This window comes from Phoenix dactylifera, chromosome 17 (assembly GCF_009389715.1).
Source record: "Phoenix dactylifera cultivar Barhee BC4 chromosome 17, palm_55x_up_171113_PBpolish2nd_filt_p, whole genome shotgun sequence".
Taxonomy (NCBI): Eukaryota; Viridiplantae; Streptophyta; class Magnoliopsida; order Arecales; family Arecaceae; genus Phoenix; species Phoenix dactylifera.
This window is the reverse complement of record NC_052408.1, coordinates 8284028-8356116: the sequence shown is the minus strand read 5'-3', so window position 1 is coordinate 8356116 and position 72089 is coordinate 8284028. Positions and strand designations below refer to the sequence as shown.

The 72089-nt window shown below is 39.9% G+C and overlaps 4 protein-coding genes across 6 annotated transcripts; 2 read left to right on the top strand and 2 right to left on the bottom strand.

Moving 5' to 3' along the window:
* Nucleotides 1–4771: 4771 nt before the first annotated feature.
* LOC120104202 (internal alternative NAD(P)H-ubiquinone oxidoreductase A1, mitochondrial-like) lies at nt 4772–6914 on the bottom strand. Its single transcript, XM_039114874.1, has 6 exons — nt 6584–6914; nt 6182–6342; nt 5908–5973; nt 5497–5552; nt 5170–5269; nt 4772–4992 (listed from the first exon to the last, which is right to left on the bottom strand). Exons 1-6 carry the CDS (start codon nt 6600–6602, stop codon nt 4933–4935), a joined length of 462 nt encoding a protein of 153 aa, XP_038970802.1. The 5' UTR covers nt 6603–6914; the 3' UTR covers nt 4772–4932.
* Nucleotides 6915–28316: 21402 nt separating this feature from the next.
* Nucleotides 28317–33135, top strand: LOC103712213 (homeobox protein BEL1 homolog). The gene is made up of 4 exons (XM_008798678.4): nt 28317–29835; nt 30603–30985; nt 31944–32004; nt 32288–33135. The coding sequence occupies exons 1-4, from the start codon at nt 29146–29148 to the stop codon at nt 32867–32869; spliced, it is 1716 nt and encodes a 571-aa protein (XP_008796900.2). The 5' UTR covers nt 28317–29145; the 3' UTR covers nt 32870–33135.
* A 6278-nt stretch (nt 33136–39413) lies between these two features.
* On the bottom strand, nt 39414–48033 carry LOC103712214 (phosphoglycerate mutase-like protein AT74H). 3 transcript variants are annotated; one of them, XM_026806621.2, is made up of 5 exons: nt 47524–48033; nt 43089–43208; nt 42751–42994; nt 39856–39946; nt 39414–39750 (listed from the first exon to the last, which is right to left on the bottom strand). In XM_026806621.2, the coding sequence occupies exons 1-5, from the start codon at nt 47966–47968 to the stop codon at nt 39727–39729; spliced, it is 924 nt and encodes a 307-aa protein (XP_026662422.2). In that variant the 5' UTR covers nt 47969–48033; the 3' UTR covers nt 39414–39726. The 3 variants fall into 3 exon arrangements, with proteins under 3 accessions (XP_026662422.2, XP_026662421.2, XP_008796901.2); XM_026806620.2 differs by having other exon boundaries at nt 39866–39946; XM_008798679.4 differs by having other exon boundaries at nt 39866–39946; nt 42751–42964.
* A 6246-nt stretch (nt 48034–54279) lies between these two features.
* On the top strand, nt 54280–56299 carry LOC103712215 (probable E3 ubiquitin-protein ligase RHA1A). Its single transcript, XM_008798681.4, has one exon. The coding sequence runs from the start codon at nt 55086–55088 to the stop codon at nt 55650–55652; it is 567 nt and encodes a 188-aa protein (XP_008796903.2). The 5' UTR covers nt 54280–55085; the 3' UTR covers nt 55653–56299.
* Nucleotides 56300–72089: the final 15790 nt, after the last annotated feature.

Genomic DNA, 72089 nt, shown 5'->3' with positions numbered 1-72089 from the left:
TTCCAGACACCAAATGGACGGCAATGTACGTAAGTCTTTCTCTATAGTTTTTGTTATTTTGAGAACAATATCAGAATATGTAAATTAATTAAATTAATATTTTTTAGATTTTATTAGTGTGAACTAGATTTATTACCTAATTTTTGTATAAATACATCCATGACAAACAAAGTGCAAAATATTCAAAAACCAAGAGGGAATCATAGAAAAAGAGGTCCGCAAGGTAGTTCTTGGATAATTGGCTATATAAACAACAACCCAATCGGCGATACTATTTGCTTATTTATAAACATGCACCGCCTAAAAAAAAAAGAAAGATAGCAATCATTTGCCAACAATCTTATACCAGCATATGCTAACAAGCCTTAAAAAGTGATGCAAACATTAGTCATCCAACGATTATCAAATAATTTCACTTCCAAAATATTACACAAGGCATTTAAAATTTTTATAGTACATATCAAACCATCCCATATTGTTCTCAACTTCATCTGCAGCAATAAATAAACCTATGAAGCTTTGAATAACAAAGCCCAAACTACCATAAGTATATTTATTCCGAACACTGCCATCCAAATTAATGTTGAGAAAACAAGAAAGCTATGAATCCAGGAGAGCGTCAAACCTGAGAAAGAAGAGCTATAGAATATTTTCTAGATTTTGGCTATCAATCCATGCCTATCCATTTTCAAACTCTAATTGCTTATGATCCAAGGTGTGATAAATGTGCCTAAAATATGTCAATTCAAACCAACATGATACTCACAGAAGCACTTATGTGGACAGCTAGCTTTTGCTTCCTGGTTCGTACTTTTTGATCAGGTTTGTCTATCACCCTATGATTACTTTCGTTCTAGTGCGAAGAGTACTTTACCCCAATAGCCTTTTGCTCCAAACGGTAGTAGTTTACCTTTGCCCCGGGAAGAATTTATGGACCACCTAATACGGTTGCAAGTTTTAATGAACTGTTCGCAAAACATGGAGCAGTGAGCGATTGGAGATGGTGTTCTATCCAATCAGACACTGTTTAGCGTTACAACAATGAGGAGCAATTAGTTTGCACTAGACTTATTATATTCAAATATGAGTTGGAAAGAATCTGAATCATAACCAAAACAAATTTATATCTCAGATCCATCAAGCAACTTAAAAACAATTTGCTCAAGTATCCAACTAATTAAGAACTATTATACCGCTTGGCTTCCTTCTACTAGTCAACTTTCTTTCTCCAATTTTTAAGAAATTTTTCAGAAACTTAATTTCATAAAAGTTAGGAATTCTACAAAAAAAAAATTTGGACTCGTTTGTCCTGTGGAAAAGTTTTTTCTCATTGGAATATTTTTTCTAAGAATGTGATGCCTGAAAAAATGATTTTGGCATATTTGGTTGATTACGAGAAAGTGACATCCGAGTATGGCTTATGTTTGGTTGAATATCTACTTTCTTGAGAAATTGTATGAAATACCTATTATACCCTTAATAAAGGAAAATATCTTGTCCATAGATTTTGATGGCTTAAAAATATTTTTGGAAAAAAGAGAGGACCTAATTCATAATCGGTGGAAAAGAAGCTTTACTATGTCCTCCATGAATTTTTCTTTTTTATGAAATATGAGAATCGTATTTCTATAGAAATGCTATTTTTTTAAGATAAATTTTTTTGTTTTTTCGTTGAGTTTTTTCTTTCGCGGATCAAATGAGCAACAATGTTTTTGGAGAGGCTAGCTTGTTGTAACATCATAGTTAAAAGTACAAAAAAAAATTATTTATACTAAAAGTACATAAAAGTTCACTGGGAATGTAAATTCTAACATCATGAAAATCTTCTACAAGAAAACTCAAAATCCAATTCATGATGTAAAGCTATTAAGTTGATGCATGGTTTGCTTCCGTTAGTCTTTTTTTTCTCTCTCTTATCATGAAAGATAAGATTTGTACAATTCTATGCAAAATATTCTATATGACTATATTCAAGGAAGAGCTGCTCAGTCTAACATCATAATAGTCTATAAAATGCTATCTATATAAAAAAATACATAAAAGGTGATGGAGAATGTAAAATGGATGAGTGTAGACACCAAAGCAAGTACTTCAAAAGGAATCGAGATCCAAGCGAGAGAGAGTGAGAGAGAGAGAGATCTTTTCAAGTCACAAGTAGGATACATGGGTGCCGCATGAGAACAAAGTGATGAACGACAAGAAAGCTTTGTGCCATTCCTCTCATCCTTCAACGTGGGAAGATCCACATCTCCAATATATTCTTCCAGTTCCTACAACGTGCGATGACTCTACGATGGCCTTGAGATCTTTATGCAACGAAAGGAACTCCAAGGTGGCTCTTTTGTCACCTACTGAGGACTTTTTGTGGGCAGAAAGCATCTTCGATCGATCTTCTTCTGATATTAGAGTATGAGAATAAATAATTAGATAGAGCTGCTTCATAAAGCTATGGCAGAACCTTAATGTAATGGGGGGATTGCCGGATTCGCTAAGGTTCATGCGAGTGACCTCTGCCAAGTCCCCAATGAGTTACTGATTTTGAGACAACGGCAAATCAATAATTATGCAAGCTAATAAACCTTCCTAGCAAAATTAATGGTGCAGGAAGTTCAAAATTAACTCTTCTCATGTCAAAAATAAAGCACCAAACATGATGTAAATCATGTAGTTTGGTGATAAGAGTGGTAGTTAAAAAGAAACTAATACATATTGTAAATTTACTCCTCTATCAGATACCTAACCCAACCTAACCGTAATGGAACGGGTTTTACCCAACCTATTCAAAGTCTGCGGTGGGGATGGGTATTCGTTCTAAAACCCTAGTGGATCTGGGGTGAGTGGATAATAGCAATGCTTGCCCTAAACTCAACCCGATCAATTATGACGATTACGATGATAATATAAAAGAAAGTATTGTAATCGATTATGAGAAAGATTAATCATATGAAATGCTACAAGATACGTGCTTAGTTGTTCACTTTATTAGTTGATTGCTTTTCTTAATTTAAGGAATATTTGACTTTTTAAGAAACAATATTTCTATTTGGTACTTCTATCATTATTGAAATTTTGATTTGTTATATTCTATAAATTTAACTCTTATTTTGTGTAATATTATGTGAAGTACTGAGACTTATTTTTATTTATTTTTCTAATTTGTTTGATTTGTATGCAAAAAAAAAAAAATTTATAGCTTTACCTACCCTAGCCCATTCCAACCCATCCCATCTAACTCTACCCGCCCCGAGTCATGTATAGGATGGGTATGGGTAGGTGAATCCTAATTGCAAGGTGGATATGGATAATGGTCTACTTGACCCATACCTACCCTGTTGCTATTTCTAACAGCATTCACTCTTAAGCCTAAAATCAACAAAGATAATGCTCTTAAATCAAAAGCTCATTGGTTTTAGTGGATCTTCATCTCATTAACTCCCAATTCTTTGCTATAATTAGCTAGGGGTGGCAATTAGGTCGGATCAGATCATGTACAGGTCAGGTCAAATGGAGGTTGGATTAGAAAATTCCAAACCTGAACTTGATATGTTTATTAAAGATGTCAGGATTTGAAAACTAGACCTATCACATTTAATAAACAGTAATCTGATTTGACCCGCTTAACGTATTTAATAAGTAACCTGCTTAACATATTAACCAGTTAATTTGTATAACCTGTTAAGCTACATAACCTATATAACCTATTAACCTGTTAATCTATTCAAAAAACAAGTAGCCTGCTTATCCTACTTAACTTGAATCTGACCTGATTATCAAATAATTTAAACGGGTCGATCTTTTTACGCCCGAACCTGTTAAGCCCAAATCCAAACCTATTTATTGCAGATCGAACCTGGATTGAGTTGACGAGTCAGGTAACACTACCAGAAAACACGCGTATAGTGACGGAAATTTCCGTCACTATACCATGTTTCCGGTCACTAATACGGAATTTGTGACCGGAGCTCCCGTCACTGAATTGGTTACAAAAACACGCGTCGCTAAATTCTCAGTGACGGCGGCGATTCCCGTCACTAAACTCCGTGACAGAATCACCGTCACTAAACCATTACAAATCCAAAAATTAAATATTTAAGAAATTATGTATTTCCCGTCACTAACCAGTCATTGAGTTAGTGACGAAGGTAACTTGGTCACTGATTTTGTCACAGAATTCGGTCACAAATTTGGTCACTGATCTGTCACAACCTTCAGTGACAAATTTAGTCGTCACAGACATGGTCACAAATTTTGTCACTAAATTTGTTATTAATTCCGTCACTGATCTAGTAACAAGATTACCGTCACTAATTTGTCACAACTCACTGAGCATAATCAATTTTTAGTAACCAAAACTCTGTCACTAAATTTATGGCTGCTCGTCACAATACTTGGTAAACAATTCACTAACCAAATTTAGTCACTGATCACATTCCAATAACCTGGTACATTTGGTACATTGATTGGCTCATAATAATAATAACAATATCATTAATAGCAAAGGCATTCAACATTACGCAAAAGTTTTTTAACATGTCATTCAAAATAGGCATCAACATGTCCTAAATCTATCAAAATCAAAGTACAAAAAGTATGTCATAACAGAGATTTCATTCCTCCTAGAAATGCAAAGACCTATCATCTAAGGCAAAAGCAATTATAATGAAGCATGATCAGCAGAACCAGAATCACCATTACCCCCCGTTCTGCATGCCATGGTCCAAAGCCAATCTCTTCTCTCATCTTTTGAAGAGCCTCCTCTTGCCATTGTTTCTTTTAGTGCTCAAAAATACCTAGAAGGTCTTCACGCGAGTACAGCTCTGGAGCTTGACTTGTAGAGGTAGAAGAGGATGATGATTGCCCAATAATTCCAGTGAGATCCTCCAGGGGACTAAAGCCATAGCTGAGGCGCCGGACATAAAATGGTGCCGTTCGTCAAAGGACCTGGCTCTCTTGAGGGCATCCTTGCTCAGGACAAAACCCTTGGCCAGCATGCTGCTCAGAAAAAGGAAGGAGCTTAAGATGCTCTTCAAGTGAAAACTATAAGATGCTTTTCAAGTGAACACTATAAGATGCTTCAAGTGATAACCAAAATTCGGAATGAAGATGTCATGCATAAAACTTAAGAGGCATAAATAGAAGCATTTAGTTGGTTAAAATGAGTATGTTTACCTTTGCTTGCTGTTCTTCAGGAGACAAGGCTTTCTCAATAGCACTCGATCTTGATTTTCTCAAAGGCATTGTTATATAATTTAGCAAACTTCTGGAAGATCTAAAAATTAAATTAAAATGAGTACATCTGTATACCAGTAAGAAGATCAATAACAAAGATTGAATGTGCCTGTGAGGGAAATTTATAGCTAAATGAATCATAAGAAAAACACGAAAATTATACAGCCATCAATTCTTACACAGATACCGTAAATTGACTAAAGAGAAGCATATTCAAATGACATGTTAGACAAATTAAGAAAAACACGAAAATTCAATTAGACTTACATCTTGTAAGGATCGGCACCAGTGAAACCAGTAGGTTTTGGTATCGGAATCAACACCTGTGCACAAAATCAAAAGAAAAACAAACAAATAAAGAACAAATCATGAGGGCGGAAAACCCTAGAAGTATGAACTGATTCTTCCATGGGAGCCGTTGAGGTTGAACTGAATTCTCAAGGAGAAAGAATCGAATAGCAATTTAACAAGGGATAGTACAAGGTCAATACAAAAGCAATGAACATTGAAAACAATATCAGCATAAAAGAAAATGATGCTCTTCATATAAAAAGTTTCTGAAGTAAATTCAGGACTAAGGGAAATGGAAATGCAGAGAGCAATCAAGCAATTTAACAAACAGCAATTGAAAATCAACAAAAGAAGAGATTGCACAATCCCTTGCTTAGAATCACTAACCTTAGTGAGTTGTTTTGTAGCATATGTTCTGAGTCGAACATCGAAAGATGATAAAATTTCATTTGCCTAACACAAAAAAGAAAGAGTTCAGATGATTTTTATCCACATATGTTCTTGACAAGATTGACTAGAAATAAATTTCTCAAGTAACTAAATTACGCGATGTTTTATGAGCTATAGCATCAAACACTCCATTAGAGGAATAAAAAAGAGATATAGAGGAAAAAATAATTCAAGTTCATAAAATCATGCTGGAGAGGTATGACAGGAAAACCTCAATTAGGGTCACACAGATATAGTCTTTAACATGGGAGTAACGTTGATGAACATCTCCAATGATGAAATCACTAATTTCACCACTGAACTCAACACCGGTTGGACCACCTCCAATAACAACACAGTGCAACAGTCTCCTCTTTTCTTCTTCTGATATGCCTATATTTGCCAAAAAAAAAATCAAGTATTAAATGCATTACACCAAATCACTGTATACTCTAATATTTGCTGTTCAAAGAATGCACAAATGCAGGATTTGGCAGTGCTTGAACTACATAACATTATTTGCAAAAAACAAATATCATAGCAGGCTGAAATCATTATAAGAAAACAAATTTACACAAGGTACTAATTAATGCAATAACATCCATGATGTTTCCTATCTTCTGAAATGGCATACCGGGCACATCAGACAGCATCAGATTGAGAAGGAGCTTCCTCCGAATCTCTTGAGCATGGTGAACCTCACGGAGAAAGACCGCATGCTCTCTTACACCAAGTATACCAAAGGTCGAGGCCTCTGCTCCGGATGCAATGACCAACTTGTCATATGAAACTTTAAATTTCCATGGCTCCAGAGTGTCACTGGCACTCCCATCAGTAACGGTCTCACAATGCACCTTTCAAAGCAAAACAAAAAAACTTAACTTTATAGACAAAAAATACTTAATAAATTACCAAATTAAAATTTCTACATCAAATGGTATAAGGAACAAGTCCACTGATTCTAAGCAGGGGCGGCCCAATGCATTTGGGGGCCTAAGGCAAACTCACTAAGGAGGGGCCTTTTTTTTTTTTTTTTGAAATGATGAAAGAATTTTTACCTTTCATGATCGAACTGCAACCACACATTTTTGTATTCCATTTTCCACCATTCTCCTCCTTATCCTCTCTGCTTCTTCCCATTTTTCTGAAGCAGCATAAATATTCGATAGCACTACATATTGTGCATCATTAGTGGATCCAGCACTAGAATTCATGGTTCCAATCTCATTCCTCTCAAGCATTTCATCGAATAACTTACGAGCAACAGCGGGCTGATGACATTTACAGTACACAGAGACAAATGTGGTAGTCATTGTGTTGATACCAATGAGCATAGACAGGCAAATCAAAAAATATATTGTTGTATGCAGTTACAAGATTCATAATCATATGTTGTTACAAGACATACACAACCTAAAGACATATAGTTGCATATAGTGGGTGAATAGGTGTCAGATCAAATTTGTTGGAGTTGTGACAGGGGACTACCAAATGGGAAAGACTCAAACATCATAGAATGAGGTCATCTGACAATCAAAGAAGTAAAAACAGTGCCATCTCGCCGATGCTCAAAATCCATTTGGAATCTAGAAAATGTCTGATTTTTGCAATTGGTTAAACAAAAGATTGAAAAACCCCAAATGTATGACCAGCCTTTAGAATGCTCGCATCGAGAGCAACCGGAAAGAACCATCGGAATCTAAACTGGGGCTCCAGAACGAAATCCCGCGATTGGCCTCGGACGTGAGCTCTCGAAGCGAGAATCCGTATTCGAGGAGACTCGAAGAAGATCAGGTAGCTCTCGTCGGCGTAGGGAGGAGGAGAAGGGGTTAGGAAATCCGGACGGTCATCCCTGCCGTGGACAGCCTTCCGGTTAGGGATTTGTTGGATTTGGGTTGGGGGGGAGGAGGAGGGGTTAGGGATCGCCCGGGGGGGGGGGGGGGGGGGTGTGGTGTGGGGGGGTTGAGGGGCGGCTGCAGGGGCTAGGGTTAGGGGGATTAGAATTTTGGTGTTGGCGCTGGGCGGGCGGGCGGGCGGGCGGGGGGGGGGGGGTGTAGGTGTGGTGTGGGGGGGTTGAGGGGCGGCTGCAGGGGCTAGGGTTAGGGGGATTAGAATTTTGGTGTTGGCGCTGGGCGGGGGGGAATTAGAAATTAAGCGCGGCACTCTTAGTTCATTTTAGATTTCCTCCTTTTATCTTTTTTTTCTTTTTTTATTTATAATTACTCAAAAATATTATTTTTAATATTTTTAGAATTAGAAATTAAATTTGGTGACGAAAATTTCTGTCAATAATCCGTCACTATCAAAAATACTTTTTTAAAAATTTATAAACATTTGGGTTACGATTTTTGTGACGGATGAATTTGTCACTGTCTCGTTGCAATTTCAGTTACCAGTTTTGTGACAGATATCCCGTCACTACGGTGGTCACTAAGTTTTGGCGCCCACCCTACCCGCGTATTTTGTGACCGGTCGGTCACTAATCTGTCACTAAGTTCACGCCACGGTGACCAAATTTCTGTCTGTCACTAATCCGTCACAAATAGTGACTGATAATGGGCCGTCACTAATTTCCCGTCACTATACGCGTGTTTTCTGGTAGTGTAACATTTTGCTAGCCCTACAATTAGCCAAAGATTAGTCAATCACACCTCTAATTAATCAATTATGCTCTCAATTAGACTCAATCATATTTAAATAAAGCCTAATCCCCTCATTTGAACCTATTCTACCTACTATGACTTATTTAAAACCCAATTCACTCAATTATTGATCTAACTTCATCATCAATTGATCAATTATAGTCTTAGTTGAATGAGATTCCGTCTAATTTCATCAATTGATCTAAATAAGCCAACTCAAGTTCGTCGAACTAACTTGATTCAATAATATGATCCAATTCTCTCCAAATTACCCATCAATTCCATCTCTCCTCCATCCAAACTAAAGATTTTAGGATCTAATTAGGATTTCCAATTTGGTCAATTTCTATATGTGAGTTGATTGTATCCAACTTTGTTAACTTTTAAGCCTAAATTTGACATTTTAGAAACTAAATGAAATGAGCTCGGATTAAGCTCAAATTTAAACAGACCCTCCCCCTATAGTGTAAGTATATCTATTAAAATTTCACATTTTCAACATCTCTACCCCACCAACAAAAATTATCCAAAAAATCTAAAAACCATCAAAAAGCTAAAAAAATAAATTAAAAAAATGTAAGGATATTAAATAGATATGATACTTTTTAGCTCTAATTAACTTTCTTAAAATTAAAAGGAGGGAAGCACTCTTAACTATTATATCTAGGAGACAATATCATATTCCTTGAACTAAAATCTTGATCCATGGCTCTCTCTCCTAAAGTCAATCCTTGGATGTTACTTGGTATCATCTCAGCCCTTCTTCTCCAATTCAAAAACAAAAGGAGGAAGTAAGTTGGATTATGCCGATCAATCATTGGAGAAGCTTATTTCCCTTTTTCATTATGTCTTCTTTATTTTGATATTGTAATCTCCATAAATAGTATGTAATCGACTTGCTATGAATAAATTTTTTTTCTCCTTAATGACGAAATTATTTGTATCTCTCTTTTCTTGTTAACTCTTGGATCTTAATTGAGTAGTTTATAGAATTTTACTTACTTTTTGATTTTTAGGATACCTAAGTTAATTAGTGTATAAGATCCAAGACCCTTGATCTTCTTCTTCTTCTTCTTGAGGAAAAAAATGAGGGAAGGAGACCTTCTCCGGTTGCTACTCTATTGCTAATAAACTTAGGTACAATGAACGAGCTCTCAGCTCATTACTGGTGAAAGGAGGGATTGGGAAAGAGTGGGTCTAGACAAGAGGAAAGAACAGGAGTGTGCAACTGCAAGGAGAATTACAGGGGTCACTTCTGACAGTGACTATCAAGACCTTTTGATATTGCCATTTAGAAAGCGTTTATGCCATCTAAATCCTACTTTTATCATTCAAGGATATTTCTGAAGGCTCATGGCGTGCATTCCCTAAGACCTTCCTTATAAGAAAGTATGAGCCTAGAATCTCATGCCCAGAACTATAGGAGATATGTCACTTTGAGCCTTTTAGATAGCACTCTCATGCCTTAACTCTGGGCTCGAGTTTTGTTGTCTATCCTTATCTATCCTTTTCTTTTAATTTTTAAAAAATTTCTTGCTTTAAAGAGCTGATGATGACCCCAAACCTATCCCTAATGTGGTCGTGGCCGTCTCCAAAAAAGTTGGCACATATAACTACAAATATGACCTGGACTGCGAAACAAAATCCGACAATTCTCATAAATCACGGTATCTTGCTTATCATGTACATGATAAAATGTCATTATCCATCGGATGGATGAATCCAGGTTGATATCACAAATAGCAAACATGTTTGAATCCTTGGTGCGAAATCCAGTGCAAGCCTAGCTGTATAGAAATTGACTCAAGAGTTCTTATGATTTCCAATGATCAGGACAAATTATCAATTATATATGAGCCTACTAAAATTAGCTATTTGCCCTGATGAAGTTTTTGGGGGTTCTAGCTCCAATATGTTATCATTAATTTGCACTTGCAATGTATGTTATCATCTGATGAACTCGACTTAAAACAATTTTTTTACGGAAGTGATGATTTTGCAAGTAAATTTATGCATTTATATTTTATCTGATAAATTGTTTTGTGACACATGCAATGCAAGCTAGCGAAACATCACGAGCATAACATATACATAAATCATGACCTAATCAAAACAGGGTTATGAATATTGCAAAAAGTTAAAAATCAACCCTTCTCACGTCAAACATAAGACTATACACTACAGGATCACATGAAGAACGATCAAAGAATTCAGGCAATTAATGATGTAATTTGGTATAGAGGAGTAGTAGTTAAGAAGAGACTAATAACTATAATAGATGGTCGTACCACATGGATTTTGAAGTGGAATCCAAAAACCATAAATCATGAAGTCTCGCTTATTGCATCACGATCCATAGAATGGATGAATCCTATTTGATATCTCAAATGGCATGTAAGCTTGGATTCTCCACAAGCATAGATGTAAGAAATTTTTGAAGGACTTGACATGAGTTTCTAATTCCAAGGCAATGATAAATCAAGAATTATGTATATAAACCTACTAATAATAGTTGTGTCTTAAAGAAATTTTCTGCAGTCCCAACTCTCGTAGATTATCAGCTGCTGTTAAGTTCTACATGCCATAGTAGCATTGCCCTTAAGATTGTACTCTACGTACTTTTCCTGACTAATACTAATATTATGACTGTGAGACAGAATCTAATTATCCTCATAAATCATGATGTCTTGCTTACTGCAATAGATGATAAGATGTCGCAGTCCATAAGATCGATGAATCCTACTTAATACTTCAAATGGGATCTAAGTTTGAATTCTCTGCAAGCCTTACTATGAAAAATTCTTATAGCAAGCAACATAAGTTTTTTGATCGCAAGACTAGGACAAATCAAGAATTATGGATGAACATACTAAACTTAGCTTATAAGCATTGTCGGAGGCCTATACCTAAGACGACGCTTATAAGCATCGTCGGAGGCCAACTCCCCCATCACCAAAACCCAAGTGCCCGACCCACACCAGCCCTCATTTTCCACCAGCCCTAGCCCCCTTTTCCTCATCTCCAGTGCCCCCCAACCGACCCCAACCCCGGATCGAGCTCCGCCTCCGCCCGAGTTATATTGCTCCTCCTCCCTCCTCTCCGGCGCTGACCGACCAACCCTAACCTCTGATCGAGCTCCGCCTCCGCCCAAGGTTTCTTTCTCCTCCTCCCTCCTCTTCGGCGCCTCTTCTCCTTAATCATTTGTATGCTTTAGATTCAATTTACAAATGTTTTTTTTTAGGGTTGTTGGATTCCTATTGGTTAGATCTTCCAAATGTTTTTTACCTTTTCCTTCCATTTCGACGTATTGATTTGTGTCGAATTACCACAAAAGTTGTTGCATTCCCTGTTTCACTCTATACAGTTCTCTTCACTAGCCAAATGATGCACATTACTCTTTGTTAGGCTGCGGAGGATGCAAACCAATTTATTCTCTCGCATATCTGTATGATTTTGGTATATGATACAAAATAAATTTTGATAGCGTAAATTAATTTTGCACTTCATAGCTGAGGCTTATGTTATAAAGTGCAGGTAGTCTAGCTATAACTAGCATGATTGTTGTTTGGCATGTGGTGATTTGATCCATCTGTCATGGATGCTGTGAATTTTTATGGATTTTTTTTCGTGCCATTTTGATAAAAAATCTCATGATATTATTGAGTAGAGAATAATTAAAGTATTTGTAGAGGGTTATTATCTACTATAAATAAGAAAATTAGTATATCAATAAATTTTCTCTAAGTATGGATTCTCTCTATACAAACGCCGCACTATGGAATGCTCTTTAACCGTCGACGGCCGTCATTTGAAGATGGATGGTCATCAAACAACATGTTATAGCATGTGTATTATGTGAATCCAAGTAGTGTAATCAAAAGAAAATAATTAATTTTTTGAGACACTTTTAATATGCAAAGTAGTTTTTATCTTGGTGATTAGAGAATCATCATAGCGATCAGTCAAACTATATAAATGATAGAGACATGTCATGATTATCCAAATAGTTAAAAGGCTAAGCTAAACAAGCACCAAGGAAAAATAAAAAAACCTATGCATCACTTAGCATCAACTAATTTTGCAGTTTAGCAAGCAAAGGCTCCAACACCTATAAGCGTCGACCAATGCCAAAGATAGGCCGATGCTTTTTAAAAGCATTGACAAATAAATTTTCCACTCTAACATTAGCGGCACTTTTGCGATGCTTTAAAAAGTGTCGGCAATCAAAATACCAGCGCTTATAGGCGTCATTAGATTCATTGGAAAGCGTCGGAAGTAGTTTTTTTTCCCCGTAATGTGTCGATAGTGCAAAAGATTAAAAATTGACTCTTGCCATCAAATATAGTACCAAATATTACAGGATCACATGAACAACAAGATAAGAAACGATGCCTTGTAGTTTCATACATAATAGTGGTAGTTGATAAGAGACCAATACGCATATCACATGGACTATGAAGAAAAATTCAATAATTCTCATAAAACATAATGTCTTGCTTATTACATGTACGAGATGGATGGATCCTGTTATTTCAAACGACACATATTTACTGCTTAGAAAAAAATAAATTACAAAATTCATATTGAGATTAAAGATAAATTACGCTTAAGTTTAAAAAATCTATGCTTTTTTTAAAAAAATTATTTTTATCCAATATTTTATTCTATAATTTTAAAAAAATATTAATTAAATTGTTAATCTGAAACCAAATCGAAATAATATATATAAAAAAGTAATAATGACTGAAATAATTTTAAGCGACATAGCAGCTATCAAGGGTATTATCGGCAGTCTCTGTAAACACAAAAGCCGGATTCAATGCGTAGGGAGGACAAGGGGAAGCGGCCCGGGAATAATGGCGTCACGTCCTCTCACCAATCATAGAGCTCAGAGGGCCCCACCTTCTCCCGTCCACTGTTCGTCGTCCAGCTGCCATCGAGGTGGTTGGGACCATCGTGGAAACGGGGTTGTGGTGGAGAGGCTAATGAAACGGTACGACCGGGATATCGACTCTTCTGTGGGACCCAAAAAAGGGACCCACGTACTAAATAATTCTCCTCCAGCATCTACTCCGGGCCCCACCAACCTGTTATGACGCCACTACGGTGGAAGGTGGGCTCCACGTTCTAGGTCGCCTTGTTGGTTAAATGACGAGATATAAGAATTAGAATAGATCCCTTGTTCTGATTTTGGTAAGAAATGAAAGTCCTTGTTTTTTTTTGGGGGAAAAAAAGGGGGGGGGGGGGAGGGGGGCGAGATGAAAGTCTCTGATTGCTATTTTTGTTATCCAAATCAATATATTGAAAAATAATTGCCATTATTTAACAATTTTCTTGTTGAATTAGATCATTCTTCTTTCAATTCCAATTTCTACAGAAGTTAATAATTTTTTTTTTTAATATCAAACATACAATGCCACAAATTTTCAACTACTTTATGTTATCAAATAAATAGCTATTATAATAATGATAATCACTATTACTAGATTTTAAATATTTATAATTCAGATATTGATAATTAATATTTTATTATAATCTCTTATCTATATATTATAATATAAAAATTTTAAGTTACGTCACATCAATGTCTAACTCATAAAGAAGAAAGTTTCGAAGGTGTTTGCTCACTAAGCTGATAAAGTTCTTGGTGGTTGGATCAGATGATCCATAATCGAATCTTGCTTTCACTAGGATTGGAGGGATTGGAGATATTTTTTCAGTGAAAGAGCTACCCCTATTGTATGGCTTATTATTTATAGACTCTTCTATGAAAAAAATTAAGAAAAAGAAGAAACCAACTTGCATTCTATTATGTTGCCCCTTTTTTTTATGAGTCTCAATTTTCCTTCCATTTCAAATATCTTTTTATAATATCAAATTGATGCAAGCTTTATCTTTTAATAACACTTAAAATAAAAAGTTTTAAATTTTCAAAAATGATCAATAAATTGCAACCACCAACCATCTATATTCTCAATATATCTGCTCGGACAGGTAATAACAAGTATTATATATAAGGAAATTTTCCTTGTGAATGTTGGTTCTAGAAATTCAACTCACATGTCATTATATTAAAAAAAATTGCTTGACTCTTAGTAAACCAAACAAAATGTACAGAAAAAGAACATTAATCCTAAACATTCAGCTCTATCGTATCTCTTAAAAAGAAAATTGTTCGACTCACCAAAAATCAAATAAATCATATGGAAAAATTTTGTCTTTAAAACTTAAATCCATCTTTTTGCTTCTAGTCACACTAAAAGGTCACGATTATCCATATATTCTATTCTTGAGAGAAAAGGGTAGATATTCCCTCATATTATAATTATCTAATTTCAAATTTTTATATATGCACCATGTGTCAAATTTAGAATCGTTGATTGCTGAGCAGAGGGTTATCTTTTTTTTTAAAAAATTCACATGCGAGCCATGTTAACACTTCACACTTGCATCATCGGGATAGGAATAAAAAAAAGAGTCAATCTGGTTTCGTGTAACCTTTCTCTAGCTTTCGGATTAGAGCTGGAGCTAACGAATTGCAGTTTGCTTCTCCTCCCTATCTCCATTCTGATTGATTCGCTTCTTCCTTCGCGCAAGCGCTTGGTACGCCTCTATCTCTTATTCAATGAATGGATGTAACGACTTAACAAAATCTAGAGAAACATTTGTCCTTTATTCAAACTGAAAGAAGAAAAATCGTTTGATATCAGAATCTAATAAATAATAATAAATAAAAATATATCACAAAAGAGATTTAGTGTTAGAGAATACAAGTTGCTAAAACCTTGACTTGAACCACTTCGAATAGACTCAGAGATTATGTGGTGGCTGTCGATTTACTGGTCTCCAAATGACCCGGTTGGGCTAGCTTTGTGTCATCTCCAACAAAGCGGGGTCCAATGCTAACGTGTGGGAGCAGCAAACGCGACGTCCATCCAACTGATAACCCCGTCCCAACGCTCACATGCAGAGACTACTGTTCCTCGTGATTCAGATGGGGGCATGGGAGGGGGCCTCACAAGCTAAAGCACAGATCATGAAGGAGAAGTGCAACCTACTGCTGCTGCTACTCTTCTCATCTCTCTCTTATTTCTTGGATTTTGACAGGATGATGTCCCCCATAAAAGTCTGGTGCACCTTATACTCCCATACGTCGCAAATTTTTTGCCCACCTGGGAAGTACATGCAAGATCAAACTGGGTGCTGATGCTAGAAGCCTACAGCTTGGCAATCTCTAGTAGACTTTGCAGTACAATTTTAGTGGCACCATTAGGATTGGATATCATTTGTGGGCCAGTTTCTTTTTGATTGAAAATAAGATGGTTATTGCAACCACGAAGGTGCTGAGTTATTTGCGTCGAACAGTTAAAATGCATGTATATACCGTATAAATATCGAAAGGGAAAGAAGATGTCCAATTTATATTTGTAACATTCTCCCTTTTGTGGCCCCAATTTGTTCTAGATATTAATTTTTTGTCACTAATTGTTATTAGGCTAATGACGATTGCTAAATAAATTTTAAAAACTAATGTCAGTTGTTTTCATATTAAATAATGCTAGCAACCAGGTATCCAAGATGCAGTCGAATCTGAGTTAGTAATATAGTCTGATTTATTTAGTAGTTGGATATGAGTCTTCAATGTGTTTTGATGTCGAAGTGGAGGAAGAGATGAAGTCCAATTCATCTAGAAGTTTTATGAGAGAAGCCAGATTTATTATGAAAGAAAGGAAGAGTGTTAATTTGAGAAAGTCAGTAGGGTAAGTAATATATTTTTAAGATAAAATAGTAGGGTATTTTTGGTATAAAAATTTACAGATGGAATGAGGAGAGAAAATTCTCTGATTTTGAAACTTCCATTTTTATACATATATAGTATACATGATTTAGATTTTTGAGAAATTTTGATTTTGAGAGGTCTGTTACTGATTTTAACTAGGATGCATTTGAGACCAAAAGCTCTGAAAAGTATTATAACCTAACTCTCTCTCTCTCTCCCTCTCTCTCTCTCCCTCTCTCTCTCTCTCTCTCTCCATATATATATATATATATATATATATATATATATATATATATATATATATATATATATATATATATATATATATATATATATATATATATATATATATATATATATATATATATATATATATATATATATATATATGTATGTATATATGTATGTATGTATGTATGTATGTATGTATGTATGTATGTATGTACGTATGCATGAATATATGTATATATTTATATATATGTATCTATGTATCTAGGTTTGCATATATGTACATATGTATGTGTGCATATAGCATGTCGAGATGCATTGAATTTGTTCTAGTAGCCATTACAAACATGAAAAAATGGCTATTGTTTTTCTTTCCTGAAAAAGGTAAAATGATTATTATTTATGAACATGTATTTTCATTATGTGTGGCAGATAATAATTTCCTTTTGTTAGAGATAATGCCAAAGTTGAGAAAAGTCCTGAATTCAAGTCTATATAAGTTCCAGCTTTTGGGTTGTATCTTAGTTTAATTGAGATGGCAAGGAGTCCTCAATTCAAATTTATATTATTAATTTAATTTTCTCAAAGTACTTTCAAATAATTTTCACCAAATAACTTTCAAAAAGTATTTATATATGTATGTTTGTATATGTGCTTGTACTTATATATTTAAAAAGCTAGTTTAATACTGACCACAACCTACCTCTATTAATTCTTGCATGTTTCATAATGTGCTGCCTTGAGAGAAATTAAAAAGGAAAAAAGATGGAGTTGAATTGATTAATTTACATTGGTGGATTGCTTAAAAAATTATTTATTTATATAATATAAAATTGAAAAAAAAAAACTAATTTCTCCTACTTCTTTGGCCAATTAGACTTCTTTTGTATATATGTATATGTACATTATGTATATGTTCATAAAAAGATATATGGATACATATATGTATAGTTGGACTGCATAATAAATGTTAAAGTTCTACCAATCTAATATTTCAAAAGTAAGACTTGAACAATTGAACATGACTTTTACCATAAAAAAATGCCTAGAGATATTAAGCATTAACTAGGTGCATAAATTAAAAGGTATAATACCATGATACTAGGTTTTGCTATGATCTAGTTATCAAGATGTTACGGGGGAACTAAGCCGCCATGCCCCACGTGACCGGCACGCGCGCCCCGGAAGACTACGGCTGCCCTTTGATCCAGCGCTCCGACCCCGAGTCGGACATCCTCGGCTCCGCAGCCCGACCCCGAGTCGGCTGCCCTTTGATCCAGCGCTCCGACCCCGAGTCGGACGTCCTCGGCTCCGCAGCCCGACCCCGAGTCGGCTGCCCTTTGATCCAGCGCTCCGACCCCGAGTCGGATGTCCTCGGCTCCGCAGCCCGACCCCGAGTCGGCTGCCCTTTGATCCAGCAATCCGACCCCGAGTCGGATATCCTCGGCTCCGCAGCCCGACCCCGAGTCGGCTGCCCCTTGATCCAGCGCTCCGACCCCGAGTCGGAGATCTCTTGATAACGACAGGCTATTCCCCAGAGGCACGCCGCGGCCTCCTGCTCCACTACTCCCTGCAACGGCTGTATCCGATGCTGCTCCACGATCTCCTGCATCAGCCGTACAAAGCGGAGCCCCACTATGCCCTGACGTGGCCGTACCCGGTGCTGCTCCACGACGCCCTGTAACGGCCATGTCAGTGGCCACACCATCGTGCCCCACGATAACGAACCCCCCTGAGAGACCCCCCAGCCAGGTATATATGCGGCTGGGGGGAGAAAGGGGGGGGTGAGCAATATCTCCCAGAGCACTCTCTTACTTGCGATTATTACCTCTCCTCCTCCTCCAATCTCCTCTGACTTGACCGTCGGAGGGCCATCACCACCCTGGTGGTGGTGCAAGGCTTGTTTGCAGATTTCTTGGCGGAAGGTGGAGCGCAACCAACACCAACCAAGACAACTCAGACGGAACCCCGTTCACACCGCAGTGCCAATCGTTCTCGGTTTGGACCACCAGCAACAGTTGGCGCTAGAGGAAGGGCCCGAATCTTAGAACGATCGTAATGGCACGGCGAGGTGGTCGTGGAGCTTCCAATGCTTCCGGTCGCGGAGCCTCTCGCGCCTCCGGCCGGGAGGCTGCTGCGTCCCCAACGCACTCTCAGCAGCACTCCACCGCCCCTTCTCCCATTCAGACGGTCGAAGCTGCTCAGTTCGACCAGCTAGCCCAGCAGGTTCGCACCCTCGCGGAGGCAGTGCAGAATCTGCAGGGTGTGATCTCTCGGGTGCCGCAACGGGCTCAGGAGCCGCTGCCCCCCGAGCACTCGCCTCTTCCTCACAACCCGCGCTCCTTCCTCTCCCATGGAGAGGAGCGCCGGCGCGAGGAGGATTCTCGAGTGCGGTCCATTCTGCCAGGACCTTCTCATCGGAGCTGTGCGGGGTACGAGAGGCGGACCCGGGCGCGTTCTCAGACACCCCAGTCCTCGAGGGGCCCGCACTCCAGTCGGTCCCCCTCGCGCCGCTCCTTGTCCCCCACCCACCGGTCGCGCTCCCTGGACCGGCGGGTGGACGATCTCCACAGACAGCTCCAGGTCCTGAAGGGCCACTCCAAAGATCCCTTCGCTGACTTGGAGATCTCCTCCCAGCCGGCGCTTGCCTCGAGGATCCTGCGGACCCCGAACCCGCCGGGGTTCAAAATGCCGGCGATCGAACCCTACGACGGGGCGGCGGACCCGCGGGACCACGTGAAGAGTTTCAGGACTCTTATGCTCCTCCATGGAGCATCGGATCCGCTCCTCTGCAAGGCCTTCCCGGCGACCCTCCGTGGCCCGGCAAGGGCATGGTTCGCCGGCCTGGAGGCTAACTCCATCCAGTCCTTCGACCAGTTCACCCGCTTCTTCATCAGCCATTTCGCCGTCAGTAGCAGGCGGCGACTGGTCTCCGACTCCCTCTTTGATGTCCGGCAAAACGAGGGAGAAAGCCTGCGGGATTATCTCACCCGCTTCAACAAGGCTACACTGGAGGTCCGGAACCTGAGCCAGGAAGTGGCACTCTCAGCCCTGAAGCGTGGCTTCCGGAAGGGCAGACTCACCTTCTCCCTGGACAAACGCCTGCCGCGGAGCTTCCCGGAGCTATTATCTCGGGCAAACCAGTATGCAGACGCCGAGGAGGCAGCCTCCCACCGGAACAAGGAGGCCGCCGAGGCCCCTCTAAAGCCCGGGAAGAAAAGGCGAAAAGAGGCACCCCAGAGGAGGAGCCCGACGCCTCAACGCCGGCGCAGAAGCCCGTCACCAGCAAGGAACCACGGCGCCACACGACCTCGTTCACCGCCCCCCTCTTAAGGTGCCTCCGCCCTTCGGAAGCGGCTTACGCCCTCAGCGAAGTCCACGAAGGCATCTGCGGATCGCACCTGGGGGCTAGGTCCCTGGCACATAAGATCATGAGGCAAGGCTACTATTGGCCGACCTTATTGGAAGACTCAAAGGATCACGTACGGAAATGCGACGCCTGCCAGCGCCACGCCAACATCCAGAGAGTCCCCTCTGTTCCCTTGGCGCCAATCACCGCCCCCTGGCCCTTTGCACAGTGGGGAATGGATATCCTCGGACCATTCCCCATCGCTTCGGCCCAGCGGAAATTTTTGATTGTCGCCATCGACTACTTCACCAAGTGGGTGGAGGCAGAGCCACTGGCCACCATCACGGAGGCGCAAGTCCGGAAGTTCGTAAAGAAGAACATCATTGTCCGATTTGGGGTACCTCGGGTCCTCATCTCGGATAACGGTCGACAGTTTGATAACAAGCATTTTCGAGACTTCTGCGAGGAGTTTGGGATCGAACATCGGTTCACGTCCGTGTCGCATCCCCAAACCAACGGCGAGGCCGAGGTCACAAATCGGACAATCCGGGTGTCATGTACCCCTAGGTCCACATATTTCCGCTCGCGCCCAGGCCGTATCCTCCTCGAAGAACCCGCGTATCGCGGCCGCTCAACTAACACTCCTCGCAAGCAGCAGCTGGCGATCCGATTTCCCAGGTAACGCATTAATTAGCGTTTAATGCCCTTCTCGTGTTCCCCCAGGCAACGCTTAGAGAAAAGGAGAAACATGATCGCGGCTGGCCACGGAGAAACCCCGTCGGGCAGCGAGCGACAAGCGCACGACCAGCGAGCGGAATTTCCCGAGGCTCGGCCCTCGGATGCCTGGCTAGCCCGATGATCATCCCGGGAGCAGACTAGCCGGAAGCCCCGACCGGTCGCCTCGGCTTGCGCCAGCCTTGGCCGACCAACGAGTGGAATGTCCCGAGGCTCGGCCCTCGGATGCCAGGCTAACCCGATGATCATCCCGGGAGCAGACTAGCCTGAAGCCCCGACCGGTCGCCTCGGCTTGCGCCAGCCTTGGCCGACCAACGAGTGGAAGGTCCCGAGGCTCGGCCCTCGGATGCCAGGCTAACCCGATGATCATCCCGGGAGCAGACTAGCCTGAAGCCCCGACCGGTCGCCTCGGCTTGCGCCAGCCTTGGCCGACCAACGAGCGGAATGTCCCGAGGCTCGGCCCTCGGATGCCAGGCTAACCCGATAATCATCCCGGGAGCAAACTAGCCTGAAGCCCCGACCGGTCGCCTCGACTTGCGCCAGCCTTGGCCGACCAACGAGCGGAATTTTCTGAGGCTTGACGGCCCTCGGATGCCTGGCTAGCCCGATGATCATCTCGGGAGCAGACTAGCCGGAAGCCCCGACCGGTCGCCTCGGCTCGCGCCAGCCTTGGCCGACCAACGAGTGGAATTTCCTGAGGCTTGACAACCCTCGGATGCCAGGCTAACCCGACGATCATCCCGGGAGCAGACTAGCCTGAAGCCCCGACCGGTCGCCTCGGCTTGCGCCAGCCTTGGCCGACCAACGAGCGGAATTTCCTGAGGCTCGACGGCCCTCGGATGCCTAGCTAGCCCGATGATCATCCCGGGAGCAGACTAGCCGGAAGCCCCGACCGGTCGCCTCGGCTTGCGCCAGCCTTGGCCGACCAACGAGTGGAAGGTCCCGAGGCTCGGCCCTCGGATGCCAGGCTAACCCGATGACCATCCCGGGAGCAGACTAGCCTGAAGCCCCGACCGGTCGCCTCGGCTTGCGCCAGCCTTGGCCGACCAACGAGCGGAATGTCTCGAGGCTCGGCCCTCGGATGCCAGGCTAACCCGATGATCATCCCGGGAGCAAACTAGCCTGAAGCCCCGACCGGTCGCCTCGGCTTGCGCCAGCCTTGGCCGACCAACGAGCGGAATTTCCTGAGGCTTGACGGCCCTCGGATGCCTGGCTAGCCCGATGATCATCCCGGGAGCAGACTAGCCGGAAGCCCCGACCGGTCGCCTCGGCTCGCGCCAGCCTTGGCCGACCAACGAGTGGAATTTCCTGAGGCTTGACAACCCTCGGATGCCAGGCTAACCCGACGATCATCCCGGGAGCAGACTAGCCTGAAGCCCCGACCGGTCGCCTCGGCTTGCGCCAGCCTTGGCCGACCAACGAGCGGAATTTCCTGAGGCTTGACGGCCCTCGGATGCCTGGCTAGCCCGATGATCATCCCGGGAGCAGACTAGCCGGAAGCCCCGACCAGTCGCCTCGGCTTGCGCCAGCCTTGGCCGACCAACGAGTGGAAGGTCCCGAGGCTCGGCCCTCGGATGCCAGGCTAACCCGATGATCATCCCGGGAGCAGACTAGCCTGAAGCCCCGACCGGTCGCCTCGGCTTGCGCCAGCCTTGGCCGACCAACGAGCGAAATTTCCTGAGGCTTGACGGCCCTCGGATGCCTGGCTAGCCCGATGATCATCCCGGGAGCAGACTAGCCTGAAGCCCCGACGGTCGCCTCGGCTTGCGCCAGCCTTGGCCGACCAACGAGCGGAATTTCCTGAGGCTTGACGGCCCTCGGATGCCTGGCTAGCCCGATGATCATCCCGGGAGCAGACTAGCCGGAAGCCCCGACCGGTCGCCTCGGCTTGCGCCAGCCTTGGCCGACCAACGAGTGGAAGGTCCCGAGGCTCGGCCCTCGGATGCCAGGCTAACCCGATGACCATCCCGGGAGCAGACTAGCCTGAAGCCCCGACCAGTTGCCTCGGCATGCGCCAGCCTTGGTTGACCAACGAGTGGAATTTCCTGGGGCCTAACCCTCGGATGCCTGGCTTAGCGCCGGAAGAGTTTCCTGGGGCCTAACCCTCGGATGCCTGGCTTAGCGCCGGAAGAATTTCCTGAGGCCTAACCCTCGGATGCCTGGCTTAGCGCCGGAAGAATTTCCTGAGGCCTAACCCTCGGATGCCTGGCTTAGCGCCGGAAGAGTTTCCTGAGGCCTAACCCTCGGATGCCTGGCTTAGCGCAGGAAGAGTTTCCTGAGGCCTAACCCTCGGATGCCTGGCTTAGCGCCGGAAGAATTTCCTGAGGCCTAACCCTCGGATGCCTGGCTTAGCGCCGGAAGAATTTCCTGAGGCCTAACCCTCGGATGCCTGGCTTAGCGCCGGAAGAATTTCCTGAGGCCTAACCCTCGGATGCCTGGCTTAGCGCCGGAAGAATTTCCTGGGGCTCGGATGCCTGGCTTAGCGCCGGAAGAATTTCCTGGGGCCTAACCCTCGGATGCCTGGCTTAGCGCCGGAAGAATTTCCTGGAGCCTAACCCTCGGATGCCTGGCTTAGCGCCGGAAGAATTTCCTGGGGAACGGCGGAAGAATTTCCCCGAAGTTGACCTGCTCGAAGCGCGCGCGCCTCTCCGAGGAACGGCGGCAATCCCGAAACATCACTCCCTTCACCTGTTCCCCTTCTGGTTCCAGGCTCGGAAGTGGGGGGCTACTGTTACGGGGGAACTAAGCCGCCATGCCCCACGTGACCGGCACGCGCGCCCAGGAAGACTACGGCTGCCCTTTGATCCAGCGCTCCGACCCCGAGTCGGACATCCTCGGCTCCGCAGCCCGACCCCGAGTCGGCTGCCCTTTGATCCAGCGCTCCGACCCCGAGTCGGACGTCCTCGGCTCCGCAGCCCGACCCCGAGTCGGCTGCCCTTTGATCCAGCGCTCCGACCCCGAGTCGGACGTCCTCGGCTCCGCAGCCCGACCCCGAGTCGGCTGCCCTTTGATCCAGCAATCCGACCCCGAGTCGGATGTCCTCGGCTCCGCAGCCCGACCCCGAGTCGGCTGCCCTTTGATCCAGCAATCCGACCCCGAGTCGGATATCCTCGGCTCCGCAGCCCGACCCCGAGTCGGCTGCCCCTTGATCCAGCGCTCCGACCCCGAGTCGGAGATCTCTTGATAACGACAGGCTATTCCCCAGAGGCACGCCGCGGCCTCCTGCTCCACTACTCCCTGCAACGGCTGTATCCGATGCTGCTCCACGATCTCCTGCATCAGCCGTACAAAGCGGAGCCCCACTATGCCCTGACGTGGCCGTACCCGGTGCTGCTCCACGACGCCCTGTAACGGCCATGTCAGTGGCCACACCATCGTGCCCCACGATAACGAACCCCCCTGAGAGACCCCCCAGCCAGGTATATATGCGGCTGGGGGGAGAAAGGGGGGGTGAGCAATATCTCCCAGAGCACTCTCTTACTTGCGATTATTACCTCTCCTCCTCCTCCAATCTCCTCTGACTTGACCGTCGGAGGGCCATCACCACCCTGGTGGTGGTGCAAGGCTTGTTTGCAGGTTTCTTGGCGGAAGGTGGAGCGCAACCAACACCAACCAAGACAACTCAGACGGAACTCCGTTCACACCGCAGTGCCAATCGTTCTCGGTTTGGACCACCAGCAACACAAGACATTTTAGATTTGAACCTACGGATATTTTAAGCTACATAGATCATGAATGATAAAATGGATTTCCAATTTATGTGTTCTTTATATATTTTGTCATATAACTGCAACTAACACCATTCATTGCGGTAGCTTTGAACAAAGTTAGCAACTATCATGAAGCCTTATTACAAATAAAAGTATAAATGAAACTAGAAATGACTGAAATGTACATCCATAAAAAATGTTAATATATTTAAATAGAGAACAACAACAAGGAAAAAAATATGTTATGAGTATTTTTATGGTTTATTTAAGCGAAAAATGTCTCATGAATTATTGGACAACCACCTAAGTTTTTTTTTTTTTGACTCAATCATATATACAAATCAAGGATCAAAAATTAGGGAATATGTAACTCTGATTGACATGTTCGTCGACGTATACAACACAAGGAGAATTGATCTTATTTTTTGGTAAAACAGATGAATTAAAATATTCGAGTATAGGTTCATCCATGGAAGTTAGAAAATAAAATATTTAACAATTAAATAGAAAGATTTCTCGAAAAATTCAATAATGTAGATCCACTCGACTGCACTATTAGCTTTTCTATAGATATATAATACCTCAATAAGGAGCAATATGCGTATCATTCGTCAGCAATTCTATAAAAAAAAGGATAGATTCTTGTATCAGCAGAAGGTAGTTGAGCTGAGAAAACCATATCTGATAACTATCATAGAGTCCCCTTCTAAATACATGTGAGAAGCCTTCAATTCTAAATAGCATGGTCAATCCCTCAGAATTAATATTATTCAACACACCATGCTTTGTCATTGCCGCCTCTCATAACGAAGAATGTGCCTTATGTTCTCTCCATTGTGAAAACTTCGTTAATTTTTCACCTTGGGTCTGCTTGCCATATATGGTGGGTTTTGAGATACAAGAGTAGCTCCCATGCACATTTCTTGGTGCATCACTTAATGGGTGATGGCAAACAAAGATCTCAAAATCAATGGTGTGCGGCAGGGGACTTGACCCACATCCTATAACGGAGCAAGTCAACATTTGGTGAAGAACTAGTCCAACCAAGGTCCATGCATGAGATAGAGGAGAGCATTTAAATACTCAATATCTCCTATCTAGTTTCTAGTACCCATCCCTTTCCATGTAGAAAGTAGTGAATATCTTGGTAGGAAGGCTACATAAAAGGCTGTAACCTAATCTAAAGTACCATTCCGAGCTTGGCTTTCATAAGTATAATACCAACTTTATTTCAGGACCAACTCACATTTATCAATTGATCCACGTGATATGATTACTGGATTTCACGACAGAATTAATTCATCCCAGTAGCATTATCTCATTGTCAATTCCCATACGTCTTGATTAATATTTTCTTCCGTCCATAGTCCACATTTTGCACAATCATCTAATTCAGCAAGTGATGGCCTCAAAACTATGATCATCAGTTTTTTTTAAATTAATCAGCGGCGATCTTTAGAAATCTAGTGATTAGATGGAGTGAACCATGGGGAAATGTTGGAGTGCAAGTGGAATATGTTCATGTAATAATATGTCGGATTTTATTCAAAGAGTGAAATTAGTCAAGCACTATATATGGAGACAAAGAATGTTGGCATGGAACTGGTCATACAAATTAGAAAATTCTCCTCCATTCTTTTTAAACTTCCATTAGATGGGCATTTTATGTAAAAGCATTAGGTATTGAGAACAGGCTTTTACATGAATCAAATGTATTAGTCAAGAAAAGCTGGCGGTTTCAACTCTTAGTCTCCCATACAATAGAAATTAATACAGCTAACGGTTTCAACTCTTGATAGGCCATCTAATATATTAGTTGGTGGTTGGCTACATACTGGGATTTGTGAAGTGTACAATTATTTGATGTCCGTCCCCATAACATCATGTGAAGTGCATGCACATAATCGAATACCCCAAGCATCTAAAATAGCTAGAACTAAACCTGACTATTATATCCTCATATAGTACATGATGGACGTGACTACGTGCTCATTTTCATGTAGTATTACAACATAGTCTTTTTATATATCGTAAATCATAAAACTTTGACGCTATGAAATATATGGGGGTCAACCATGCAAGAAAAAGAGTCATAAGTTGTACACTATAATGACTGAGGATCTTATCCAAAAAAACTAGTTAGAAAATATTATTTGGCTTCCTTTACCCTCAAATACTCCTCTAGTTCAAGTCATGGCATCCTTTCCATGCTAAAGATTCAAATCCAATCAAATCCAATTACAAACATCAAGATTGGCCAGCGATCAGTCCCAAAAATTCCTATTCTATGGTATCCCCTAGTTATACATGAGTCATGAGCAAGTCCGTTCTGACACTATTTGTAACAATTTCGGATCTCAGCTAAATAATAATCTCTGGCTAGTCCTTTTGAATTAGATTCTAGATTGTTGCATATATGATATACATGGAGTGTATTACACCACAAATATCCATCAACCATGAGTTAACATACACCAAAAAAGGACATGACCTCTGTTAACATATTTTTCAAACAATTACACTTGCACCAATTAATGATGGCTGGATCGGGGGTGCATCTTTCGTGCTAAAGAAGGATTCACCTTCCTTCGCATGAATCCACAATTGGATCATCCATTGGTCACTTTGAGATCTGTGTAGGCGTATGAATGACAGAGTTTGGAGCACTTAGAGATCTTTGTGGTAAGTGATCAAGGGGGATTTGTGCAGAGAAAAGTGAATCATTCTTTCTGGAAAGAAACAAACCCAATCCATCATAGTTTTTTTTTTAGCTATATAGTTACTTTTTTAAGGACAAAGATTAACAGCTAACATGAGAAAAGAGAAGGATGCAATACTGATATTAATTATAGTAAATATAAAAAATTAATGTATGCATGCATGAGACGGTATGAGGTCGTGATGTAGCAACAATGAAGAATTTAAAACATAAAAAAAATTGAGATAAACAAGTAATAAATGATGGCTAGAATGGGAGCATGGGTGCATGATGGCAAATATTTCTTTCATATTAATATTTTAATACATATAAAAGTTATACAAAATAGCTACAAAAATACGAAGGATAAACATGATAAATGGGGTTATCCTATGCCGAGCAGCCCATAAGACCATGGTCTAACTTTATTCGGAGGAGACCGCTTGTGCAGATAGTTCTATTCCGCCAAAGTGGCGGAATAGAATTATTCTACGGAATATAAGAAACTTATCCTTTCTAATTATAATTTTGCACCTATCCACTCTTCAAATACATCAAAAAAAATGAGAGGGCAATTTTATACTTATACGATTTATCCTTGCAACCAACCACCAAAACATAACATAATTCAAGAGATAAACTATCCCATGTATAGTAGATCGGGGATAGGTTACTATTCCCTCTACCTAACACGTCCTTCAAGTATCTGCTTGGTAAACAAGATTGTCCAATGTGTGAACAATACCATGCTTTCAGGACTTTCATACTTAAATCAAACATGGGCCATGCTAGAAAAGTGTAAGATGTGGCTCACACAACACCCGTAGGTGGTCTTTGTCTTTAAGCATGCGTTCATAGTAGATAGACCTCAAATAGTCAAAGTAAGAGAGATTTTGTTGTATCCATATTACAAATACTGCATTATATTTTCAGGAGATATTAACATACCAATCATAAATTGATGATGAACATGATATAATCATAAATTTATACTATATGACACTATTGGATTATTCATCAGCTATCTTCACTGACCTCTTATTTATTTATTTATTTCTGCTGAAATAACTTATTTATACATTTCTTATAATATGTTTTCAAATACAATAATAATAAAAAAAAGATGATGAAAATCTATCTCGCACTGCAAAAGAAAAAGGCATGCATGTAAGGACCGGTTGGTAGTAGATGAGGAAGATGGCAAATAAAATCGCATCTAGAGAGTAAAATAATTCTCATAAGGTAGAAGAAGATAATTGTTTTAAGTGGGGGAGACTGCGGTCCCATGCGGCCAAGTCTCCTTTAATACCCGTTTTAATGGGGATTAGTTGGAAACACAGGACCACTCTTTCCCCAACCTCGGTCGTCGGCGCCAGCCCCCTGTATTCAGAATATTTTCTCCCCCCCCTCTCCTCTTTCTCTCTAGTAGCACTAAGAGTACTACTTGTAGCAGAGGAGTAGCGGTGATACAAATCTCCGAAGGTCCAATTCATCTCGGTGCTCTGGTGAAAGAAAGCAGAGGGGCCGACAGAAGCCCATCTGAGAAAAGTTTTTTTTAAGTGTGGAAGAGAGGAGAGACAGAGAAAGCAGAGAGAGAGAGAGGGAGGGAGGGAGGGAGGAAAAAAAGAAAAAATAAATTTTCACTTTTGAGGAGTTGGGATTCGAGCCAATCCGAGTTTACCACCTTTTCCACCGAGGAGAAGGGAAGAGAACAATTTATGGAAGTCCTGCCGTAATAAGTGTAGAAGAGAGGAGAGGGTGGTAGGCTCTCCAAATTAAAGTACCAGGATCTCTTTCCTTGCTTTTTTTGGTTTCCTTTGGCTCTCCTTAGACTTGCGAGCACTTGACTTGCTCAAGCGGAAGCATAGCTCGTCCTATGGTCTTCCGTTAAGACTTTTCTAGAGAGAAAAACCACTATTTATAATGGTTCGCTTTATGGCTGTTCTCTCCCTCACTCTTTCTCTCTCTCCCCCTCCCCATGCCGACCTCCTGTGAATCCATCGAAGGGAGACCTCCTTTACCTTTCAGGCCGTGATCAATCCTAGAGCTTTCGTATGATGGCCCATGAATCCCACTACGCTGAATTCTCCTCTGCAGGCCACCAGGCGATGCAAAGCTTCGAGCCCAACCAGGAGCTCTATGGTCTCCAAGGTGGGATGGAGATGTTGGGGGCACCCTCCAAGCATCAAAGCTCCAACCTCTGGAGAGGCTTCGTCCCCCGAGACTTCCCCGAGGCATCGAGCAAGAACTTTATGGTCACGACCGAGACGGTGGCACCGGCAAGCCCGTGGCAGGTGGACGACTCCTCGCTGAGATCTCTCTTTCCCTGTGAAGAGACCGGGCAGCCCAACAGGGGCCTGTCGCTGTCCCTCTTCAACCCGAAGCCCTCCGACGCCATCGGAGTGCCTCCATCCTGCTATCAGAGTGATTCCAGGGATGGGTTGCTCTCGAGAGCAGCCAGTTCTCATCAACAGCAGATATTCATGCAGGAAGGGAGGGGTTTTGATTCGCATCAGCCCTTTCAGTTGAAGAATTCCAAGTATTTGGGCCCAGCTAAGGAGCTTCTGACTGAGTTCTGCAACCTAGGAGGAGAGATCAGCTCGAGTAAGAGGTCCCAAAAGGCAAGCCAATGGGAAGAAGGTGGTCCTTCTTCCTCTTCTTCTTCATGGCATCAACCCCTAAACTCCATGGACCCCTTGGAGCTCCAAAGGAGGAGAACTAAGCTGCTTTCCATGCTAGAAGAGGTCAGTATACTTCCTTCTCATTTTTCTTCTTCTTCTTCTTGATTCTTTCCCCTTCTCATCTTACTGGTTGAACAACAATTAAAGAAAAAAATAGATTTCTTTTTCTTTTTTTAATCTTATCAGTGGGGATCCCAGTTGATTGGTTTAGAAGCTTGAATCTGGAGGGTTCAATTATGTGGGACTGCAGAACTACCACAGGTGTGGTTCTGAGCCAGGGGTAGGGACAGATTGACAGTTTTGGGGTTCTCTATTTACTTCAGGAAACCTCGATTCCCTTTCTTTTTCGTAGCTATCTAGCCCTACCATTCTTCCATCCCCTTTATTTAATGGAACCCACCATCTTTTCCCCTCCTTTTCCGTTATTATCATAACAATTATTAATGTAACTATTGTAATCACTGTTGTTATTTATCCTTCTATTGTTGTCATCATTTATTTACCACTAGTGTGCAAAACCTGGCACATGCTAGGTCATTTTATGCAAAAGGCTATGGCTACCATTCAAAGTTGAAAAGGAGAAAAACCCCATGAATAATTCCATCCCCTCATGAGAGCACATGCATGGTCTCTAGCAATATGCTGATTTCAAGAGAAGATTTCTACGTACTCTCATATCCTTTGTTCTTTATTACTATTGGAAGCATGCAGTAGCTAAGGAACATAACATGATATGCATCTGTACAATTATATAGGAGCAGTGGTTGCAAAATTTGTCCTTTTTTTTATTACTATTGTCTTTTTTTATTTGTTTTTTTTAATTCACTCAGGTGGATAGGAGATACAGAAAATACTGCGAGCAGATGAGAGCGGTGGTGTCGTCGTTTGAGGCTGTGGCCGGGAAAGGAGCAGCCACATTCTATTCGACGCTGGCATCCAAGGCCATGTCGAGGCACTTTCGGTGCCTGAGGGATGGGATTGTTGGTCAGATACGAGCCGCAGAAAAGGCGATCGGAGAGAAGGATGCAGTTGCACCAGGGACGACGAAAGGTGAGACACCACGGCTCAAGCTGCTTGACCAGTGCCTGCGGCAGCAGAAGGCATTTCACCAGGCTGGGATGCTCGAAGACCACCCATGGCGGCCCCAAAGAGGCCTTCCCGAGCGCTCTGTTTCGATTCTTCGAGCCTGGCTCTTCGAGCATTTCCTTCACCCGTATCTCTCTCTCTCTCTCTCTCTCTCTCTCTCTCTCTCTCTCTCTCTCTGAGTGTGCATGTGTGCATATGTGTGTGTGTGTGTGTGTGTTTTGGTTTCTATGAAAATCCCAATGGATAATATGAAATATAAAAGTGACCAGTTAAATTGTAAGTAGAGGAGGATCTACAAGGAGGAGGCTTTCTTTTTAGCCAGCATATAGGATTCATTTTGATTGACTGCCACAAATCAGAAAATAATGCGTGGATTTAGCTTACAAAATATACACCGTGGATTCTTAATTATTGTGCCTCGTAAGTCCTATTCGCCAACTTTGTAGTTAGTTGACAATTCTGATTAGGTATTTGACAAAATCCGAAAAAGAAGTTGAGGAAATAGGTTTTTTCTAATGTAAGTGAATAAGATCATAGGGCATTATTTAGTGGAATTGGCTGAGTAATATCTTGGAGAAATTGATTAAACCACAAATATCCGTAGATCTAATAAAACATAATTAATTTTGATTACTTTGACTGCAACTAATTAATACTGTGGCTTTATCCAATGTTTTCAGCTTGATAAAGAAAAAAAAATGTAAAGTATTCCATCTCATTCAAGATTCTGGCATGACAAACTAAGAGCAATTTTTTTGGCAGCGGTTTCCCCATAACAATGCAACAACTTTTTATAAGTGGTTCTCCTATAAGACATGGAAAAAACAATAAGACTCTAGCACCCATGGATGGATGCCAGTAAAGCTGCCCATAGCTCCTTCTAGCTGTCTCTGGATAGCTGCTCTTTGTTTTCTTTAGCACGGCATGCCAATTTCCCTTGTTTAGGTTTGTGATAAACTATAGAAGAGACCCAATCCTTGTCACTAGGGAGAAAAACCAATACAAATAGCTGTTACCATCCAGGTTTGCTCATTCTTCAACTGACTTGTTCCATTGTTGGACTTAACAATTGCTCTTGATAACAGGTACCCCACCGATGTCGACAAACATATCTTAGCCCGGCAAACTGGACTCTCGAGAAGCCAGGTATGCCCTAATGCATTACAGCTTTCTTTATACCAGTTGATCCCTCATCTCTACCTTGATCACTCCCTTGTTTTCTTTTCTTTTCTTCTTCTTCTTATATATATATATATAGAATGAAAGCGCTCTCTTGGTTCATATAATCAAATTAGTTATGTTGGTGAACTTTATAGAATATGCAGATATGACTATGTTCTCACGTTCTTGGTTCACTCAATATCTGGAATCATTTAAATTTCTAGATCATAAAAATATATATTCACTACATGCATGGATTGCACCCCAGGTCTCCAATTGGTTCATAAATGCAAGGGTGAGGCTTTGGAAGCCAATGGTGGAGGAGATGTACATGGAAGAGACGAAAGAACAAAACAGTCAGTCCTCCAATGCCACAACTGGACAGCAAGACGATGCCAACCCTAACCCTAACCTCAACCCTGGGCTTGACCAGAAGCCAGCGCCAGTGCAGCTCCTCAATGATTCAGACTCGCTCTCATCAATCATCAACAGCAGCCACCATAGCGATCAAAAAAATACGATGAATGCCAAAGCTTCCCGAGATCACAATCCGCAGCATCAGGTTCCAAGGGCAGAGAGCTTTGGTGTTTCCAACTTGGACTTCTCCTACAGCGGTTGTGGCAGTCGAAACTTGGGGAGTGGCGTGTCCTTAACTCTGGGCCTTCAGCAGCACAGCGGGGGAGGCATGAGCTTATCATTCTCGCCTTCCTCCCAGCACTCTCTCCTCTTCTCTGGAGAGCATGTCGACGACGGCCAGCAGGTCCAATTCGCCATCTTAGATGGGGAGGCACAGACCGTTCCTTATAGGAACATGATGGGGGCTCAGTTGCTGCATGACTTGGCAGGATAGAGGATAAAGAAGGCATCAAATCTGCAAGGCTAAGATAGAAACATACTGACTCAAGAGCAGATATATTATACTTTTTTTGTATATTGTTTTGGCCGGTAGCTAGGCTAAATAAATTTGTGCTTTATTGGTTCCCCCTGGTATTATATTTGTATCCTATACGATAGTTATATTATGCAATTGGAGAGGGCAGTGCCACTGTCAGGTGCAACTATATAACTAATACATGTTAAACTTAATTTGTTGGACCAAAGATATATATTTATATATACAACTACTTCATTCAAAGATCAAATACCCGTGTGTGTGTGTGTGTGTGTGTTGTCTACCGTGCATAATGAAATAAATAAGGTTTATTGGAGTTATTCAAATGAAATGAGGCAAATGCACTACTCTTGTTCGGTACTTTAATGGGCTAAATGTTATGGGGGGTTTCATTAATTATTTTATCGTGCATTCGAGGTGTCATTATTACTTAATCTATTTGATTTGTTCATATAATGCACCAGAGATATGACTAATTGAAAGAGCATCTTGGCTCAGTTTCTTGGAGATAATTTGGATATATAAATTTGCTTTATGTATGAATCTTCCTACTGCACCTAGCATGTGTATGTTCGCTCTTCAGTAGGCTAGAAGGATGATTTGCCATCAAATTAAGGATAAAGTTGAAAATGAGTTCCTGCACTACAAAGAACTTAACCATTACGTAAATGCTCCACCATGCTAGTGCTTGATCAGTGGTTTGTGTTTTCATCTGATTAATATATGCCCTGCCATTTTCTTGTGAAAAGTCTATCGATGCCCACCAAGTTTTGTTATGGAATTAGATGTGCACATACCTTCTTAATCTCACGAATACAAGTATTCGCCAAATTATCTGCGTTCTTAATTCCTTTATTGCATTTGCTTTGAGGCATTAACATGATTGTGTAGGGACTTCCCTAGTAGTGCAAAAGATATGCTCTTGTAAGAGGGAGTACGTGACCTACATTGTGTTGTGGAATTCTGAAATTACAAAGAAGGAAGGTAAGTGGAGTTAACTCTGACATATGGATATGATATGGAGTAAATTTGTGGCTCGAGATTAAGAATGGAATAGCTGATTACCATCATGGTGTTAAATACTAATGAGAGTCACATTATCAAATGTTTACAACCCACCTGAATGAGTCGTATATTGCAGCTCATGCGTGAGACCACTTCTTTGAAAAGGCTTCATTTCATCCCAAACTGTATCATTCCATGCAATCCTGTCTCATGCATTACTATGTATGGTCTAATGTTGCTTCCACGATGTTTTAGAGGTTAATATGCAACTCTATTTATGCATTTTGTAGCTGTGGACAAATCACTGCATGCATGCACTACAACAAAATAGACTTTTTATGACTCTTTCCCGCCGACGCTATAAAAAAGCGTCAGCAAATTTCGAAGCGGTGCTGAAATTGGTCAACATTTTTTTTATAATGTCGGGTGAAATTCAAATTAGATGATGCTTTAAAGCATGTCAGAAGAAAAAAAGGCAATAAAGCCAACCCCCTGCCTTTTTCCTCCTTGATCCCCCTGCCTTTCTCTCTCTCTCTCTCTCTCTCTCTCTCTCTCTCTCTCTCGCACGCGGAGAACAAACCCTAACCCTTTCACCCAGCCGCCATCATTCCAATCCACCCCATTCCCCCCCTTCTTCCTCCCCGATCCAACTTGGCTACCCCTCTCCCCCCAACTCCCCACTGAGCTTTGGATCCCCCTCCCCCTCCGAGCTTTGAGGACGACTCGCGCCGTCGAGAAAGGTGTTCTACCCCTCTGAGCTGAGGATACAGCGGTGGCGGCGGGCGGGCTGGGGTCCAACGAGATGAGCGGCCATAGATGCAGGCAGATGGAGGCCAAGTTGGTGAGTGTCAAGGCCTCCGTCGACCATCTCGTAAGTTTCATCTCCCCCTCACCTCTCCATCCACCCTTGCAGCCCCATCTTCCTCCAAGAACTCCTCCTCCTCTCACCCTCCCCTCATCGGAGGCCCAGGCTGCGGCTTGTGACAGAGGAGAAACTGGATTAGGCCATGGCCCATCGCAAGAAAGAAAAGAGCAGGGTTGCTGCTTCTGCTGCATCCCTAAGAAACATTCGAAGGGCTCAAAGGCGGCTAGAGAAGGAGATCGTGACAAAGGAGAGGGAGTTGGGTCCTCCGGAAGACGACATCTGGAGGGCAAGAAAGCAGAGGCAGAGCCGGCCAAAGGTTACCCACAAGGAGAGGCTGAGTTTGGTGGCTTCCATTCCTTCTCCCAGTCCATTGCCGAGTATGTTCTGATTCTTTAATTTTTACCTTCTAGTTCTTGAGTTTTGATCATAGGTGGGTATGCATCGAGACATAAAATCTGAAGCTCGTGGATGCATTCATCGATCAAATGATTGATGGGTTGTTGAACGGTAGAAATTTTGTATTCTGTTAATGTAGATGTGGATGTCCCTCTTCCCTCTTGCCCTAAATCATAAAAAATAATTTTTTAAAAAAAATTAAGGCTAAAGCCGACGTTTTTAGCAATGCTTTTAAGCGTGGCTAGAAAGTGTTGCTAAAAACCGATCTTTTACGACGCTTTTCAAATGCATCGAAAAAAACTTTTTTCACTCAAGTATCGCCGATGCTTCGGCGACGCTTTGTGCAACACCGGGCGGATCTTTACCGACGCTTATAAGCATCGGTAAAGAATGTAAAAAATGCCAGAAAGCTTTTTTGTAGTGATGCTAAGACTATTTCAATGCCATTGATGCCAAAAAAGAATCCTTAGCACCACATTCTAAGCTTGCTATGTGCCTATGAAGCCTAGAGCCAACTCTTGAAAATTTTTGTTCAATTTAATAATTTATAATTTTATAAAGATCGATCTACTGAATAACACTTTAATTTTAAAAAAAGCAATATCTTGGGAAACCGCTAGTTTGATCAAAACTAATAGGTGATTTAGTTTGCAAGTAACTCAAGATGGAAATTAGATTAAATCATATTGGAATTTTGTCAACTCAATATATTAAGCAACATTAGACTTGGTAAGGTGTGTGGCATTGGATTGGAGTTGATCAAACACCGAGCTGGGTCAGGCTCAACCAGGCTCCACAGTAGAAGTTAGCCCAATGCCAATGCCGGGCCTGGCCCAACCCGAACATCGAGCTTACATTTTTGCCCAGACCCAACCCAATCTTGAAGAGCCAATTCCAAGCCCGACCATCAAACCTAGTTTCCTCTTTCCCCGCACTATTATAGGCTAAGTGCAATATAATTTTGTAGTGCAAAGTAACATCCACTACAAAAAAAAATTATCTTTCTCGATGGTTTTTAGAGCCAATACCAATGCTTTTTTTTGTGCAAATGCTGATGCTTATAAGCGTCTGTAATTTTCGCGCCAATTGCAAAAGCATCGGTAGGAGGGGGTGGAAATTTTTTTTGCCGACGCTTCTAAAAAGCATCGGCAAAAATGGAAGATTTGCTGACGCTTTTAAGCGTCAGGCTCTCTTGATTCCGCCAATGCTTATAAGTATCAGCCTTTACCGAGCAACCTCCTGTCTAATATTCTTTCAAATATTAGGGGTCTGTTGTCGATGAAGCAGCATATCTAATATTCTTTCAAATATTAGAGGTCTATTATCGATGAAGCGGCATGATCGTACTCAAAAAATTCAAGCCTGAAAACATATTTCTTTTACAAACTCCATCAAAAAAAGAACAATTATCTCATCTAGATGCTAATGATATTTTTTTTTACAAATAACAACAATCTCATCAATGATATTTTTTTTACAAATTACAATAAACTACCAACCCCATCTGGTTCTATTTACAAATTACCAACAAAAAGATCCCCTTCCCTCCTCAAAGCTGCAACTCGAATAAAAGGAACCCCATTCAACAAAAAGGGACAATACCAACAAAAAGATGCCCCGAATTAACCTTCCATCGTGCTCTGCCCCATCCCCAACCCCATCTCGAGCTGCTGCTAGAACGGATTGATGAAGTCGTCGGCATGGGTGTCCTCCTCCTCCGCCTTCGCCTCCCGCCGCCCGATCCCTGGCCTCACCGTCGTCGATCGAGGAACAACCTCCGCCCCCTCAGCTTCAATGTGCACAAACATCGACTTGTTGCTTGCCGACTTCTTTATCTTCACGGCCAGTTTCACCGGTGCCTCTCCCACCGTCGGGCGCGCGTACGACTAGATCTGGATGACCTGGTCATGCTCCTCACCGGTGGAATCGGCCTCCGAGGCGTGGATCGCCTCCACAGCCTCGGAGACGGTAGGATCCTCTCTCTCTCTCTCTCTGAGCGGCTAGATGGTGAGGGATCAGCCTTCGGGGCATGGATCACCTCCACGGCCTTTGAGACGGCAGCATCCTCTCTCTCTCTCTCTTTCTCTGAGCGGCTAGGTTTCCATGGGATTGGGGTTTTTTTTTATAACGGGGTTGTTAAGTGTCGTGGGGAGTCCGATGATGCTTTTAAGCGTCGTCTTCTCACCCACTCCCAGCCTCCGACGATGCTTTTAAAAGCGTCATCTACGTTTTTTTTTTTTTTTTTGCCTTCAACGACGCTTAAAAGTGTCGGAGCCAAAATTGTCGACGCTTCTACCTAGCGTCGGCATCTATACGTCAGCATTACCCGTTTTTCCTATACTGATCTAAAAAGTACATACTAGCCAAGCAATACTTCTATTTATTTATATAAGATTAATTAGTTTATTAACTATATAATATATTATTATTTAATTATAATATATTATATAGATAATTTTAGGCCCGGGCGGGCTTTTTTTCTAATTTTCTAGGCCCGGCCCAATTATTATATCGGCTTTACTGTTTTGCCCAAGCTTGTCCCAAGGGCCTATTTTTGGCGCCCAAGGCTACTAAATTTTGGGCTAGGCTGGCAGGCCACCTGGCCCATCAACAGCCCTAGGTTCGATAAACTATGCCCATTAAATGAAAATTTGGTAAGAGTTACACAATCTAGAGAGAATGATATTCCCTGTCTATAAGGTTAAATAACAAGTGGGTGATTGAGCATGTCAAAACAAGATAAAATCTGGTTATTTCATTCCCTTGGAGTATTATCGAGAATGCATATAAGTCATTATAGAATAGAAATAGTTCAAAGTTTAGTCAATTACGTTATCTATGTATAATAGATACAATGAATATGTTCAAGAATGGTATGATGATTATATATGATTCTTATCCAAAAGGCGAACGCCCTAGAATCTCTCATTCGGCTAGTCCTTGTGATCCCGTCAAATTATACAGGCTACACCCCTTTGAAGAACTCTAGGCTATGGGTGCATAGACCTTCAAGAGAAGATATCAACAAATGCCTCGGTTAAAATTCTGCAATCCTGCCGCAATCCTGTGAATATGAGTTTAAAATTCGAAGTTTTTTTGGGTTCCATTTGACATTTTCTGGATTCCTTCGGCGCGGGCATGCGGATATGGTGGTGGGGGAGATTGTTTTGATGTTTTTATTTATTTATTTATTTATTTTGAAGCGTAATGGAGAGGGCAAAGCCCTCCTCAGATTGTGCTCAAATGAAGAAGAATGTATATAAAGTATGATGTTAGCCCGTCTTGCGCGACTTGCTCGCATTTCACCAGTAACTCCGTGGAAACATTTGGCCCTATGTGCCATCATTAATTGCGTCCGCATTTTCAAAGATAACTTTGCGCAGCAGACGTATTTTTGATTTATCCTGTATCCAAACCGATTCGTATCTTATCCGATCCGACCTGATTGTCACTCCTACTTTGTGAATGCTGGGGTACAAACCAAATGGAGCCGGAGGGTACCAAGGCTATGCTCAACCCAAATTAGAGCAGCTTTTCATGCCCGGCCAGTCCCATATTTGGGCCAAAGTCTAGATCGCATGCCAGTTGCTAATAATGCCCCTTCTTTTTTGAGGCACAAACCAACAATTTTGTCACTTGGAAGATAATTTTGAGGGCTTTCAGCAGACATCTAGCGAGCAAGTTCTGCTGAACTCATTCAAAAACATCTCTTGCATTTTCCGTTAGTAGATTCCGACAAAAGTACCATAGGAATTAGCCACAAACTAAGATGCCCAAAGCTAAACCATGATCTTCTTTTTAAAGCTGCACCATAAGAACTAAGTTTTATCTCTCAAATTTGGTGATTAGCTAATGCGAGCAACCAAGAGAAATGCTAAGTGCAATGGAATTTAGACCCAAGTCTCCGACGTAACCATCAAGAGACCATAATGCATTAGAGCTCGTCTTCTCTCTGAGAGCAACAATAACTAGTCCAGTGAATCTGGGAGAACTGATGCATAACTATAGGCAAAGTTCACGAATTAAAAAGGTTTACAAGTGCACTAATCATAGTAGGATTTTGTAGAACTTAAAGAACCCATGCAGTGACACTGAGCATATGGCGCAAGTCTCAGTTTTCCTTTGAAACTGGGAGAAATTCTTTCCTCCCGTATTTCTCTACAGTTTGCTAATGAATAAATACAAATCAGGGGTAATTTCATAAACTAACAAAAAAAAAAAGAAATACATAGAAAATATACAAAACACCATTAGATTGCAACAACGATTTCATTATAGCATTTCTCATCGTGACATTTATTTTTTTACACTTTACAAAATTATGAATTTCTGTGCTTCAAGACATCTGTCAGGGCAATTCCAATCACTATTGAGAGGAACAGGTGCATGCGGCAAAAATATCTGTCGGACAAAGCTTCAAGGATCCAAGCTTGATAGTCATATGGCTGCAAATGAAACTGTAGGCCTTTTTCCTTTCCAAACAGTCCAAATTTCCAGTCAAAAATGTCCAAAGAACGCAGGTCCATTTGTCAAAAAATTATAATTCAGTTCACCAGGTTTTGCAGTCTTTTGCCTGCAGTTACAGCCATCACAAAACCAAAAAAAAAAGGATCATTAATGTCCTTGAATCAAACTAAGCATTAAACATTGAGCTCGTCTCTATAAAGCATAAGGCTACCATCCAGTACCACATCTGATCATTTAGCATCGGTTCTGACAGACCAAATGCTTGAAGCTCCTCAACACTGTGATGCACGAGTAGGCTGTACCTGTTGTAATGAAAGATGAAACCATAATATTTATTAGCAATATACTTTCTTCCACATCTTACAGATCCTTACCACAAATTAAAGGGTGCAGCTTGTTACGAAATATGATTAGAACCAAGGACGAAACAGAATCAGAAATAAGAAATTGGTAAGGATCATTATCATAGTATCAGAATTTTGTATGCCAACTCAGTTAAATTAATTTCAAAGAAAGCATCATCATCATGGATAAGAGGGGTTTTCTTTTTTCTGGGTAGTAGGATGGGGCGGAGGTCACACCAAGTACCAGTGCATCTACAACTTTATTGACATCCGCAGCTGCAAATATATGAATAATATTTTATTGAAGAATGCAAATTGATAGCAATCACTTGTCTTGGGGAGCATATCCGTTATTTCATAAATGTTGATCCAGATTTTTTCCCCTGCATGTGTGCATCCAAGGTAGCACATATTCCTTGCTTTTCTGATCATAATGATCAAAGGGCGTACTAGATTGAAGACTTGAAATTGCCGATTAATCATTATAAGCCAAAAAAAAAACAAGTTAATATTCTAGTGATGCAACAAATGCAATGCTTGTGCCCATATGGGCAGAATGATTACAGGAAACATCATATCAAACAAGATAATAAATCCCCAATACTCATCATTGCACATAGTCTGGCTTGTGATTTTGGTGCATGTGAAATCAGGATTTGCAGGAATTATGTCAAATTACTTATGACAGAAAAGCACAAACTCTGGCAAGTTTCAGGACCAGGCTGGAAATCCAGTCAAGACAAAACCTTATCATGATTATATGGGGACATAGACCCAAAAAGTATATAGAATATATATTACGAACTTCAAACGCTTGCTCCATTATTTTCACAAAAAAAAAAAAAAAAAAAATTGCATAAGTTGAATGATGCTTTTGGAAGAGCAATCAATTTTTGCTTTGAGAAAGTAAGGTAATCCTTAGAGATTGGTGAACTGTGGTTGTGGTTTGTCCTCACAAGACTATTCAGTTGTTCCCCTCATTTTCCTATGCATGTCAAAGGTAAATTTCTTTTCTGATAAGCCTAGTCTACGTCTTTTTGTTTTGCAAATTTAAGTGGGTTTCCCTTTGCATACATTAGCAACTATATTGGTGGAGGAGAAGTGTCTCTCTCCCTCTTTAACATAACTACCCTTTAATGTATTTGATTTTGGCGGAATATGTCCTTGAATGAAAGACACCACCCATGTTCTTTAAATCTTATAATTCGCAATCCAGATCTTGCCATCCAAATCAAAATGGCCCTGAGCTATCCAGATCCCATCCTTGGATCAGGATCAGTTTACGATCACAGGATTTAGATCCATATGATGGACTATACATTCCCTTGGATCATAGGATCCAATTTGATTATATGATTTATATGTTAAACCATGTGGAGGTCCATTTTCTATAATTTATTTGACTATGCCGTTCTTAAATTACTTTATCACTAATATATCTCAAATAGAAAATTAGCAAGTCCATTATTGGACTATAAAGTTGAAAAATAAGATGCAAGTTTTCGTATTTCACATCCACATGTTCTTATCCGTGTTTGTTCTAAAGCATTCTGCATAAAATGATAATTAAATTGACATATAGTATATGAATATCATGAATAACCAAACAGAACATTTGTTTCATTAGATAAACTATGTATGGTCCTAATTTCGTGAAAACTATAGTTCTTTTATTCTCCATTCATCTACTTTATATTTGACTTGCATTAAATTTTTATGTTTCTTTTATATTTAGAAATTTCTTAAAAAAAATGAAAAAACCTTACAATCTTCAATCAGATTCACAATCCGATCCATAACCCTTTATGAATTATGACTTGATACCGATCTTAACAACATTGGACACCACCTTTCCCCAAAGAAATTCAAAAATAAATAAATAACTTGTTTACCCAAGTTCCAAGATATCTTGCAGCATATTTCAGAATGACTTCAAGTGACAATACATCATAGGCTGCCATACCCTTCTGCACCTTTAGCTAACAATTGTCTGCTGCTACTAATGATGCCTAAGAAGGTGATCCAGGTACACATTTTGTGTGTATACATGTTTTTGTATCTTCATTGTAGTCCAATTTCATAATGTTCCAACAACTAGTGATTGGATTCAAGTGCTCAAACAAACAATAAGTTAAAGATGCTGCAACTGTTGTATTTACCGCATTTTTTAGACAGTATCAAACTCCACAACCCTTCCAACCTTCTCAATCCGGTTTTTATGCCAGTGAGAAGCACAAAGAAGTCAGCCATTTCAAATTGTCTATCTCATCTCAAGAATGAGTTAGCAGTGCTTGCTAATCATTCAATTAGCAGTTTGTAGATATTCACAATGATAAGCTATCACACTTAAAATCATGATCATATTTGTACCAATAAATGCTTGCACTCCACTCTTTGATGAAAGACAAGTATTTCTAGAAAATATTGTAAGGCAAGAAAACTGTTCGTCGTGATTTTTAGCTGAATTCATAAGGCTTGTTCTTTGTGTATGAGATCAATTCAAATCAAAAAGTTTTTATATATGCAAGAACATTAACATGAACCTTTGATGATTTTGGTTCACTTTTGAGAAAAAAAGAAAGAAATATTCTACTAGTAAAATTTATTAGGTTATTTATTTTTCCTACTTCAGTTCAAATTGCTGAGGCACAATTTCAAATTAAAGAATGAACAAAAAACTTTTAGCAGGTACTAGAATAAGAAATTCTAACAAGCAGTACATAATAAAATTGTTGATTCCATATGAAGTAGGAAGTGAGTACCTTCCACCACTACCCGTTTGCATAACCAGCATTCCTCCATTGTCAATATTATGCAGGCCCTCATACTGCTCTACAGTCCACTTGTACCATCTCATCAGAAAAACTCGCAAAGTCAGGCCATGTGATACGATCACTATGTTCATGTTTGGTGATTGTTCACCAGGAGGCTGAAAGCGGCCAATGTCAATATCCGCCCTCAGGGTCTCCCTAAAGCCTGTAGCAGTAACACTGCATAAATATGAAGCTGAGCAACTCAGAGAAATAGCCCAGCAATGTCAGAGAATAAATTCAGAAGCTTCGGAAAATCAAAAAAAGCTAAAATTGAGCAGATGGCATACCTGTTATTCGATCATAAACATCAGCAGCCGACTCCCCATTGGGAAAACGGTAGAAAAAACGGCCATAGCGAAGACGAATGTCTTTCTCAATTCGCATTTTCTCCCTGTCTTGAAAATTTCCTTTTTCACAACAAAAAGTGTGCTTGATAAGATCAATCAAAGAAACTTTGTATAAACTTTTTGACTCATTGCGAATACAAATTTGAGCCTAATCATGGGACTTTAAATATGTAAAATACTCATTCATCCTGATTATTAAATCAAGATTTTTTAAAAAAAATCTGGAGACCAATTTTTCCAATAGCCATACAAAATAGCCATTGTAGTTACCTCTACATACCCCCCCCCCACCCGCGCGCGATTAAAGATCTATAAGAATTCTTTATTATTTAATTAATAAGAGTAAAAAAATTAAACAAAGAAAAACATTTTCATCCATCATATAGAAATCACAATAATTGCATAAATAAAATATTGTATATCATACACGATTGTGTTACAAGTTGAAAGATCAATCACTACATGGATAGGCCATTTAGCGGCTTCTGTACGTCATGATAAAATAAAACAAGACTTAGTGCTGCTGTATCAAGTCTACAATGCACTGTTTGGTTTTCTTTGTCATTCAAAGCTTCCAACCTTCTGCACACGTCGCCAAAGATCCCGGAACAGCACTAGAGAACCTCTTCCACAGCATCCCTGTATGCAAAATTATGTCCCTCTTGTCCCCCAGTTCCGTCCTTTATCTAGAGCAAATCCAAGCTCAAGAAAAAGTTTGATAGTTGTGCTAAGCAAATCAATTTATCTTATTCTAAAGAGATGCGGATTATCTTACATGATGCAATTCTAGAGCCCATATTCATCCATTTAGTGTCCACATGGGAGTTTAAGAGTCCACTACTTATCTTTTACTCTATATTGTCTTCATCTTGATGGGATAGCTCCTTAGCTAAAGTCCATGGAGTTCACATGAACTCTGAAGCCTTAGAAAGTCTAGAAGATAGAGTATTTAACCTTTGTAAAAGAGTCCAAGTGGCAGCACGAGATAGTATCCCTTTTGACAACTTCTTCCAAGGGTTCACTCAAAATAGGTAATGGTGTGTGAGTTGGAACAGCCCTTAAACCTTCTAGAAGTTCACATGAGCCTATAGAGTCACAAAATAATCACTAACATAGATCGGGCTCAAACTTGGTCCGAAGCCAAACTTGTACAAGTCGGACTCAAGCTTTTTGCTAGTTAAATATTTCATTGGCCTTGCATCCATTGTCAATCAAAAAATAATTGTAGATGGACTTAATCATTGTTTCATAGCCATCAAAAAAATTAAATTATGATTTTTTATGCCACAACACTCATTAGGCACTCAAGATACAAACAAGGGAACAGTTAACTAGTACATATATAAGGAACAGGCTACCCATCCAAGAGTAAGCAATATCCCATATTTATGGATCATTTTTTATTAATACCACCCACCAAAAGAGAAGTTCTCAAGAAAATGAATACTTTCTTCATGTCACTCCTCATGATTTTCTCAAAGTTGTCTACAATTTAACCTCTCTCTTCTCTAACACTTCACCGATCATTCAGGGGTCACAATTTTGCAGCTCAAAGATTCCATATCTTGCTTTCTGGATCTGAATGTGTTCCATATTGTTTTTAACTTTTTTTCTCTGAAATCAAAAGAGCAAAGAAAAAGATGCCAGAGACTAACGCTTGAAAAAGATGTGGATACCTTAAAATTAAGGGATTATAAATTAAGATCAACAGGTAGGAGAGGGGTCACATTTCTCGGTCTGATAATCAGATCAGACCTGCAGACTGTGATTGAAATATGAAATAATGAAATATGAAATAAACTCCAGATCTTTACTTCTATGCATAAGCGATTTGTCACCTTCTTTGTGTCAAACCCATGATTGGCAGGGTGTATTCTCGGCTCTCCTCATTTTTCTACAAAGATAATTAAGAGGAAGATGATGAAGATGAGAGAATGAGAAAGAGAGAGAGGTACCACAACAAAGGTATCACAACAACTCATGGAGGGTTCAACTATCAAAAGATGCATTTCAAACAAAGTTAAGTTTTACCAGGATTTGCCTAAGACACAATAGACTCAAAGTACCATTCATAAAATTATTCCTATTAAGAAGACCTTTAATCTGATTTCAACTCTTCCTTGGGAGAACAAGTTACAAAAATACCTAATTTACTGGTTTTATTAATTAACCTGAAGAAAGGATGCAATCACTAAGTTGCTTCTTTGGTTAGATGTAACCATCACCATATCACTAGGAAATGCCCTGCTTGTCTCCATTTTTTTTAACGTAAAGGATACCATATTATGTTGTGGCAATTGAAAAGTGTTTCACCATCTATATTCCCCTCTTCATAAAAAGGGAGGCCAAGTGCACAAGGCTCCCGCTATTGCGGGGCCTAAAGAGGGTCAGATGTAAGTAATCCTACCCTGCATGTGGAGAAACTATTTTTGTGTTTCAAACCCATGACCTCCAAGTTATATTGGAGAAACCTTACCACTGTGCCAAGGCTCATCCTCATTTATTTCCCTCTTCATCTGCATGTTTAAATTGCTTTCTGTTCTTTTGTATCCTCCTTTTCTTTTCTTTTCTTTTTTTAATTTCTTTTGTCACTGAAAGAAATGGTGCTAATCCATTAAAGAACTGTAATTATTTAGACTTCTATAAATCTGAGATCGTAAAAAACTAAGTTTGATCTAGGAACGAATCAAATTGTACTAAAACAAGAAAGTAACAAGGGGGTTACGTATTAGGGTTGCCTCCTGTTGTTTTATCATTTGAGCTTTAATCCCTAAAGTGATAAGGATGAGTTCCTATTTTTTAGGAACTCATCTTTATCTTTTGTTTTGGCCAACAAGGAGGGGCGTGCGCCCCTCCTCTTTCTCCCACGCACACCCCAAGGGGAGGGGCTTGTGACCCCTCTTCTTGATCCTTTTCTGATGCACTTCGACAGCAACCTTTCTCCTCCATCTTCCTCCTTTGAGCCGCCATCAAGAGAAGAAAAAGAAGAGCCTTGATCGCCCTCTTCCTTCTTAATTTCGGTTTTAAAAGGGAAGAAAAAGAAAAAGGTTGTAGGGCTTTGTTCTTGTTCCTTTTGATCCATCATTCTTCCTCCTCCTCCCTGGGCATTCAAGAGTTGATTGAAAGGGAGGACTTCAGCCATCAAAAGCCATCTCTGCAAAGGAGCTAGCACCCCGGGGAGATACGTAGGCTTCGATCGAATCATTACCTTGTGTGAATACCCGTAGAGGCCGGACGCGTGTGCGGCTTCCATCGAACCTTCTACAAATCCACGTGAATCAGATTTACGGAGACCATCTACCCGCACAAGGTGAAGATCTAATCTTCTTAATGATTTTAAAATAGTTTAAAATAATTTAATTCTAATCTATCTACAAACGAATGGTTTTAAAATACGTTCATGCGATGAACGGATCCCGCATAGTTTTTCCGCTGCAATCTGAAAATTATTTCGAATTTTCATGGCATATGTGGGATACTAACAGTGGTATCAGAGCCATGGTTATGTAGATGCCTCAACTACAACTTCTGTTAACCATAAGTCAAAGTCTTTTCAATATCCTTGTCCCCCTCCATTATCTGAGGTTTCCTCCACAGCTTCTGAACCCTGTTTGGATACATAGAGGAGAAGATGGGGAAAAAAAGGAAAGGAAAGGAGAGAAAAAGAGAAGGAAAAGAAGAGAATCTTGAAGTCTAAGGCCCTGTTTGGATACATAGAGGAAAGGAAACGAGAGAAGAGAAGAGTAAGGAGATGAACAGAATCTTGAACTCGAGAGAAGAGAAAAAAAAAAAGAAAAGAACTTGGGACAATGGAAAATAAGAGAAGATAAAGAGTTTTTCTTTTCTCTCCAAATCTCTCCACTCTCGGAGAAATTAAAAGAGGGGTTTGGAGAGAAAATGTATCTCTCCATTTCTCTTCTCTTCTCTCCTAGCTTACTAACCAAATGAGGGAATTTAAATCTCTTCTTTCCTTAAATTTCTAATTAAACGTGAAAAAAGAATTCTCTTCCCTCCTCTCGTAACCACACGAGAAAATAGCATTTTCTTTCCTCTTTTTTTCTCTTCTCTCCTCTCGGATTCTCAATCCAAACCGTAGCATCAGCGGTATAGAAATTCAGTTACGCTCGCCACCATAAATCGTGAAACCTACAGATTTCAAACAACTAAAAGCAAATTGGACTTTAACAAAGCTGCAAACTTTCTTCAATCCCCAGGTAGATAATCACAACCCAAACATGCCATTGCAATCCAAATCCTAAATTTCTCCAATATAATAAGTTTCGCATTGTAATGTGCTCAATCGCAACAACAAACACTTAAGAAAATTACAAAAAAAAAATAAAAAAAAAAGAAAGAGGAATCGTCGAATACTAACCAAAATCCTGCTCTCGGAGGCGAGGTTCCTCCCTGACCCCAGCGATTCGGGAGGGCTTGAACGCCAGGCCGATGCCGCGGAGCGTCTCGAGGGTCCGGCGGTAGGGGGAGACATAGAAGTAGACCTTCCAGTCGTCGGCGCCGTCGCCAGAGACGAGTTCCCGTATCCGGACACCGCACGCCTCCGCCTCCTGCCACCCTCGAGCTGTGAGCCCGATCCTGGGGTCCGGCACCCGGGTGTAGACGCTCTCATCCACGTTCCCCTCGCTCTCGCCGTGGCGGACAAGGATGATGCGCCGCGGCCGCGGGACGGTCCCCCCCGCCGCCGCCGCCCGCTCCGGGAACCGGCTCGGAGGCGCCACCCTGCCGCTGCTGAGAGAGTCCTCGCAGCAGCGGAAGCGAGAGGAGGAAGAAGGGAGCGGCCACGAGGCCAGGAGGGCCACCATGGGCGGTTATCGGATCGCCGTGTGTATAGTATTATCCCGGTTTATCATAGTCTTGTAGGGATAGGATATTTTATCTGGGATAGAGATATCCTATCATTTCTTTGTAGGATGCTTGAGAACCCACAGGTCTATTTCTTTCCTTTGTTTTCTCGCTGAGTTTGGATCTCGTGGAGACTTTTGATCCATCTGCATCGGATTGGTGTATCCAGACAACCTTAGCCCTAATGAAGGCTCCGAGCTAGGTGCATGGAGTGACACCAAGAGATAAAAATAGGTCAACCCGTGAGACTTTGAGCAAGCTTATGAGCGGGTATAGTATTATAATCAGCTAGATCATGCAAAACAACGAAAAAAATCAAATTTTCATATTTGTAGTAGAATAATTCTGATATGTTTTTTTATTGTTGAGTTTTATTTCAAATATGATTCTCTGTCGAGTTTAATAACCGAATTAGGGTTAAAGCACCATATCCTATAAATATTCATATCATATTGTAAATGGTAGCCTTTTAATATATTAATAAAAAAAATTTAAGAGAATTGTCTCCACCGGATGAAGGATTATTCAATACAGTTTACTTCTATTTGCATGTTAATCTTCAAAGTGCAACCTTATTGATCGAATCGTCTCTTCTTCCTCTTTTTCTGCTCACTTGCTTCGTATCTTCAATGTGTAATCACAATGCCATTAAAAGTTGCTGTCAATCTCTCATATAGGGATATTCAGCTAATGCTCTACACTATATGCTTGTCTGAGTTCTGATAGGATCTGGTGGTTTAGTGGTATAATAGCAAACTATGCGTGTCAAGTATTTCATGCATTCAAGGAAGTTGACTGGGTGGCAAATTTGTTTATCAAGTATATAGAGGATAGTGATGAATTTACAACTTGGAGATTTATCAAGATTCACAACTTAGCTCGGACAGGTTTTGCAGGATTTTACTTTGTTGAATGTTTCAAAAGAGGTATTCCCTCTAGATCTACCAAAGAAAAGAACTGGTTCTGAAGTCTTCCATCTCATTATTTTGTAAAGAATATTATTTGCCAAACTTGAATTTAGCTTTTTTTGGCCCCCCATCCCAAGAAAATGAGGAGGTAAGCTCATTTTTATTAAGGAATTAAGGTAGTATGAAAAAAAAGAAGCAAGAAGTCAATGGTTTACTTGTCAAGATCTTCAGCTTTATTTAAGGATTTCTCTTTCATTTTTATTTTTCTTCTTCTTCTTCTTGAGGGAAGAGGAAGCACATGATCTTAAAATGATGCATGTAGAACTTATTCTGCTTCAAAACAAAGATGAAATGGAACCATGGATGGTCTCAAAATTATAGTTAAATAGAGATTCCATGTTGGGTTCTCTGCCCAAACTCCAAGGGATGCATGGATGTGGTAATACTTGTGGTGTAGTTGTGATCAAATAATACCTTCTTCCTCTTGAGTTGCACCCAGCTCTTCATGGCTTGGCAGTTGGTTCCCATTGGCTGACACCTCTCCTGAAATTTAAGTGCCACAATCTCACTCCTAAATTATTGGTCGCATATGTTGGTAATCAAAGTAGATGCAGGCAGAAGTAGCTGTGATTCACGAGGAGTAGAACCATGCTCTCATGGAAACTGTTGCTACCAAGATAGAACACTAAAGTTGGTCCCCATGGCTCATGAGAACCACAGAATTCACTAGTCTCCAAATTCAATGGATCCAGTTGAATAATCATGGGATATGTGACAAAAAGAGGGGAGAAAAAGAAAGATATATTCCATATCATGATAGCCATGAAAAGGAGATCGCAAGGGGACCATATGAGAAGATCCAAAGTAGAGGTCAAATGAATTGAACAATGTGTGGTAGATATGAGAGCATGCATCTACCTTCCTTTATAATATATTAATATATTGCTTTTTTTTGAGAAAATATAATTCTCTTGTGTCTATTAATACAAAAATGTATCTTATCTTTTTGTGCTTGCTTGCAGCTTGGGTTGTGAGGGTTTGGCTTAAGTTCAATAAATGAATCTTGAACTTGAAAAATAGGCTTTAAAGTAATCTCAAGCCAAGCTAAAAATAACCTAGCATGATTAGGCTCGACTTGAAAAAGGTTCCGACATATTTATTTTATTTATTATATACTATATGAAACATTTTATTAAGATTTCAGTATGCGCAATTTGTTTACTCTTGAACTAACCAAATATTAGTTCACTTTTTGAACCATACTTCAAATCAAGCTTGAATTGATTTCAACTCAGCTCAGGAATATCAAGTAGCTTGATTGAGCTCATATTTGATTTGATCTAAAATTAAGCTTAAACTAAGGTCAAAATAATGGTAAACAAATCGAACTTGATTGCAAGCTCAAAGTTAATTTCAAATCGAGCTTGCACCATGAAAATATTACAACGGTTGCTATCTTGAATCTCAAAATAGTACACCATTATTATTTGGAAAAATATCACATTCTCAATTAACTCAGTGAGTGACATATCCTTGGCCATCCCATTAGGCCCCACTTGTTGATTAAAAAAATAAAAATAAAAATAACCCTTGAGTTTTGGGACCCAATCCTACTTTGGCTCCTACCAAATGTTTGGAAGAAGAACATGAACAGCTCCACCTTCCCCACACCCTCCAATCCTCTAAATTCTAAGCCCAAAATTCAATGGGAACAAGCAATATATAAAATAAAGGGCTGCCCGCCCACTCCTTTCGGCCGTTGGCGGACGGGCGCCGCGGGGAAAACCTCTTCGCCCCGCGCCAAAAAGCCCCAAAAGCCCCGTGTCCGCCCGGGCCCAAACTGCCCATTTCCCCAGCCCCCTCCCCTTAATTCGGCCATGCGTCAAGTATTTGTTGAAACGACACTGATGACCCACTCGGGGCTGTCCCTTTCCTTCAGCAACATACTATAGTGCTCATACCCCTCATGTTCCCCTCTACAATCATACTCTTACCCAGCTTTTCTCTCCTGCCCATTCTTCATGACCTTTGTATTTTTATATACTCATTGTCATCTTCTGTTGCAAAAGTGCTATCTACCACCAATGCTCCATTGCTTTCTTCCATTTCTTTTCTGGCAAAGCGCATGCTCGAGGCCACGTGCCATCGGCATGGGCATCCATATGCAATTCATGCATCCTTGATGTAAAGCGAAGGTGTTCGAGAGAACTACGTGTTAATGTGAGCCAATGTCATGATAAGTGAAAGAAGATTTGTGAATCTTCCATCTTTTGGACCATTTTATCTTTTCAAAAGCAAGATGTGATTTAGATGGCAACCATAAGGTACTAGTCCCAACTATGTCTACAATTCCAATAGCAATATAAACAACATGAGGCGTGACAAGTGTATTAGCTTTGGTTGCAAGCCAGCTACCAAATCTTTGGCTTGATATTGAGAAAAAAAAAAAGAGGATCAATCTGCCATATGGAGAAAGAGGTTAAGAACGCAACAACATAACACAATATAAATACTTGCATACTCACCTACACCAATTCTTGTTGCTGAAGAATTAAAATTTGATAGAAATTGATATATGTTTAACGACATGAATGCATTTGAATTTTACGGTTGTGTGGTTATGAAGAACCATAATTTTCTGTAAAAAATATATTATTTTTTTAAAAAAAGGAGGAGTTAGATTCCACCCACTTCATTAAAAGAATAAAGGTAATACAAAGTTTAAAGAGACGGATTAAGAGGAATGGTTGGAGGAGGAGATAGTAGATTGAAGAGATTAAAATGTTCATTTGCCTAAGAGATGGGGGAAAAAAAAAAAAGAAGGTTATCAGTTATTGCTAAAGAATATTTCCTTTGAAGAAAAGGATATTTTGAGCCTCTCTTTCATGGTTTTGAGCAGCCTGCTGTTCACGTACAATGATAGCCACTGCAGACGCACTAATGATGTCAAATATCTTGGAACAAATGAATTAGTTAAAACAAATGAACATTACCAAAATTTGGCTATTCTGACTGCCACATGACACCATCATAATAATGAACAGAAGTTGCTTGAAAGTTTAAATATGGCCAACTGCTTTTGTCATTTTCAACCATGATTTTATTAGTTTTCCACAAGGAAATAGACTTAAAATCACAAGCTCCCCCCTTTTTTCAGTTTTTGATAATTCTTAAGCTCTCCTTTAGAGAATAGTTCGACATGGTGTTGAGATCTAAATTCTATTTTTTTTCTAGATAGTTGTGCCACTTTTCTCATGAGTCATGAGATGTACAAATACACTGCTGTCAATTATTATTAGACAGATAGGTTTACTTGGCAGCACTGAGGGCACTTTCTGCACCTCTTTCCTTTTATAAAGGAGAGGTTTTCTCTGGTCATTTGTCCAAATGAATTGGTCTGTCAATGGACCACGGGACCCTATCCTGGATTTTGGCACCCAAGCAGCACAGAAGACAGGGGAGACAACCTCTCCATACTCTTGTGCTCGTTACCCGACGGAGGGAAAGACAGAGAGGAATGCTACTGCTCGGCCCATGCCACAATATTATAGGCTTCAAGGACCACACCGCCCACATCCCTCTCTCTCTTGCCCTCTCTCTCATATGGGGGGAAATTTGAACAGGGGACAGAAGGCCAACCTCTACCATACTTGCCTGTCCTTTAAACATGGGCACCATACAATTGGTCATGACTCATGGTCACCTAACTCCCTCTACACTTTATAATTCCATTTATCCAATGCAATTCAAACAAAAACAGATTTTTTTTAAAAAAAAGAAGATTGTTAATGCTTTACATCGTTTTAGATCAAAGTGGAGAATGAATGTGCTTCATTTCCGGTTTTTCAGTTGAATAATTTAAGTATCAAGGTGAAAATTGTTAACTGGATGCTGCTTATCACTCGAAGGGTTTTATCTGAATGAACCATGTGTCTGTGTCGGAGCTCCTTTACAGCCTTTTGTTTTCCGACTTTGTTGGCCGCATCCATACCCGTCGTCGAATGTGAGCCGCCATTGTACCAAAAAAACAAAAAAAAAAAAAGTGAAAATTGTTCACCTTGTTACACTTTGATATCCAACTATATGAGGGTAATAATGCATTAGAACATTAGACTATGTATCTTAACCAACCAGCCCTCAACAAAAACTAATCGGCCGGCAGCGAGACCATTGATCTGACCTATATATCTGATTTTGGGACTACTTGCATAGATCATGCTTCTAACAAGACTAATAAGAACTAGCGTTGTCTCAGTGGTTATAATACTCCTCGGCCTAGCAGCATGAGATTCTAGGCTGGATCTAGGTGGTGCATATATGAGTATTTGAATTCGAATAACACTATAAAACAAAGCATTCTTCTTCTTTCCTGAAAACATAATTTATAAAAAAATATCGAACTACAATTCGACTAAGTGCCATCCATCCAACCGGAACCCAACCCAACAAGATATATCATATGGGCGAGTCGAATTTCAGCCTAAATCATGGATCCAAAAGCCATACAAGATCCAGCATAGGCTGCACCTAGAACCCTAATTAAGCAAGCCACTTCACCCTTCCCCATCCTGGATCTAGAACTTGGCTTGGTGCATTCCAGGTTGGGCATGACCCAGAAGGAACAAAACACCACATTATTGCGTACCAGTCTGCAATTGTTTTGGCCTGTCCTTGTCCCACATACTTGTAGCTTTTCTCAGGTGGGATTAGATCGAGAGGTTTGGGTTGGCTCCAAGTCACCCAGTGGACAAAATCCAGTGCAGCAGATCAGCTCGGGCTCAGTTCCTTGCAATATTTAGTGCCTTAGCCTGGCTCCGGTACGGACCTGGGTCCAATTTAGCCGTTAGTCTGTACCATAAAGGAGAGGAATGGGGAACGTGAAATCCAGATCATGATAACATGGTTTGGTCAGAGCTTCCTCAGAGCGGGAGATGCAACCACCGGCCAACAATTGTCATGGCGTTGTTAGCTTATAATTTAATTTCTCTACCATGAAACAAATGTGTCCTTAATTCCTGCATACTCTATTGGGAAATGTGGGCTATGTCTTCTTACTAGGGAGAAGGATGAATTTTTTTATGTGGTTCGAGCTTGGTTATGTCACATGGAATCCTAAATTATTCCTCTAGGTGTCATGACAAAGGGACCGTGATCGTCCCTTAATCGAGTTGTTCGCAGGAATGATTATCGGCACTCGGACGCATGAGCACGTGTCAGATTCGATCGCTACGCGTTTTGGGATATATACGATCCATCTGGACCCTACGATTCGACAAATGATCAACATAAAGACAGTTTTAAATAAAGATTGGTAGACATCAACATAGAGGCCTCTTTAGCGTCACCTTAGGGTAAAAATGCAGAAATAACTCTATAAATCTCACTATGCACTAACCTCTTGTGCTATGCCTTGTCAATCCTTTGCCCAATAACTTCCAAAGTTTCTAACTTTTGTTAGGATTTAATTTCACTAACCTACAATCTAAGCTAATACATTTTACTATAGCTACAAGTTTTTTCACCATCTTTCATCATTATAGTGTTTTTTTTTTTTTCCCATGCATCCTTGGATTCTGTCGCTCGGCGTGTCTTCATCAAGCAATAATATCTTCGCGACACGCTTAAATGTCACATTTCCTTCAGCTCGAATGCATGCATTAGTAGACAGAACTTGTAAGGTCCAATGTGAATGTCTTGGAAAACCTTTCAGAGATGCCTTGAAAAAATTAAACAAGATAAGTCCAGCCACACAGCAAACAAATGACGTTTGGAATCATTAATCAATTAACTACCAACCTCATTGGTTTACCCTCCAGAGACATCATCACATGGGATTCCCCCATCAAAGAAGGGGACAGCCCCAGCCTTCACGACCCTCCCTGTATAAGAGGCCAAACCACCGGCTGCTTTCAAGGCTCACAGAGAAAGTAGAGAAAACGAGAGAGAGAGAGAGAGAGAAATCCACTGTCACATCTCTGCACCCTCCCAGCCCTTATGAGCTGTAGCTGCCATAGCTCTCCTTTGCTTAAAAGGAAGCCAAGAGCAGCACTCCAAAGTGTGACACCAAGAAAGGCCTAGAGATCCCTCAGCCGCAAGCTCGCTCGCTCTCTTTCTTTCTCCGTCCACCCATTCCCCTGCGTCTAAAGAGACCTCTAGCTTTGGCTCTGAAATGGGGTTCCCCATGGGCTACTCCGAGCTCCCAAAGCTCCTCCTCCACCTTCTCTTCCTCCTAGGCCACCTGAGGCGCTTCATCTCCTGGGCCTTCAACTCCCTCGGCCTCGGCAGCCTCGACTCCGATGCCCAATGGCTAGACACCACCACCCACCACCAGCAGCAGCAGCAGCAGCAGCAACCCCACCAATTAGAATCCAATTCGGTGTCGGCCGAGCTGATCCGAGAGATCCTGCCGGTGCTCCGGTTCGACGACCTGGTCCTGGAGGAAGGCGGCGGGCGCCAGATGCCGGAGAGCTGCGCGGTGTGCCTCCACGAGTTCGAGGGGGATGCGGAGGTGCGGCGGCTGAGCAATTGCCGCCATGTGTTCCACCGGTGCTGCCTCGACCGGTGGGTGGAGCACGACCAGCGCACCTGCCCCCTCTGCCGAGCTCCCGTCGTCCCTGAGGAGTTTCTGGACGAATTCCCCAATGTCTGGGCCGACGGCTCCTCCGATGAGTATTACTACTCCTTTTCCTCACCGTCGGCATCTATACTTCTTCCCCTTCAGTATTATTCCTCATAGAAGTACTGGTAGAAATGAAAGAAGGGAAGGAATGAATGAAGGAATGGACTGGTAGTGTATATAGGAGAAGAAAGTAGTGAAATCCAAAGGAGATGGCAGTTGGAGTGGAGAGGGAGAGACTGGCTGCTTTCCTTTTCCCTTCTTTTGTTCTTTGTACAGTGTTGGTTGGTGATGACTTCTGTGGAGGGAATTTTGATCGATGGTGCTTGGTTTCTCATCTGCAAGGACCGATGGGAATGAGTTGGTTTGTAGGAGAAATGGAAGTGGATTGGATTGGATTTGGATTTGGATTTGGGGAAAGATTTGCATTTAAGGTCTGTTCAGAGTATTCCGAAATCCTTGGAGAGGAGAGGATGGACTGGTTTGATTGGGTGCGGCTCGAAGGGTCTGCTCTCAACTTGCAAACTATACTTCCATGGTCAGACACAGCAAGGCTGAAGACACAGGAAGAAGAGAAGAATCAAGAAATGGCTTTCTTTTTCTTTTTATGTTTTTTGTAATCTTGCTCTCCTTTCTCTCTTTTCTTTTTTCTTTTTTTTCTCTCTCTTCACCCCTCTCTCTCTCTCTCTCTCTCGTTATTAAAAACCTTCCATCGACTGCTTGTTGGATTCTGACTTGTTTAATGAAATTGAGAATGGTTTGTTTAATTTTGTGCCTTGGAGGAAAGGGTGTGTAGGTTCCACCGAACTTGTCTTCACCCAGGTTTTTCTTTGAAGAAGATCTTCCTCAATTTAGAAGGAATAACTGAAAGAGATTTGATGGAGAGGATTCTTGTTCTTGTGAGGTTAGGATGGTGAACTTCTCATGTTCTTTTTTTTTTCAAGAGAAAAACTTTTCACATTCTTCTGCAGTCCAAGGAAAGATGTAGATATGTTAGTTCCTATTACCTAGTGAGGAAGACTTCCCCTCCCCTTACTTCAACAATTTTTTTTAAAAAAACTAAGGGGCCGTTTGGTATTATGCTCTCAAAAATGAGAGAAAACATATATAAGGAAGAACAGAAATTTTATGGAAATGCTGTGTTTGACATCAATCTACATGTCATACTTCACTAATTTGCAGAGACAAAAGCATAAAAACAGCAAGGATGCCCAACAGGAAGCTTTTTCCCCCTTCTAAATGGAAGGCTGTCAAGTGTGGCTCTTTGGCTCGGTTTGATTCTTGAACTTAGTTTTAAAAGACAAGTCGAATAAAACACCAATAAATAGGATCATCAACATAAGCAGCATCTGATAAAACTCAAATTTGATCGCAGAGATGAGAGCATACATGATAGCAAGTGGTGATTCCTCCCTATTATGATATATTTATTATTCAAGAGAATCATATAACAAGCAGGACAAGGAATACTGACAAACTTGCTCAAGAATTGAACTGCGTCGTAGTATTAAGGATTTGTAAACATACATAACATATTTATCATCCATGGGGAAAAGTGATGCATTTTTATATTCAGGAATGCAGTAACTTTAGATAAACTATGATTGTGCTTAAAATCCCCGAGCTGCTTGGACTGAGTTGGTCCCAATGTGATTGACCAAGTGAAAAATGATTCAGCTGAGCCAGCTAAAGCATCAGCTACACTGAAACCTTTTTGTGGATGCGTAGGGCCCAGATTACTAACCCAAATTAGGTCCGAGTTGGGGCCAGACATGCATGAGTTACATATGGACCCAGCCCAATCCCCAACTAACGGCCAACCAGGCCCCCAATCATCCCTAACAAACAGCAGGAGCAGCCTCATGGTTGATGACTGGAGAGCAATGGGGGTGTAGATACAGCAAGAAGAGAGCATGAAGCAGTAACCTATAACTCAGAAATAGGACAAAAACCAATATCAGAAGAGTCTGAAACTAAGTACATGTCGGCAACACATCGAAGGCATAATTTCCTAAGCTAGATGACTTGTTAGTGACCTAACGAAGAGTCAGTGTGCTCGACAAACCTGAAGAGTCATGGAAGGTCACCTTCGGTAGATGAATAACGGTGAAGGGCCGGCTCGCTTCTACAACCGGTTAACAGATTTCCTAAAAATTTTGCAAACATCTGTAATAACTGCATAAATGGAGGTTAAAGGAGGCCGGTGGCATACAAAACAAACAGGAAAAAAATGAGAGTAGCTGTCTTGAAGCATATGGTATTAGTAGTACAAGAAATGCTACTCTGAATAGGTTTCTATCAACTAAAAAACTCAATAATGGCCACCTCAAAACAAGGGATAGAATCCAAATGAGGTTAACCAACCTGTACGAGATCACGGGTGTTAACAACAGCCATCCGGTTGCTCCAATGAGCTAAATATCAATCATGAAAAGGTAGCTTAAGATGTGCACCATGTGTGCCTGCTCTGTTCAAATAGGAAAATGTTTTGTCTTCCCCAAAACATCTCCGAAACATATTTGATTTTTTTCTGAACTGTCAAGAGCAAGGTTGGCAATTTGGCCACAACTAACCGCCAACCTTCCATGTGTGGCGCTTGAAAACCTGGTTTACAGTCATGGAACTTTTATTACCATAGTCCATTAGATGCATATTTTGACGCTCGGCCTTATTTTCTTTTTCATTCCCTCCTTAGGAATCCTTGATACTTTGTTGATACAAGATGTAGCACGATAGCCTCATCCATCAAAGAATTATATTCCTATCCATGCCTTTATATCCTTCTAGAAATCCTAAAATGACTCAGTGCATTTGATGCGTATGCATCATCTACTCCCTTTCAAAATCTATGTTGGGATTTCGCTTGGTGTCTCAGGTGTGGCTGCATGTCTAATCATCGGGCCCTATCATATCTAAGTCGCTTCTTATGGAGGCTTGTCTAAGTGTCATATCAATCTTAATGTTTAAATATCAGGTTCGGATACTTAGGCAAAACTTATGTATCCGGGTAACATTCATGAATGAACAACTAAAAGGCAAGCCTAATCTATGTACATATAAAAGAAAAGGCCATTAACACATCCCACGTATCCCTAATATTTTATACATTGTTAGATTAATTATTGTGTGATGCCATTAGATGCTACAGATCCCAACTTTCTAGCCAACAACATGTTTCTTAAAGCCTGGACATGAATTGGTCAATTGTAACTTGATGTCTAAACCCTTATAACGTCGCATCATTTGAAAACTATAAAAATTCAAAAGTTTGTGACTTACAAAGAGCTCAAAAAATTTACACGTACCACAAGGCTAAAGCATAACTATGACTGAAAATTATTCAATGTTACAGTTTATTGTGATATGAGTACAACAGGTCACTGAAAGATTGATACTTTATAATCTTATTAAAGTTATATGAGATCTACAAATGTATTCTTCAGCATATATATAATATTTTTGTTTTAGTTCTGATACAAACCCAAAAAAAGACACATCTTAATATTCTACAGTTAACATTGAAAGAATAGCCTGCAATTGTGGCCAAAGTATAGGGCCTGCATCAAGTTCGAGATGGAATTAAAGCTTGTTTACATGCGAAAGATATTTGGGAAGGTCAGAAATGTTTTTATAGGCAGCAACATGATTGAAACATATCTTATGAGGGCCATTTTAGTCCAATTGTGTCTGCAAGAAACAGAACAGACAAATAAAAACAGTCTCTAAGGCCATTGTTAACAAAAATGAGAATTTCCTTCAGACATTTGATTTGAGGATATCACAGCTGTTGCACAAACTTCTTTCCTCGACCAAGACTATGAAAAGACCATGCAAACAAGATTTTTCAGCTTACCCAAGTTAGATGGTGTTGCTAACAGCAAAGACTACGCATTTTAGAAGACTGAACAGCAAAAATCTTGAAAAATACCAATTTGGACTGCTAGAAACCTCTAATTAGACCAGATTCTTTGAAAAGACTTCTTGAAGTGCTTCCGCATAATATTAGAGCATCAAATCTTAGTGCACTGCTAAATAACCTTTGAAAGCAGAATTACAGATGATCAATTATTTGTAGTTTTAATTAAAAGAGGATGGTAAAAGGCTGGATCATTAGCATACAGCTAAACCAATACAGCTGATCTTCTGGACTCTAGAGCCAATTCTTCCATTTAAGGCTGGAAAATCCAGGTGAACTGGGTTTTGTCCCAGTGGTCACACCCCTCCGATTAGCAAACAGAGGTTCTGGGTTCGATTCTTGGATGGTGCATTTTAAAAAATTCTTTTTTTTAACTTGAGTAATTACAGCGCTGGTGGGACTCCCTCCCTTTCTCTCTTACAAAAGAAAAAGGAAAATTCAGATCTCAGAGGTATTGTCACATAGAATGTGATGCATGTTATCTAGTCCCATTAAGAGAGTAAACTTGCCATAGGAATGTGATGCATGGTTCTAGTGTAGAGTTACTTTGTAACAATGCTATCTTGTCTACTAACTTAACGGTAGACGTATCTCCATAAGCAACATGGCATAGCTCACACTCGACGAAGTGTAAGTAGATGTTCTTACAAACAATCACAGTATCCTAGGTGTTCACATAAGTTACTTTAGATATTGTAGAATTATGTTATGTCATCATGAGATAATATTGCCAGCTGGTGCAACCAGTGGCATAATCCAAAGCACTCATACACAAGTCAATAGGATCAATCCAGCTTCAAGGATGAGCAAGCCTGCTCATCCGCAAGCAAAGGACAACAAGTTAGGATGAGGACCTAAGAGGTGATTGCTATTGACATGGGATGTGGCATCGCATGAGGTTAACTACACAACATATAATATCGTGTCCCTATTCTCTACCCTCTAGAGATTCTCTTCCATCCAAAAGAGTTCTGCAAATAATAGCATGGGAAACACCAGCCCACTATTAAGGTGCATGTGCTGGGCGCTGCGCACCAACATAGAAGTTAGAACATAGTAGAAGATCAGTTTAAATAGAAATATAAAGAAAAAGATAATATTTTAAGAACATTGATGAATTAGCACACCTTGACGGGCTTCTGGCTTGAACCAATTTGTCATGCACTTTGGTGGTTGAGTAGAACCTTAGATTGGTTTACCTACTGACACAACTAATCCAAAAATTAAGGGATAAGTTAAATCACCTTAGAAAAGCAATTACTTAAACTATGGATTAATTATGTCTACCAAGGTGTCTAGATCTCTTACAAAGTATCCATTCTCCATAGTATTTTCAAAATAAAAACTAGTTAGGAGGTTCTTATTGGGCCAATAAGTTCTCATAGTCCTAGCATCCAAATAGGGTTGAAGGAGCTACTTTAACCCTAGGTTTGTCGGACCAGTACTGGGGCTTGTACTAGTCGACGGCCGGTTCAGTATAGTACGGGTTTGTATCGTGCCGTTTCGAGGTGCACTGAAATAGGGAGAGGGAGAAGAGAGAGGAAGAGAGAGAGAGAGAGGGAGAGGGAGAGGGAGAGGGAGAGGGAGGGAGGGGGAGGCTTACCAATGACTCAGTGACATGGCACCCGATGCTCGAAAACGAAGAAGAGAGGGAGGGAGGAAGGAGAGACCTCTGCAAGTCACTCAGTCTCAGTGACATCGCACCTAATGCCCGAAAATAAAGAAGAGCGACTAAAAAGAGAAGAACATTGGACAAAGAAGCGGAAGGCCAAGGGCTAAACCCTAATCCTAACCCTAACACACACACACACACACAGAGAGAGAGAGAGGGGGTGGGAGATTTACCGATGACGACCAACATCAAAGGAGCGGGCAGCATCCAGCAGCATTGATACCATCAAAGGCAACTTCTCGGGAGCAAGTGGACGAGAGAGCCAGCAGTTGAACTGTCCTAGGCCGGCATTAATACAACTCGGTATGGGCCAAACTGCCTGGTTTGGGTCAGCTCAGCGATCATTGCTTTAACTACTAACCATATTCTGCAAATTAATAAAATATTTTCATACCATTCTCGAATGTTTTCATTTTCTATATATTTCTCCAAATTATTCCTAATAAACTCATCAATCAAGATATATTAATTACTCATGAACTTTTCAAAGATTTAATGATTTATTTAACAAATTATTCATGACTAATTCAAGAAACCTTTACAGTGTACAAATTGGCAATGCTATATGCTATTGTTTATAATGATTGTGTTATTTTTATTGCTCTTTTTTCCTCTAATGCTTCTTTTCAAGTAAATAAATATATAAATGTCTCATTAATTTAACATTCTTCATTTTCTTATTTTTCTAATTCCATTTCTAATTTTTAGGATTCTATTTGAATTTTTGGCAATATCAATTTTTCCAAGTATCGATTCTATAGCACAAGCCAGCTTGCTCCTAAATGTGGAGCACATAATTGTAGCTATAACTAAGGCTAAAGTATAATACTCAGAAGTGTCCAAACTACAAAGATTGAGGGTGACAAAGGCATACCACATGAGCTAAAGGGCATGTTAATGGCTTAACCTAGTAATGGTGGCTCAAGAGTACGACATGAAGAGTTGTGAGAGTGCTTCTTGTTTGCACAAATGATGGTAAAGGGCCTTTCATTTTGGACATCTACAACCATGTCTAGCAAGCTTCTTATAGATTCTCCAGACATTCACATTAGACACATAAATGTAATCTAAAGGAGGAGAGCTGTGACACAAAAAAGCAAACAAAAAGCATGAAAAACTAGTTACCTTTAGGAGTTGTATAATAAAAATGCTAATGTAAGGGGATTTTCATCAACTATCAATTCATCCATGGCCGCCTCAAAATAAGGGATGAATTTCAGTGATGTAACTGTCCCTATAAGACAAATAAACAGTAATCAATATCATCGTCATGTACTTAGCTATATCAGCTGTCCGTTTCTACATTCACTATTGTCTTGAATCCATAGTTCACTTCAATTCATTGAGTTTTTAGAATAAATTGGGCCGTATCAAGTTGAAATCATGTCAAATCAAAAGAGTAAAGTGCTGAGAACATCACAAGAATGCCTGGCTCACCTGTAATTTTATTAATCTTGCAACTTGTAAGTGTATACCAAGTCTGGCAACTTGAGAATTTCTTCCTCTTAATTCTCTACCAGTGTCTATTTGACTCACCAGTAATTTTACTAATCTTGTAACTTGTAAGGTTATACCAAGTACGGTAACTTGAGAATTTCTTCCTCTTAATTCTCTAACAGTGTCTATTTGTAACCGCTTTTATCATCTGAAAACAATCACCAATCATCTACCAATCTTTTTGGTCCAAAAGAAATGGTTTCCAATGAATGCTTGCAGTCACTAACCCTCTCACCATGGAAGATGGAGACAACCCCAATATCTTGTTGGATTCTGTTTTTCTGATCAGAATCCCCTCTAAATGCTAACTGCTTCATCTTCATGGGGCTCAGGTTCATAGCCTCAAACAAGCCTTGTGGGGCGCATTTAAGCATGCATCATTTAATGTGATCAAAGCAAACCAGGTGAAGTTTCCTAGCAATCATGGGACAGAGCATCTTCTATGCCATGCTACAGTATGCTGCTGGGGGTATCAATGCACCCCACAGCTGTCCTCATTTAGTGGAGCTTTTGCTCGTCAAGCAAGAATCAAACAAATCCAAGTTGCCAACTCCAACAATAAGCTCTTCAGTCATCTGCTTCAGACTGGGGATTTGTTTTACCTTTTTTTCCCCAAATGCTTTTAGCCATTTCAGCATTCAGCGATGCTAACGCCAGCACAACATCGCTTCCCTAGGCAACTGGCATCGACAAAAAGGCATTGTTTAATTCCTTCAAGATTGATGCCAAAACCATTGACGGCTTCATTTCATTTGTCAGTTAATTCAGGAGAACATGTAAACACTTCTCCATATCTGTGCGCAGTTCTGGCTTTCCCTTTTGCTCTACTGTAGTTCATGGTTGAGAGCGTAATTTTCCAAATCAATGTGATTAGCTTCAATTCACATTAGTTAAATCATTGGCCTCTCATTGTCCATTTCATCACATATTATTAGTTTTTCTAATCATGGTCATCTAGTATAGCCAGACTAAGCATAGCATACTCTTCAAGCAGTCACACGGAACTTCTAATAACAAAGGCTAATTATTCCCAGATTGGAAACAGCAGAACATTGGTTACCTTCCTTGAAATTGACCCAAAGCGAGAACAAACACAGAAGCGAGGATAAAGAAGATTAAATTTTTATTCAGAACCTCAGTTTTGTAATCTTTTGCAACCATCAATCTGAAGTATATTAACTGCATAAAAGAAGGAAAAGATTATTTCATGAGTTCTTTTACTCCTTCAATACCACGAAATCTAAAGCCATGGGAGATAGGGTTGATCAGACGAAGGGCACTTAGACGCATTCGGATCGCTTACCTGCTCCGGAGTAAAGGCGAAGCTATAGCCATTGAAGAAGGCTCCGGATTTGGGAAGAGCTTCGGTGATCGCCGTGGATTGGAGGAGAAGAAGACCATGACGAATGAGAGGAGGAGGGCGACGGAGGAAGGAGAGGGAACGGAAGAGATGGAGCTCCGACGCCTACCGTGGGGGCCTCCACAAAGTTAAGTAAATGAAAAAATCACCTTTGCGTCCCTATCAGAACTTTAAATTGCTTACAAATGATTCTACGTTACAAATAGTGTATAGAGACTGCATATCGTGTGCCGATGGAAATATGGCATGTGACGAGAAAATTTATCATAAGTCCCCAAATAGATATACAATTATTTTCATATGAGATCAATTCCATGTCTCCAATTTGATGAAGTTTCACCTAAAATTCTTAAGTTGCAGGTTTCTTGTAGAGATGATAGTATTCTAGGCTGTGGCTTTTGTGATGCATATGGTTTGAGAAATATAAAATTTACTGAAAGTTGAAGGTATCTAGCAGATGGACAGTTTAGCAATTTGTACTATAAAGAAAATAGATGCATTGCAGGAATTACTTATACATCTATAAATAGAAATTCAATTCTTCCAAAGTATCTGACTAATAAGTTTTGTATAAAGTTAGTAATCTTGCCAATAATATATGGAACGTTGAGCAAGAAACTATTTACAAATATGAGAATGGACTATTTTCGATCGATGGGTCTGGAACCATAAATTTCCATATCACTTTTCAAAAATATATAGAATATATCAAGGAAAATTTTTCTATAGGTATCTAAATATACACCTACTTTTGTGGTTGTACTTTGATTGCTATTTTCATAAAATGCTGATAGGTATTTGCCAACCTTATATAAAGCAAGCATTTCTTTTTTAGGTTTTTTTATTAACACAGTATATTAAGAAAAAAAATCCTCTGAGTAAACTACGCTACATTGAATCAATCCAAGTAAGAGGAGGCACCTAAGCTTAATGTTGAAGGATTATTTAGCAAAAATATATTAATAAATGAACCAAATTAGAGTTAACAGGTGCAATAAACATCTTTCTTCTAGGGCATAAAAATGAGGCATCCACTTGCTAAGCAAACAAATTATTATACATTGTTGAAGCAAACTACCAAAACTTAGACTTCTTTGTTTGAGGAGAAAATAAAAATAAAGCTCATTAAGGGTGATCTAACAGGATCACTTCACTCATCATGGACTAATCTAGCCACTTTGGATATGTCTGGACAAGCCTTTAGAGAAAGATCTGCCACATCCGAGACTTAGTTTAGTATTGAAATTTTAGGAAGCCATATCTTTTAATCTATAAACTATTTAGTAATGTGGCTAAAGATAAAGTAGATACAAAAGTTAAGATCTAGTTCCTCTCTAAATTTAAAATTTTTTTTAGAAAAAGTATTATTATTATATTTTATTTTTTTAATTATAAGAGGAATCCAATTTGATTAGGATCGGACTTTAGATGAAAATTTTCATCCTCTCTTAACTAGAAGAGGAATCCAACTCAAATAAAAAAGGGACCACTAGAGAATAGTGAAGAACTTGTAGCTTCTCCTTTTTTAACTAGAAGAAGAATTCGAATCAAATGAGGAGGATGTTACTAGTGTAGATAGGGGATATATACAATAGTTTTGGAGAACGTGAATAACGAGAGTGAAAATAAAAGGCATGCACTCTATTTTTTCTACTAGAACCCTGACAGAAGGAGGAAAGTAAAGACTAAAAACTCTATCTTTTTCTTCTATAAAATGTACCATAATTTGTGAGTCAAAAAATTAATGAGAGTAGAAGGATTAGAGCCTCATTTTCTAAAATTCTTGTTATTTATTATTTTATTTGAGGGATACGAGTTGAAAAGGTTGAAAAAAAATTTCCTTCCCTCTAATCAAAGAGAAATATAATGATTTAGATAGTTTGTCACTCATCAACTAATAAAGATAACAAAAGAAGCTCCACCATAAGATGGAGGTGTTGGAAAACCATGCACGCTGCAAAAAATCGCGGTGAAAGATGCATGCACGGTTGTTCATCTCATGAACAAATCAAAAATCGTTTGTAGATAAATTAAGATTAAAACATAAGAAAGGGTTCATATCTTCACCTTGTGCGGATAGATTTTCACTACAATATGATGATCGTGGATAACTTGAAAGGTTCGCTTGAAGCCGCACATGTGTCCGGCTCTAAGGATATCCACACGAGAAAAAGACTGATCCAAGCACTTAGATCTCACCGGGGTATTAGCTCCTTTGCAGAGATCGCCTTTGATGGTTGAAGATCTGTCACAAAACAACCAACTCTTGATTGCTTTCTTGAGAAAGAAGAAGGAGAAAGGGGAGAGGAGGAGGCCGCCCCCTTCTTTTTCTTTTTCTTGCTTGCAGAAGAAGGATTAAGGGGAGAGGAGGAAGCCGTTCAAGAGAGGGAGAAGAAGCAGGAGGCCACCGTTTCCTTTTTATTAGCCCTTAGCGTGGAGTCCCCTAAAAATTAGGAGGATCACCACGCCTAGCCCAAATAAGGAGGGGCGCACACCCCTCCTCTTTGCGTGCGTGAATCCTCCTCTAAGTAGGATTAGGTGACCTAATCCATTTAGAACATGACTCAATCATAGGCTTTAGGACTCTTAATCCTTATCTTATAAGGAGTCCTATTGCAATTAGGATTCTTCATCCTTATCTAATAAGGAGTTCTATTGCAATTAGGATTCTTCATCCTTATCTAATAAGGAGTCTTATTGCAATTAGGACTCTTCAATTAAAACTTTCAATCCTAATCTAATTAGGACTTTAGGAGTCCTACTCTAAGTAAGACTCTAAAATCTTATCTAATAAGGTCAAGCCCAATTTATTTAATCCAATTGAATCAATCAAATTGCAATCCAATTGTAATTCTTCCTTCTTCAACTCACTAACTCTTAGTAGGTTAAACCAACTATCATTCAAATTGATAATTATAATCTATTGCGATTCCAAATCGCAATCCAACCATCGGATCGATCAAAACCTCTTATATGTAGGATCACATAAGTTCTATTCTGTTTGGTAGTTAGCTATATTGTGATCTCTATCATAATATCATTGAAACTCTTTTCAATTGATTGGAACAATTTCAACTCATCTCACTAGAAATTATTGACCATCAAGATAATTCCTGTGAGTTTCACCATCCACCAGTGACACCTAGTAGCATGTAGTGGCAACTCAGCAGAATGAAATAGATGAACCTCTAGGTGCAGTTACTGTATGATACAGTTCTTCTATCGTGGATTCCGACTAGACGGAAGTCATACATAACTCGCCAAATTCCATCGTCTATCATATATCAAGATTTATTCGACTTTAGTTCGAGAGCGGAAATTTTTTTTTTTCACTGTACATATTGCTCCGATCGAGATCTTTCGAACTCAGTCTCATAAATTACATAAGACCACTCCTTATCTACCAAGATCGATAAATTTTATGTAGGTGCACACTCTATTCCTACAGTGAACCTATTGCAACCAATCTGCACCACAAGGTCCATATGGCTAGAGACCATATATATGTGCAGTCAAACTACAGCGATCTCATTGTGAATAGGCGAGGCACCGCAAGTCAAAGGACTAGTCCTACCACTGCAGTATCAAGTAAGTCACTAACGAGTGGATAGACATCCAAATGACTTCTTATATTGATCACGCTTGGTACCCTTTTTCTCTAACAAGCATCTGCACTATCACTCCAATATTCCTGTACTGTGAACTCGAGACTCGTCCTTCCATAAAAGAAAAGCGATCTATGCACTAATCAGATCTATCACCGTCTCCGTGATGATCCATCGATCAGGAGCATTTAGGAATTAATCACCAATGATACATGCCTCAAATTCTCAACTCTTAAGAATATATATCATCATCTTATTAATTCTTTGGACGATTCATGGACACATACACAACATGAATAGAAAAACATGCCCAATCTTATTAAATAATAACAAAGTTAAGTACAAAACTAAGTCTCAAAAAAAGTAATGTGTCAGCCATATTGGCTTCTAGGGTATACATCTAACAGGAGGAGCCCAAAAACATAAGGTATGTCAGGAACATTGGCTTACTAAAAGCCCTTAAAATAAAAAAAATAATGCCTATAAAACTCTAGCAAAGGGGCAAATATATGCATACGTGAGGCTTTATACCTTAGCCAAAGACCCTTCTGAAAGTCTTGTTCCTCGATAAATAATAAATTGATTTTATCATCATAAATTATACTTTTCTAAAATATATCGAAAGAATTTTATCTCGGATAGGAAGTAGAGTGAAAAGAGATAAGAATCATAGGAACCCCTTGCCTTAAGTGCTAAAATCAAGTTTTTTTAATCCTCATATTTTGTAATGTGATACTCAAGGAAACATCGCAATCTCAAATAGAGCCGATCCAATATGACCCATTTGGATTGGTTTTCCATCATTCAAACTATAGTTTGGGTCAAGTGAAGCATCTTTTACTTAAGCCCTGAGGTGATTGGATTTTAGCTTAAAATGGTGGCCCAAGTGAGCTGTCAATCTAAATTATTTTAAGTGATAGAAAGCTTTTATAGTTGAGTTATTTTAATACAGCCAAATGTTTTTAGTTATATTACCACAAATTTGAATACCAAGTCTCCATAAATTTTTAAGTTTTAAAGGACTCCCATTTACAAGCTCCACATCACAACAATTTTGATTTTCTTAAAATTTCAAAATTTAAGATATACACCAGCTCCAAGATATTTTTCTTCTTTCCTTAATCACATGCATGATGTATTTTTTATTCTAATATTTAAAAAGGTATTCAATGGCAGAATTAAATATACTAGCTGGCTCCAGCATATATCTCAATTCAGTATATTTAGTTTTTGATTCTCTCATAAAGATATTATACAAATAAATCTGATATATCGCTGTTGTGTTTTTATTGTTATATTCCAACTAGTGATTGATAAACTAAAATGCCAATAAATCAATTACTGAAAGCCACGTAAGGCGTGCACCTTAGCTTAAATTGGTACGTACCATAAGTTATCCTTTTAAACAAATTGCACAACAACAAAAACCATAACTTTTTTAGTGGGGGTAAACCACATGCTTTTCTCATCCTTATCCTCCTCTCTGTCCTCTTTCTTCTAGTCCTACCTTTCTTCTTTCTCTTGTTTTCTTCACAAATCTTATGCCATTCCTTCTTCTTCAGCCCTCTCTCTAATTTTTTTTCTTTTTGTAGTATATCAAGATATTATTTCATCGATCGTATCAAACGAGGATAGAAGCATGTTCAGCCGATTAAGGTATATTTTTTTTAATTTTGTTTGATTACTTTAGATGAAATGCATTTTTCTTCTGATGCCACTTTATATGAATCTTGTTATGGTCTTGATTTATATTTGTAGAATCAGATTACATATTTTTATTAACCTGACAAGGATATTTAAGGCATAGAGGTTGAATCCTGTTACGGTCTTGATTTATATTTGTAGAATTAGGTTACATATTTTTATTAGCTTGACAAGAATATTTAAGGCAGAGAGGTTGGATCTTGTTATGGTCTTGATTTATATTTGTAGACTTAGGTTACATATTTTTATTAGCTTGATAAGGATATTTAAGGTCATAGAGGTTGAATCTTGTTATGGTCTTGATCTATGTTTGATTTGCTAGTATATATTTGGTATGTTTGAACTTGAAGCAATATATTGATTCATCTATTTTATTTTTGATCTTTTATTTCTTAGGATTGGGAATAAAAAGCAAGACATGGATACCTGCTTTGTTTGATAACCCTAAACCCACACAGATCTTGATGAAGGTGGCAAATAAATCTTTAATCTTTGGTATAGCTACAATGAGTCTTATCAATGGACTAGTTTGCAACTCATGGCATGCAATTTTTTTGTGGATAGCTAGGATGATGGGTGTGTTTATATCTCATGGATGAGACAATCAAAAAGGAGAGCAACAAAGATAAAAATTTTCTATACATGATGTGCATGTTATAATCTCATTATGATGTCCCTAGTATCATAAAACTTGGTCAAGATTTAGAAATTGGTTGATGTTTTCCATCAAAATAGGAAATAATGAGAGTCTTGAATTGGATTGAAACATGAGTTGGTTGGGATATTTCTTATTTTTTATCTTCTTTAGAATAAACATAAATAATCACATATGTAGATATGAATGGCTTGATAGACAATTTAGGCAAAAGGAAGGAGGATTAGCTAGATAGCTTGGGAGTAGCAAATAGATCGTCGCTTGTTCTATGTTTTCTCTTTTCTTCATTTTTCTTTTTTTTAAAAGAATCATTAGACATAGAATATATAGGAGAGGCAACAAGGAGGTCAAGGAGAAATGAAGAGTATATTTTTGATATTAGATTCCTTGAAAAATTAAGGATTAAGAGATATGGGCTAAAAAAAGCTTTCAAGAAATTCCAATGTTGGTCATGTCATACAAAAATTTAAAATTCCAATACTTCCTATCCTACCTATTTATATACAAAAGAAGAAAACATTATAAAATACTATTTTATCGAGAAACAAATTTGATATAAAAATCATAGTATCTTGAAAAAAATAATAATAATGCCTATATATATAAATATGTTTGTATGTATGTCTGTATGTATATATAAAGAGAGTTACACTAGGATGTGCTCAAGTGCATTTGGCCTCAAATGCTTCCTAATGAAAATCAATAGTATACCACTTAAAATGAAAATTGACACATTGATTATGATTTAAGGTGTATACAATACATAGAGACAAAAACTCATTTATTTTAGAGGTCTTCTGAGTATGCTTCAAGCACAATATGAATGGTTATGGTATTGCTAGTGAGCTAAAGTATGTGATATATATAGTATGTAATTTGCAAATCTAGATCATTGATCTTAATCTAAATACTTTAAAATATATATAAATCAAATTTAACCTAATTTGGATGCTTCTAGAGTACATATCAAATGAAGACATAACACCATACTATTAAAAATTTAACAAATTTGATGCATGAGTAAAAGATCTTGAAGATGCATTGTTATTTGTTTCAAGAAATTTTATGCATCATAGATCATGTTTAACAATATCAATTTTTATTTTGAAAGGTCCATTATTGATTTCCACTAGGAAACATTTTGAGGCTAAATGCATCAAGTTGATCCTAGCCTAACTCTCTCTCAATATATGTATTTATATGTATGTATATACATATACATGCATACATACATATATATATATATATATGTATGTATGTATGTGTATATATATATATGTATGTGTATGTATATGTATATGTATATATATTATGTATGTATGTTTGTATATGTATATGTGTGTGTGTATGTATATGTATGTATATATGCATATGTGCATGTATATATATACAGATTCACATATGTATATGTATAAAATTATACATATAATATTTAAATGCACTTGTTAGGTTTTCAGATGGGCATATAAAAAGAGATGGAGACTATTCTTAAGCATGGATTTCTTCTCCTTGATTATCTAAGATCATATTTTTATTCAACTTCTTTGACTGTAGTGGGAGGATGATAACATGAGTTGCTATAAAAGAGGTTATACAAGTTATTTGTTTCAAGCTTAGAAGAAAAAAATATGGTATTTTAGTTGTATGTCATTGAGGACTTAGATAGTTTTCTATTTTGAGGAGAAGTTAAAGGAGGCATCATAACATCTAAAAGTGTTGGCAAAGTTTTCAGTATGCTCCCAAGGGAGACAAGCAAATCGAGAGAAAATTGTTTGAATAGCTAGATTAGCAATAGCAAGAAAAATCCTATATAAAAGTTATTCACTTCAAGTTTAGGGGCACAGGACATACCCTCAACTAAAAAGGGTGACTATAATGTTTGAAGAACAATAATGAGTATAATGGAGATACTTTTAGAGGCTATTTGGTTAACAAGTTCTATCAAAATGGATATAAAGAAAACTTAACATGAATGGTTTTTATAAAATTCGTAGTTTGGTTATTTTCTTAATCTTGTTTTGCTAAAATGACAAGTCATGAAACCTGACGAATAAGTTTTATGAAGAAACATAGATTCCTTTGTTTTTACATATATGTTTTGTAGAGAATTATGATTTATAGATATTTGTTTTTAGGAACCTGAGAAAC

Excerpts from the sequence above, each read along its gene's own strand:
- LOC103712215 (XM_008798681.4), top strand. The coding sequence starts at position 55,086 with ATGGGGTTCCCCATGGGCTACTCCGAGCTCCCAAAGCTCCTCCTCCAC.
- LOC120104202 (XM_039114874.1), bottom strand. Across the intron at positions 5,553-5,907 it reads CTACAAAACAACTCACTAAG|GTGTTGATTCCGATACCAAA; the intron begins GTTAGTGATTCT and ends TTTTGTGCACAG. Across the intron at positions 4,993-5,169 it reads CTGAAGAACAGCAAGCAAAG|CATGCTGGCCAAGGGTTTTG; the intron begins GTAAACATACTC and ends TTTTCTGAGCAG.
- LOC103712214 (XM_026806620.2), bottom strand. The coding sequence starts at position 47,968 with ATGGTGGCCCTCCTGGCCTCGTGGCCGCTCCCTTCTTCCTCCTCTCGC. Across the intron at positions 42,995-43,088 it reads TGTTTATGATCGAATAACAG|CTTCATATTTATGCAGTGTT; the intron begins GTATGCCATCTG and ends TGAGTTGCTCAG. Across the intron at positions 39,947-42,750 it reads CAAACGGGTAGTGGTGGAAG|GTACAGCCTACTCGTGCATC; the intron begins GTACTCACTTCC and ends TCATTACAACAG.
- LOC103712213 (XM_008798678.4), top strand. The coding sequence starts at position 29,146 with ATGATGGCCCATGAATCCCACTACGCTGAATTCTCCTCTGCAGGCCAC. Across the intron at positions 29,836-30,602 it reads TGCTTTCCATGCTAGAAGAG|GTGGATAGGAGATACAGAAA; the intron begins GTCAGTATACTT and ends TAATTCACTCAG. Across the intron at positions 30,986-31,943 it reads TTCGAGCATTTCCTTCACCC|GTACCCCACCGATGTCGACA; the intron begins GTATCTCTCTCT and ends TCTTGATAACAG.